We start from the raw sequence: 72,089 nt of genomic DNA, 5'->3' as shown, positions 1-72,089 counted from the left end.
ATGCCATCCTTTTTTACAAGTCTTTTTATGGACAGCCTTCTACTATCCCTAAATCTACACATGAAGAGAAAGCTAAAGAACAAAGGTCTTATCATGGTCAAGCAAGTGGAGGTAATAATTCTCATGGGCAATACCCTTCCAATGGACATGGTCATGTAAATTCAGTTCCAAATTCTTATGGACAACAACATCATGTCAATAATAATCATGCATATAATCAGCCCTCTAAACAAGGCCCTCATTCAAATTAGTTTTGGCCTCATCAAATGAGTGGAGAACAACCACAAATGAATGCCACAACAAATATACACTCTCCAATGTATGGACATCAAGCCTATGGACAGCCTCATGTTGTTGGCAACTCTTTCTCTCCACAGCAAGGACAATTTAATCAGTCAAATGGGTTTGCAAATATTCATGGACAACAATAACCATATGTCCATGGAACATGGAATAATGATGTTCAAAGGCAAAATTCTCTTGGTCCAAACTTTTATGGACAGCAACACAATAATGGCCAATCTCATCAATATGAGCGGGAATACAAGGAGAAAATAACGATTTCTAATTTCAAGGGTGAAAATCCATCCCCTACCAAATTAGAAGAATGGTTTGACAAGCTTGAGATGTATTTTTCTTTGTATCCTAGACCGGAGAATGCCAAGATAAAATTTGCAGCCCTACATTTGGAAGGATGTGCACACACTTGGTGGCAATACATGTCAAGGATTGGTAATGAATTCTTAACATGGGATGCATTAAAGAGGGCAATGATCAAAACCAATTCCTTAACCTCTCCATGTATGTGGATGGAGTATCCGACAATGCCAAGCTGAATAAGTATATATTTGGGCTTGAATCTTCTCTATCTTCAAAAGTAGGAGCTATGAAACCATCTTGTTTACAAGCTGCCATACAATTGGCTAAAAGGTATGGTAAAAAATACAAGAGTTTTCAGCAAAGAACATGGAAACATTTTCCCAAACCAGTCCACTAGAACATCTGCTAATTATGGGTAGATAAAGGCTGAATTTTAGCAAGGAGAGAAGCCAATAAATACCTACAGCAAGATCCCTATAAGAGGATTGAAATTAGTGGCAAAAACTCAGCTCCTATGCAAGGAAAGCATGTGTCTAATGACAAGGTGAAGGACATGTATGCGAAAGGTCTATGTTTCAAATGTGGGGAGAAATGGTCTCCCGATCACAAGACAAAATGCAAAGCCAAGAATGTCAAAGTGAGCATGATCTTTGAAGAGGAATTGGATGTTGAGGCAAATTAAGGCAATTTATCTCAGCTTGATTGCTTACCTACTCTTGAGGAGATGCATGACCATGATGAGGATTGCCATGAAGAATTCTATGATCCTATGGATGGTTTTCCATTCGACCCGGGTGGTTACTTCATGGATGATGCTTTGCCAAATTTGGATTCATTGAAGCTTTATTCTATCTCCCGTGATGCATGGAATGGTTCCAAAGGGGACAATACATTATGCCTTAAAGGCTATATTAATGGAAGAATTGCTCATATTCTTATTGATACTGGGAGTACACATAGCTTCGGTCTCTTGATGGGCTGAAGTTGTATACACAAGAAATGCCTTCATTACTAAGAATCCAAGTGGCAAATGGAGCTTATGAGAGCAGTAATCAGATTTATTACAATGTTTCCATCACTATATCATCATCTTGTACCACTTCAGTGAATCTTATTGCCTTGGAGATGGGTCCCATTGATGTCATACTTGGTTGTAATGGCTGAAAAGTATTGGCAAGTTTACCATGGATTTGAATAGGCTGCAAATGGAATTTCAATGGCATGGACAACAAGTTACTCTTCAAGGGATTGAGAAGAAGAAGATAGAGGTGATCAGCACACCAAGAAGATTAAGAGAGAGATCAATGCAAAGGCATGTATGTTTACCATTCTTTTGTCAAAGATTGAAGAGGATCAGCCCTCTACTCCTTCAAAAGATATGGATCCTTGTCTTTGCAAATTGTTGGAAGAATATGATGATTTATTTCAGCCACCTACCTCTCTTCCTCCAAAGCGTGAAGTGAATCACCCCATCGACTTGCTTCCAAATACTAAGCCTATCAATAAACCTCCATATCGCCTTTCAAAGGTGGAAAGAGAAGAAGTTGAGCACCAAGTAAAGGAGCTACTTGAAATGGGTCTTATACAACCAAGTCAATCTCCCTTTGCTTCTCCCGTTCTTCTAGTCAAGAAGAAGGATGGTTCATTCCGCATGTGCATAGATTATCAGGATTTGAACAAGGTCTCTATCAAAAATAGGTATCCAATACCAAGGATTGATGATCTCTAGGATGACTTAAAGGATGTCAAGGTCTTTTCAAAGATTGATTTGCGGTCGGGATACCACCAAATACGCATGAAGGGGATGAATACAAGAGTGCATTTAGAATAGAAAGGGGATTGTATCATTTCATGGTTATGCCCTTTGGTCTTTCAACAAACAATCTAGCCACATTCCAAGCTTTAATGAATAAGATACTTCAGCCACTTTTGTTCAAGACAGTTTTTGTGTTCTTTGATGACATATTGATATATAGCAAGGACAAAAAAGAGCATTTACAGCATGTTAGAGAAGTTTTTGATATATTGAGGAGTCACAAGTTGTTTGGTAAAGCAACCAAATGTACATTCATGACCAAAGAAGTAGAATACTTGGGACATATTGTTGGAGAAAATGGCATCAAGGTTGACCTAAAAAAGGTCCAATGTGTGAAAGATTGGCCTACTCCAACAAATACCACTTCATTGAGGGGTTTTCTTGGTTTGTCTTCTTTCTACCGAAGATTTATCAAGAATTATGCTCATGTGGCTGCACCATTAATCGATCAATTAAAGAAAAAAGCTTTCTTTTGGGATGAAATAGTCAACAAAAGCTTCAATGAGCTAAAGCAACTCCTCATTTCAGCACCCATATTAGTTTGTACCGACTTTTCTAAGGTCTTTGTGATCTATGCGGATGCTAATGGGAGAGGATTGGGGGCTGTTTTAGCCCAATAACATAGTGTCATTGCATATCAGAGCAGAAAATTTGATGAAAAAGAGAGACAAATGCATGTATATGAGCAAGAGATGCTAGCTATACTACATGCAGTAAAAAAAATGGCATCATTACCTCTATGGAAGTCACTTTAAAGTGAAAAGTGACCATAGGGTGTTGAAGTACTTCCTCTCACAGCCTAACTTGTCTCCTAAGAAAAGAAGGTGGTTGGCAACTCTTCAATCATATGATTTTGAGATAGCATACACGACTTGAAAAGACAATGTAGTGGTGGACGTGCTCTCTAGGATGTGGGCATGTAATATATCTACCATCTCCACTATATATAAAGAATGGATAAATGACATACAAGAGGAATATACGACGGAGGAGCATGTTGCCACAATAATGTAGAAATTACAACAAGGGGTAAATGAAGAATTTCCAAACTTCAAATGGTATAATGGACTTTTATGGTACAATGAGAAGATCTACTTGATCCCTCAAAGCAACTTTAGGCTTTGAAAGTCCTTCAAGAAATGCATTCTTCACCCTTGGCTGGTCATCTTGGACTTTTTAAGACTTTTGACAAAGTGCACAAAAGCTTTTATTGGAAAGGCCTATGGATGGATGTGAAGGAGTATGTCTCTCATTGTTTGGATTGTCAACAAAATAAAGATTCATCTTTATTATCGGTTGGTCTCCTTCGGCCCTTCCCTATCCCACAAGGAAAATGGACCGACATTTCAATGGACTTCATTACGGGCCTCCCTACCACAAAGCACGGTTGGAATAGCATTTTTGTTATGGTGGACAGACTTACCAAATCAGCCCATTTTATTCCAACCAAGACACAATTTTCAGCAAAGCAAGTAGTTGGCCAATTCATGGAAGGAGTGTTCAAGTTACATGGTATGCCTTTGAGGATAGTGTCAGATAGAGACACTAGATTCATGGGAAATTTTTGGAAGGGTTTGTTTACTTCCATGGGCACTACTCTTACCCCTAGTATGGCTTACCACCCTCAAATCGATGGTCAAACCGAAAGGGTTAATCGATGGGTGGAAGTGTACTTAAGACACTATTGTCATGACACACAATCATTTTGGGATAATTGGTTGCATCTTGCTGAATTTTGCTACAACAATACATATCATATGAGCATTGGGATGGCTCCTTTTGAGGCACTCTATGGATACAAGATTCAAATTCCTTCAGCCATGTTTCATGAAGATGTGAATCCACAAGTGAAGGATGAATTAGAAAGAATGGAGATGCTTATGAAGCAATGTAAAGAAAACATACGAAAGATACAAGATGTCATGAAGTCCTATGCTAATGATAGGTGGAGGCACATGGAGTTTGATGTTGGAGATTGGGTCTTCTTGAAGATGCCCAAGACTCATTATGCATCCCTTAAGGGTGGAAATAACAAGTTAGCTCACAGATTTTATGGCCCATATTTGGTGTTAGAAAAGATTGGAGAGCTTTCATATAAGCTCGAATTACCCTCAACTACTCGCATACATGATGTTTTTCATGTATCACAATTGAAGAAGTATGTTGGGCAGGATGTACAAGTTATTGAAGAGCTTCCACCACTTGATGAAGATGGACTGATTGTCTATGAACCTGAGAAGATTATTAGGAAGTGTGAAAAGGTTCTTAAGAACCAAACTCTTACTGAATTTTTGATCAAATGAAAGGGCTACCTATGGAAGAGTCCACTTGGCAACCTTCTTCTTATTTGGATGCTTTTCCATGGCTTTTACAAGAATGAATGATCATAGTCTGTGCAGGGACATCTTGCTGTTTTAAAATATTGTTATTGATTAAATTTCCTTAATGACACCAAAAATTGATTTTGATGGTATGGGATGATGCCTCAGGATGTGTATTTCATTTCTACACTTCAAACACTGAATTTAGACACTCCAATCAAAAGTTATGGCAATTTTACAGGTGCAACCCTATTTGGACAGCAAGCAGTCAATTCACTGTTTTAGGTTCATTATGATGTTTCTTCACACAAAGTGCTTCCACATGCTTATGGATCTTCATCGACATAATTTGCTTCATTATCTACTTGCCTACTACTTCATTATTTTCAATCTTGAGGATAAAACATCTCTAGGAGGGGATGATTTGTAATGAAGCAAATTATTAACATGAGAGATGAAGCCTATTCTAAGTGAAAACTTTGTAAATACTTGAGCCAAGAGAAAAGAGACTTAGGGTTCTGGCAAGTCAAGAAATAGCCAAAGTAAGCTTTGGGTAGTCAAATGTCAAGCCCAAGTAAGCCGGAATAGCAATCAACTCCAAGACAATGTAATTAGCATGTATAGGAATGGCATAAGCCAAGCATGTCAAGACCGGTCAAGCATAAGCAAAGTACATGCCATAAGTACATCAAAGATGGAGATCCAATGCTATGCAAAGTGATCTCAAGCTCAACCAATGATCCGAGAGCAAACCCAAGCTCTATGTCGATCCCCGAGAGTCACTACATCAATGTATACATCCAAGACATAGCCTAAATCCAATAGGCATATCCAAACATAAGTAAATAAGCTTCATCCTTGAATATTCCAGCAGCAAATAAATGTCCAAAACTGAGCAAACAGTGGCTCAATCCAAGCTCAAAACCATAGGCATACTTTCCCATAAGTATAAGCACCAACCGAGCATAATCAAGCATCAAATGACCATGTAACATAAGCATAAAATGTAATGACAAGGGGACTGCCCTATTTTGGGCTACTATGGACTATGTAAAATAGTCAATGGCTAAGCGAATTCAGCCCCAAAAGCATCTCACATCATAGGCATACATTCCCCTAGCATTCGGGGAACAATCGGGACTAACCGGGCAACCAATGTCAATGACAAAGTGGTCCATACATAAAATGCTAATGTAGTGCTACTATGGGCTGCCTGTAACCTATGTATAACAGTCCCAACTTTGAAGTAAATCACATCAATGCTCAATGTCAAGGCTCGGGATCAAATGCCAAGCATACACCAAGTGTATAAGCGCCCAAATGAGGTTGCCAATGACTGGGATGAGCTGTCCAGGGGCTGCCATGGACTAGCGCAAATTCACATTGATTTTCCTAGGTTGCTGCTCACATTTTTGGGCTGGTCAGGGTGGTAGAAGCACAAGGGGGTGCCAAAGAAGGCACACAACAAGCCTCAAGTTGGCACAAGAGGTCTATGTCAAGATATGGAGCCAGCAAGATACAATGGTGCTGCCCCCTTCTTCTTCTCATACTTGTAGACCTATAACTAGCATAAAACCATGAAGAAGACGAATGAATACCTTTGTTGGAATGCCTTGAGGGTGCCCAAAGGGGTGAGCCAGAAAGAGAGACACAAAATGGGAATTCCAACAGTCACAATGTGTGACCGAGCCTTCCTTTATTCAAACTGTTAGTAAAAGAATAAAGAATAAAGTGATGGTGACAAGCGCTCGCCAGCTGCACTGTGCAGTGGCGCATACTGTCAGTGTAGTAATACATAGGAGGCTAGGCCAAGATGCCTTTACCCCCAACAACAGGTCCTCAATATACTAATGCACTACTAAAAGGGGCTATTCCCTTGAGTGATTGGGATGCTAATAGAGCTTTCCTAAATTTCTATGTTTGCTCAAGGCTATGGTGGCTATGCATGCTTGACAAGGTTATTAAAGGGGTGGTGCTAGAATATTTTGGGGACAGGGTTATAATTTTGGGGGTTGGGGCCCAAGTTACCATTTTAGCAAAGTTAAGCTCACTTAGTCACTTGCTTGGTTGCTTATTCGCTTACTCACTCACTTGCTTGGCCAAACTCACTCACTCACTAACTTAATTGCTCCTTCAATCACTCAATCACACACTCTCTCTTGGGAGGGGGATTAGGCTTTTGTCAATGCAGGAAGGGTTCACAGGTTTGACTAAGGTCTTTTGATTTTGGGGGCTTCATCTCTCTCTCTCTCTCTCTCTCTCTCTCTCTTTGTGAACTTTGACAAAAAAGTGATATAAGAGACTGATGTTGGACTTTTCATACCAATTGTACATGAGAGGTATTGTTTTTGCTAGTTGAGTGAATTCATGTTTTCTAGAATGCTTGTCTAAAGTATGCTTTCACATATAATATCTAGCTTTAAGGGACTTTGGGGGGCATGAGACATGCTCTAGTGTAGCTCAACCATAATGGCTAACATTATTGTCATGGACAATAATAGGGAAAGCTAATGTGAGTATATGAATAGAAAAAAATAAATAAAGATGTATTTACATCTACATACAGCCAATGTAGTCTATGAGACAAAATCCAAAGTACATCCATGTCTAATGTCATCTTATTAGTAAGGTGGAGATAACACAAAAATAAGTAAGTGACGTATGAAACAATGCTGAGGATAATTGTACAATGGGATTATGCTAGAGTAGAACCATGTCTAGTATTGTCCCATTGGTAGAAAGAAAAAGAAAAACCAAATATGACAAAACTATGTATAGAAAGTGTAGTGGGCACTATAGGTGTAGCTGATCTCAAGATTTGCACATGATCTCAGCTATGATGTGGTCCCTAACTGCTCCATCGATATGCCTAGTGGCGAGTCTTCAGTGTCTCAAGATAATGCCTATGATCCAACTATGGTGCGGCCTCCTCAGGTGTGATCCTAGTAGACAAGGTCATCATGCTCAATGAAGTGAAATGGCTCTATTCAATGTGACCCCATAGCATGGAATGGGAGGTCTCTAGTAGGTAGCTCTATCTTGTGACCAAGCTAGTTGTGTCAATAGGATTAAATCTCTAAAAAACGTTTGTCCCTGCTCTCTGTGTGGGTCCCTTTGGGTGAGGTGGCCCCATGTCTCATAGTAGTGCGATGTCGTGCCTCTAGAGATCTAGGAGGAAGAGACCTAGGCATATCTAGTCCTTATACTCCATGACATGATGACGAAGAGGCCCAAAACCTCGCAAAATTGTCAATGGTACCATCTTCATATGTATGTACTTCTACATGTGTAATGCTACTTTGTCTCAGGCTCTCAACCACAAAGCTTGAGGAGGAAAAAATCTTTCCAATAGTAGCATTTATGATGTGGGAGATGTGAGTGTCCATGTATGCTGGGTGAATAGTAAATCCATCATTAGAGAGACACAAGAATTGACTTTGGTAGAACTCCATCCTCAATCCTAGAGGCAGTGGTGGGTGGATCCATATCCTCACTATCTTAGTCCTCAAGATATCTACTTTTATCACCTAGTTTAGCTCAAATTGGTTGAGAGAAAGTGTAGGGCAATCAAGGCTATAGTCAAAAGGTGGAAGGCAATAGTTAATATCCAAGCTATGTAGGATAATTTAGAAAGTCATATATGAAAACCAACAAATTTTTGCCCTTAGATGCTAATTGTCTAGATGAACTTAGTGCCAAATTGGAGTATCTATGATGTGGGAGCTCCCATGATTTGTGCTAAAAGGTCATTTCCTTGAAGAGTGCCTCCATGGTGATAGGTGCTTGACTATGACAATGGGATGTGGGGTGAAGGGCTTGCTCCTAATCATACATGCTATTATCATGATCAGTGGCCTTTCCATGGTATCCCATCCATCATAGTAATCTCCCTCTATTCTATTTTGATCATCATTGAGTGGGCTAAAATGCCTATGGTACAAGTTGCAACCCCATATCCCTACTCCATATAGTAGTATAGGTGTGACTAGGGTGTCAAATAATCATAGTTTGGTGCAAGGCTCCTAGAACTTTCTGTGAGCACATTGACTCTCAAGTGACCCTAATGTGTCTTTGATGCCCCTCTCAATGAAAAACACAGGACAATGAAAGTGACTCCCAGATAAACATATTCCCTCAGATGCTCCACTATGTCTCCTCCAATGTGAATTGGTACATTGATCTAGTTACCCATGTTGTTGAAGTATTGAAAACCATAGTTTTAGTCTTGCCAAGGTTTACCATGAGGTCTCTATCTCTACAAAAGATGACAGAAGCATCTAGGTGGCACTATAATCCCTTTGGTGAATCTGAAACATGAACAATATCATTTGCATATAATAATATTGGTATCAACATCCCTACTATGTTGGCTCTAGCTCCTCCTCCTTGGTCAATGTAATTAGACACTTAATCTATGTATAAACCAAACAATGTGGGTGAAAGTGGACATCTATGTTTTACTCCTATGGTACTATCAATCCTCTCTAATAGTCCCCCTAGGTGCCCATACATGACCTATTACTATCTCACATAATGCATAGATACCCCATCATATATCGTCTGGCACTCCAATATCCTACAATCTTTTCATAATGCATGTACAAGGCACTATATCAAAAGCTTTGTGGAAATCCACAAAGCAACAATAGATCCTCTTGTCCCAAGCTCTCGACCCTCCTCAATAATGGCTTTGTGTGAGAATATGGTCTAGTGTGGTATATCTGCATGTAAAACCTGCCTATCCTTTTGCTCTCTTGCTTTCCATCTTAGTCCATTGAGTTCATGCTCCAATATAGATCCATATATCTTTGCCACATTAAGGTTGATCATGATAGTCCTATAGTTGCTAGGCATTAAAGGATCACCACTCTTAAAGAGTGGAATTAGAGTATTATCTAACCAACTCATAGGGAACTCCTCACAAACTGCTCTAGTAAACATATGTGAGTTTAGATGCTAGTATGTTGCAAGCATGTGAGAAATGTTTTGCCACTAGGCCATCCTCGTCTTGTGCCCTCCCATTTTGCAATCTATAAATCCTATCCCTAACCATTTTCTAGGTGAAGAAGAACCATTGTGTTGGTCTACATGCTAGTGAGGCCTGCATAGCTAGATGTCCTAGCAAATCATATAGTTGTCTCCCATAGTGAAGCCAAGCATCTGGTGATGTAATCTATATGGGGGCTTCTTTCATGAAACATCATCCATGCCCTCTTGCTATCCCATCCCAAAAATCATTGATACATCTCTACTTTTGCTTTTGCCAAGTAGTCTCACTTCTTCTTCCGCACAAGGTGTTTGAAGAGTGTCCTTGCTTGGCTATGTGTCAGAGTGCCTAATTTCACTTCTCTCTATAAGCAAGCCCGAGTAACTTTGCACTCATCATCATACCAGATATTTTGGGAAATAGTAGAGTATCTGGGTCTACATCAGGGTAGGGTATATGAGAATGTATACATGGTTGATCTGTGTATGGCCTCTACTAAGGCCCTTGTACATTCCTCTAATGATTTGCTCAAGTCTAATGGATCTAAACTAGTTTGCAAAGAACCACCATATATTATTCGGGATGTTTGGAGAGGCATGGTGTTCCATGTTTCATATGTTCACAAGAGAGCACAAAATTCAAAATAGCACGATCTACTGATATGCTAATTTGTCTCTTAGATATCTTAAAGTTTTGGATGCCTAGTATCAATATTGGCTAACCTATCAGGTAGTCCAAAGTACTTGCCCCTCCTTTGTGATTCCAACATGTCAAATTGTCAGATCCTAGGGCCATTGTGGTAGATCGTTAAAGATGGCTAGTATTTGTGCACTTCCCAAAGCCAATAGAACATCCCATATGTACTCACTTCTTTATGATGGGCTCTCTTGTGTAGGCCTATTTCATATATGTCAATATCTTTGAACATGGCATCATTTTTCATATAAAAGTCACTCTATCTATCTCTAGTGTGTGCATTGAAATGCCACACTAATAATATGTCCCCAATGCTAGCATATCTCATAATATCCTCATAAAGTACATCAAAGGGAGATCCATCTCATGTGGCATAGGTTGAGTTTGCAAGATGAAAGTAGAATATTGCAACACATAGCTTTTTTATGTGTATCCTAATCCATACGTATCGTGCATCATCATCTGTCTTCATTACATGCACCTTCCATCCATTTGAGGTCCTCTCAATATAGTATGGCCACACCTCCAAAACACCTAGTGCTACCTATTTTTCTAGCTATTGGACAAAATGCATTTTCCCACATGTATCCTAGAGTAACTAACATCCAAGCATAGGGCTCCATTACAATTCCAAATACCCTAAGTGTCTCACAAGCCTTGTATCATCATGAAGCCCTTCTATCAATGATAACAACCCATCCATCTGTGTAAACAACCCAATTCCCCTCTTTGTGAGCCTCCAATACTTTGGGCATGTGTTCCCTTGCAATATGCTATCTATGCTAGGGTAAAATCCTCATCCAAATAAATCTTCTCACCTTTAGCTCTCCTTTTACAAAGGAATGCCTTTTTTCCCTCAAAGGATTAAAGCCTTGGACTTAGAGTCCTCTTTCCCCACTCTCCAAGCACTAACTATAAGTACATCTAAAGTCCTAATTTTGTTAGTGAGTGTCTTAGCACCTTCCCGTGGGCTGCTCTTCTCTTCTCATCCTACTATCCCTATATGTAATACCCTAGCTCATCTCATGGCCCCTTCTTCCAAAGTAGCATTTATTACCATGGTCTTGTTCGCGCTGATCTTCTCTTATTCTTTTTTACTACCTCAATCCATGGGCTAGCTTCTTCTATCTACTTCTGTGTTGTCTTTGCCACTCCTACCCATGAGAAAACCTCCCTTTCACATGCCTTCAGTGCCTCTTTCTCTTTTTTAGTTCCTCTTGCACCTTTATTTCTTTTTTTTTGAAATGTATTCAAATCTTCCCTCGATTTTCAAGGATTTCAGATTTGCAAGCATCTACCATTTTTTGCATTTCAATTTTTAGCATGTGTATTTCAGATAGCATTTGTGCATGCAATTCATTCTTAATCTTTGTTTGCATTTCTTGTACTTCTACCTTCTAGTCTTCCATTAGTTCAGCATGGACCTACTCTCGTATTTCTTCATGCATTATTTTCATCTCATTGCACAATTTAGCCCATACATTTTTACAAATTTCTTTCTCCATTTCCTATCTCATGATTTGCAACTCTACATGAATCATCATCTTTATTTCTATGTACATGGATTCGTTAATGGTCTAAGGGATCTTTCCAATCCTACTTGATCCTACGGATGTTGTCCATTCTTGAGTTTTGCATCCATAAGTTTCATAACTTTTGTTTTTGGGTGGGGTATGGAATACAACTTCCATTCCTAAGTGTGTTATCTCATCCTTAGATGCATCCCCCATGTATGCATTGGCCATAACGAGAGTGGTTACATTCTTTGGTTCAATTGTCATATTTGGTGCAATTTTTAGTTTTGCAATACTATGTAGGTGTTTACTGTGCATTGTTGTGTTTCAATCATGCTTGTAAGACCAATGCTTGCAAACATGTCAAACCAACACATTCAATCCTCCATAGGATCTTTAGTTCGATGAAGGGCATACATTTTGTAAGAAGCTGGGAATAAGGGTTTGGTGTAAATAATATTGATATTATGCCACGTCACACTAATATTGGCATAAAAGGAGAGGACATGTAATTTTTCATATCTTTCTGACATGTTAATACAATTATAGTCCTTCTCTCCCATCTTGTTCACAGCTTCTATGGCTTCTCCCTCTTCCCTGTCTTTCTCTCTCTAAATCTAGTCTTTCTCTCTCCTCGTCACTCTTCTTCTCTCTCTTCCTGCAATATTTCTCTCTCTTCTGTAGTCTTCTCTCTCTCTAGTTCACTCTTTGACAAGTGGTATCAGAGCATTGGTCTTTGATCCATTCTTTTTCTTCTATTTTCAGTCCTATTTTCCTCTATCAAAATCAATTTCAGACAAAAATTGTACAAGACAGTGACTAGTGGAGTGCTGAGATCATCTACAGCTAGTAAGAGACTATATCTGAAGATATCCAAGGTCAGATATGGCAGAGGATGGCTTAAGTGATAGGTCGTCATCAAATTTCATGCAAAATTGGAGGTAACTAGGGTAAAGGAGAGTTAACCGAGCTTAGTTTGGGGTTAAACTGTGGTTACTTTTCAAAAGAGGTCTTCCTTTCCTCTTTCTCCAAGCTTTGGCCAAGCTTCCATGGAGTTTTCCAGCTGAGATCTCTTCTTTATTCATTGATCATTGCTCTCCTTTAGCAATGGCTTGTATAATGGCACTCTAGGCATCAAATGCAACAGGTTGCATACCATTTTATGGTCTGGAGGATCAGCCACATGGATAGGACAGCAACCCGAAATTTGTGTTGGTTTTTCCAGCCCTGTTCTTAATCAATCTTCAGCCAATCTTCAGCTATGGTGCTTCTAAATTATCTTTGGCAGTGATTTCTTCAACTCCTTGGTGTGTAGACTCCAAAATGGGGCTATATTCTTCATCTTTTCACTGTCTTGAAACCCTACATGAACAGTCCATGGGCAGCCATGAAAGTTTCAGCCCAAGCTTTCATTTCTCAACAATTTCTTGAAGATTCTTGATCTTTTTAGCCCGTGGGATCATTTCAGCAAGGATTCTTCAACAAATTGCAAGGATTAAGCACGAATGGTCAAAGATTGAAGCTCAAGAGCTTCCATGGAGCCAAAATTTGGGGGAAACGGGTTTAGTGCCTCAATTTCAAGCATTTGAAGCTTCAAGCTTGTTCTTAAGTACTGAATACACAAGCTTGGGAATTATTTTGGCAACATTGGACCACCGGAGGCTTTATCAAGCATATGAAGATTGATCAAGTCATCATCAACCATGTCAAAGGTACTCTTCTTCAATTCTTAATCTTTCTCATTAATCCAATTGCTGAGCTTAATCCATTTGATTGAGAGATTAAAGAATTGAATAATATCCATCAAATTTCAGCCAACCTTTGCTTGAATCAATCCATTCATGTAATGCAATGCTTGCTCTATGCATACTAGTTCTAATCAGTGAATTAGAGGCTTCAATCTAAAATTTCCAACATAACACTTGAATCCCATTGATTGAATCTATTGATTGATGAATTTGTTCACTCTAATCCATTGATTGGCTGAATTCTTTTACCCAAGCTGAAATATTGTAAAAGGGTAACTACTAGCAATCAGTGAGTCACTGAATTGCATTGGTAAGACCCTTCCCCTATCCAAACTTTCAAGATTCCATTCAATTGCATCTCATGAAAGGGTGAATGAATATTTCAGAAATGCATCTCATGCTGATTGATTAGATTACCAGCTTGCCATGTTGATATACTCGCCGAGGAAAAAGGTGGATGATGGGGGAGATAGTGGGACAAAAGAGAGGTGACCCTCCCTCACTATTAAAGATCCCGAAGGGGTCCAACCAACCAACCTGGGGGGAACTTTACCATTTTATCTCTCACACAGGTACATCGAGTGGAGAATTAAAGATTAAAGACCTTCCAAAGGCTCAAGTACCTATAGGTTCAAAACAGGGTAAAACAGGGAATTTACAGGGCACTTACAGGGCATTTATAGGTGGTTACAGGTACACCCTTCATTACTAAAGTACAGGTGCAGGTACTACAGGGTACCCACAGGTCCTATCCAGCCTTCTACAGTGTTTGCTAACCATTTTGGATTACTATCTTGCCTTACAAGGTCAAAACAGGGCACTTACATGTTTAGACAGGGTGTAGGCCTGGACAGTTTAGACTCAGAAATCCAGCTACAGAATTTTCTGTCCTAAATTTATTATAGCGTGCTATAGCTCATCTCAAAGAGGGCATTCTTGGCTTCGATTTGAACTAAAAAGTTTTGAAATCTGAGTTCCCTAGCAAAAGTTATAGCCATTTTTCTGACATGGGATACTACAGGACTGCACTATTATGGCAGGACATAAGGGTAAAAATAAGGTCTAGGAAGATTATGCTCAGCAAATCAGGGATTCCATGTTGGATGATACACCTTAAGAGAGCCCTAAAGAGCGTCAACAACAAGGGGAAGTTAGTATACTCAATAATACCTTGTGCGTCCATGAACAAAGACATAGGGAACGACATGAGGCCATATTATAAAAAATGGAGCAAATGGTTTTGTCTATTGATCAAACGAAGTTTTCCATTGAGAAGTTGGTAGATTCAACAACTCAAACAAAGGCTTCTATTGATAAGTTGGTGCAATCTAATGCTCAACTTATGGCACAATTTTGCCAATGGATGCATATGCAAATGGGATCAAAAGAAGCTAAGGAGAAAGCTTATTCAAACAGTGAGCCTTCAGTCCCACTTCAGCCATCTAACCAAAATGGTCATGGACATGGGATTATTGGAAGAAGAGGCATCCCAAATAGCCAGTATGAAGTAGGAGAGGCTTCACAATGACATGTAACTATTTGGGCAGTTTGAATGGAGCTAATTCTCAAGCTTTTGGGCTGAATACTCAAATTCTTAGGGGTTCTCTACCAACAGGAAGATTACATAGTGGTTCTCAGCTACCTATTGGGAGATTTCCATCTCAATTTGGGGGTTCCGTACATGGTATTCATGATCAGCCTATGTTGGGACAACAACCATTTCATGAAAGAGAGCTAAAGGACAAGATTGTTCTAGCTAAATTTAATGGTCAGTCATCTTCACCATCTGATTTAGAGGAGTGGATCTCTAAGATGGAATCCTACTTTGACATATTCCCTAAAACTGATGACATGAAGATTCATTTTGCTTCCTTGCATTTGGAGGGATTTTCCCATACTTGGTGGAGGTATATAAAAAAAGAAAACATACTTGTAGAGAATTGGGAAGCTTTCAAGGCACTTATGGTTGAAGTATTTGTCTCCCCTCTTGAAAAAGAGAAATTAGCACAGAGATGGTATGGTTTGGAACAAAGAGGCCTAAGTGTAAGAGAGTACACTAACCAATTCCTCAACCTAACCATGTATGTGGAAAGCATCAGTGATGAGGCTAAGCTCCATAAGTATATGTATGGTTTAGAGCCATCTTTATCAGCTGATCTCATAGTACAAAATCCTACTTCCCTCTTTAAGGCTATTGAGCTTAGGGAGCGCTATGGAAGAAAGTATAGAAGAGAATCTTCATTTCAGCCTGGTTTTAGACAGCCAAGGACTATTTTTAAGCAGGGGCAAGTTGGTAACACTTATGGCAGCAATCATGTGCCAAATGCAAGCTTACGAGTACTAACTTATCCTCTATTCAATGCTTCTAGACCTCAAAGTAATTTCGGGACAGCAAACAGTCCAAGAGTTAACTTCAAACAAGGGGATAGCAAGCCTAAATCCATTTCAGCCAATACGGATCCTAGATCTATTCCTATGGATCTTTATAAAGAAAGAAAGGAGAAAGGCTTATGTTTCAAGTGTGGGAAAAAGTATACACTTGATCATGCCTTAAAGTGTGTATACAAAAATGCCAAACCCAAGCTTCAGAGTATGTTAGTTTTCGAGGATTTTGAAGATGACATGGATGAAGCTAATGCAATTGCACTTAATGCTGAAAATGAAGATCTTGAGGAAGAAGTTGGGCAAGAGTATTTCTATGATCCAGCCGACTCTTTTCCTTTTGATCCAGGTGGAAGTGTTTCGTTTGATCTAGGTGGGACTTGTTATGAGCCGCTTGCTGCCACTAATTGTTCTATTTCTATGGATGCTTGGACAGGATCTAAGAGCCCTAATACAGTCCGTATGAAGGGAAGCATATGTGGAAAGTCAGTGTTCATTCTGATAGACAGTGGCAGTACTCATAGTTTTGTGAAGAAGTCCATCATGGACAAGCTGAATTGTATTCCCACAGATTTACAGCAGCCCATTAGAGTTCAAGTGGCCAATGGTGAAGAGAAAATCAGCACACAGATATGCCCACTGGTTTATTTACAGTTGGCTGAAAATTTTGAAGCAAAAGTAAACCTGATCACTTTGGAAATGGGGCCTATAGACATTGTACTCGATTGTGATTGGTTGATGACATTAGGCAGCATCACTATGGATTTCTCACAGTTGTATATGGAGTTTATCTTCAATGGACAGCTTATCCATTTACAGGGAATTCCTAGTAGATCAGATTTTCAGCTTATTACCATTCAACAACTCAAAAGGGAGTACAAGAGGTGCTCACAAATATTTGTTTTGCATTTGAATAAAGAAATGCAGGATCAGCCCAATAATTCAACAAACCATCCAGCCTTGACAGCTCTTCTTGAGGAGTATAGAGATTTGTTTGAGGTACCTACTTCATTGCCTCCTAAGAGAGCAGTAGATCACCCCATTGATTTGGAGCCCCAACTCAAAGACAATCAATAAGCCACCTTACAGATTATCAAAGTGTGAACGAGAGAAAGTAACCAAACAAATCAAGGAACTTCTTGAGATGGGATTCATTGAGCCAAGTTCTTCACCTTATGCATCTCCAGTCCTGTTAGTCAAAAAGAAAGATGGATCTTTCAGAATGTGCATTGACTACATGGATCTTAATAAGATCATAGTGAAGAATAGGTATCCGATACCCAGGATTGATGATTTGCTTGATGAGCTTAAGGGAGCTCAATTTTTTACGAAGATTGACTTGAGGTCAGGGTATCATCAGATTCGCATGCGAGAGGGTGATGAAGTCAAGACTGCTTTCAGGATTGATCATGGGCATCAGTGAAAAAGGAATACAGGCTGATCCCAAGAAGGTGCAATGTATAAAAGATTGGCCAACACCTACTACTAATACCTCTCTTAGAGGATTCCTTGGTTTATCTTCATTCTATCGCCGATTCATTAAGCATTATGCGGCCATTGCAGCTCCTTTGATTGATAGGTTGAAGAAAGAGGCTTTCTTTTGGGATGCTATTGCAGATAGCAGCTTCAACCAGTTAAAGGAACTCCTTACCTCTGCTCCTATCTTAGTATGCTCGGACTTTTCCAAAGCAGTGATTGGCTTTGAGAGCCGTAAGCTTACAAATAAAGAAATGGTCATAACTTAGAAGCTCAGTGAGCTCATCGGGAAAATAGAACATGTGCCTGGGCAACCATCTCCTCCACTCAGTGCGTGAGGAACTTTAGTTAACAATACACATAATTAAACCTAGGAGATCTCATCCCTATGACAACCCAGGCGAAAGTTCACAAGATTGTTTGAGAATGTAGGTTATCATCTCTTTGTATCAATGCATATTCTCAAGAAGATTCACTTGTATTCATATCTTATTGTAGATGGATAAATTGTACGTGGCATTATGCTCTAATCGTAATCATTTTAGCCTCAAGAAGGGGTTAATATGAATCATTCGGTCTCAAAGTGTACATATGCTCTCTCTCTCTCTCTCTCTCTCTCTCTCTCTCTCTCTCTCTCTCTCTCTCTCTCTCTCTCTCTCTCTCTCTCTCTCTCTCTCTCTCTCATGCTCATGAATTTGATTTGCCTACTTATAACCAAGAGATCTTGGCTATCTTGCATGCAATTAAGAAGTGGCACCATTACTTGTATGGCAGCCGATTCAGAGTACACAGTGATCACAGGGTACTTAAGTATTTCCTTACTCAGTCCAATCTTACTCCAAAGCAACATCATGGGATAGCTACATTACAGAATTATGATTTTGAGATCACTCATACAAGGGGCAAAGATAATATAGTGGTTGATTCTCTTTCTCGTATGTGGGCTTGCAAAGTTTCAGCTATGACAGAATTGCATAATGATTGGATTGAAGAATTACAGGAGGCTTATCTTCTGGATGAAGAATTCAGTCATATTTTTCAAAAATTACAGCAAGGTCTTATGGAAGAAAACTCGCATTACCAATTTAAAAATGGCCTTATTTGGTTGAAAGGCAAGATTGTTATTCCTTCTACCTCTTCTTTTACGCAGAAAATTATGGAGGAACTACATTCTTCACCTCTAGCTAGACATTTAGAAGTTTTCAAGACATATGACAGGATCAGCAAAAGTTTCTATTGGAAAGGATTGTGGAAAGATGTCAAGGACTTTGTTATGAAGTGTATGCCTTGTCAGCAGAATAAGGATAGCACCCATAAGCCAGGAGGTTTGTTATAGCCATTACCTATTCCTACAGGTAAATGGACTCATATTACTATGGATTTCATTACTGGCTTACCTACTACCAAGAACGGATGGAATATTATATATGTGGTGGTAGACAGACTCACCAAGGCAGCCCATTTTATTCCAACCAAGATTCAGTTTACTGCTTCTCAAGTGGCCAGTCAGTTTATGGAGCAGATTTTTAGACTACATGGATTACCGCAGGTGATTAGAGACTCAAAGTTTATGAGTAACTTTTGGCAGGGGGTATTTACATCTATGGGTACCAAATTGGCTCCATCTACGGCCTATCATCCTCAAACTGATGGACAGACAAAAAGAGTCAATAAATGGTTGGAGACTTATCTTCACCATTTTTGCTATGATGTCCAAACTTCATGGGATTCTTGGTTACACTTGGTTGAGTTTGCTTATAACAATTCTACCCATGCTAGTATCAGAGTTTCACCCTTTGAGGCTTTGTATGGTTACAAGGTGTCCTTACCCACAGTCATCTTTAATGAAAGGATCAATCCTCATGGGAAGGAAGAGCTAGAAAGAATGCAGACCCTTCTTCAGCAATGTAAGATGAATCTTAGGAAGGCTCAAGATCAAATGAAGATGTATGCTGATGAGAAAAGGAGGCCTTTAGAGTTCTAAGAATGAGAGTTGGTTTTACAAAAGGTGCCCAAGTCCAAGTACTCTACATGGATCTAGTAATAAGCTTGCCCATAGGTTTTATGGCCCTTACCGGATCCTTAAGTGAATTGGAGATTTGGCATACAGATTAGAGCTTCCCTCTTCCACAAAGATTCATAATGTCTTCCATGTTAGTCAGCTCAAACTCTTTTATGGTGATCCAGTGGATATAGTTGATGAGCTGCCACCTATTGATGAAGAAGATCTTATTTAGTATATCCGAGAGGCTGTTATAGGTCACCGTGAGAAGAAGCTTCGATCTCATTCTATCATGGAATATTTGATTAAATGGAGAGGTTTACCACCTAAGGAAGCTTCTTGGAGGCTTGATTCTATATGGATGAGTTTCCTTTCTTAAGGGATACATTGGTGGCTGAAGCCTATTGATTATGGAGCTAGTGATGATGCAGACAGGATCAGGACAGCATGTTGTTTTAGAATAGTTTTTATCGTGCCTAATTTTTAGAATTAAGCTATCTACATGGGCTTAAAGTACTCTTCAAGAGCTTCGTTTTGATATATGGTACGTCTCATTTGGACACTTCTACCAGAAGTTATGGCAGATTTGGTCCAGCAGGGTTTGTTTACACAGCAAGCTGTCTACTTTGTTTTGAGATTCTTTGTTGAAGACTTTATGGCTCCATATACTTTTGAAGTACTCAAGATCATGTATATAGCTGAGGCTTACTTCCGTTCTTCAATCTCAGTCCATACAGTTGGTCATACTTCATTCATTTCCCATCTATAAAGCTATAAAAACCAAAGTAGTACTCTGTTCTATCCATCTTTTTCTAGTCTTCCAGGTTTGTTTTTTAGGACAAAAACTTTTAGGAAGGGATGGATTGTAAGAAGCTAGGAATAAGGATTTGGTGTAAATAATATTGATATTATGCCATGTCACACTGACATTGGTATAAAAGGAGAGGACATGTAATTTTTTATATCTTTTTGACACATTAATACAATTACAGTCCTTCTCTCCCTCTTTTCTGTCTTTCTCTCTCTAAATCTAGTCTTTCTCTCTCCTCGTCACTCTTCTTCTCTCTCTTCTTGCAGTCTTCTCTCTCCTCTTTCTCTCTCTCTAGTTCACTCTCTGATACATTTAGTCTTGCATTCACTATGTTACTGTGAGAGAGCAGAGCAACATGCATTCACAATTTTGCATCACTTCAATCACTACTTAATGAATTCCATCATTAGTCTTGTCCCTATAAGATGTGTATTATAGTTGCAAGAGCATTACTATGGATTAATGTTCACTCTAGTAGAGCATACTATCGTGCTTGTAACAAGGGTATTACTATTCACTCCAATAGAGCATTATGATATCATTACAACATTACTATCATGTTACTCCAATAGAGCTTCAGCTTAATGTCACATTACAACATTATTGTTGCTTTAGTATTGTCTGGTGGCAATTTAAATCAGCATGTTCATATTTGCAATGACATCAACATGGCACTTAAACCCAATGAGTGTAGCATTCACAAGCATCATCTTATTACTTTTGCTTAGCATGGCATCAACATGTATCACAACACTTCAGCCTCCATGTCAAGCATAATCAACAAGTAGTGACATAGTCAGCTCATATTCAAAACAATCATTAGCACCATCGTCAACATCCTCATTCCACACAAGATCATAGGTGACATTACGTCAAGAGAGAGAGAGAGAGAGAGAGAGAGAGAGAGAGAGAGAGAGAGAGAGAGAGAGAGAGAGAGAGAGAGAGAGAGAGAGAGAGAGAGAGAGAGAGAGAGAGAGAGAGAGAGAGAGAGAGAGAGAGAGAGAGAGAGAGGTTAGGGCAGTGCTAGGAGCTAAGGGGAAATGCATAAGCATGATAGGTTGTTGGGAGATGAGTATGCAAGCAAGGTATAATACCTAAATCTATTGCCACAAAACCCCCCCCCCCCACACACGCAGAGTAGTTTTCCACAGTCCCTTTTTGAAACACACATAATTACAACAAAGATCCATAGAGAGAGAGAGGGATATATATATATATATATATATATATATATATATATATATAGGGGATAAAGGTGCATATGCCTACACCGCCTTGTATTACTTCACACATTGTGATTGCACACACCAATACATTGCAAGTGACAGGCACATATCAGTGTCACTTTATTCTTTATTCTTTGAGTGACTATTGAATAAGGGAAGGTGAGTCATACATTATGACTGTTGGAGTTCCCACATCATAAGGTGTCTCTCTCTCTCTTGCTCTCTTGCTCCATTCGCCATAGCTCTTGCTTTACTCTTGCTTCCACTTGTATGCTTCCACTTGGTCTCTACCTTTCAACTAGTATCAAAGCCAAACATTTGAGGAGCTTCTTTATCCTTTGCTTCAACTCAAGGGTTTCATGCCAACCATTATTTCTTTCTCTCAAGGTATGCATTGAGTCTTTCCTTCTTCTGGCTTGTTCCAGCTTACTCCACACTTGTTGAGGAGCTCCCCAAGGTTTAGTTGAGCCTTGTTGAGTGCTTATTGAGCTAAGGAGCAACCATTTTATCCATTTTGAGTGGATACATAGCATGCTATAGAAGTCATGGATAGTTATAGTAGCTTAATAGCACTATCTTATTTTGGCCATAACTTTTACATAAAATATTAGATTTAGGTGTTCTATAGCTAGAAATAAAGAGCGTGATGAGAGCTATAGATTTAGGCACTCGTAGAGTTGATTCTATTTAGTTTTTTATTCTCTATTTTCCACAAAATAGAACAATTTTGGTTTGAATAACAAGCAATAAATTACATCATGCATGTTTGATGCTTCTTCGGGGAAGCTATTTTGGTGCTTGAATGTTATGATTATGCTTTTGGGACTGATTTGAGCTTGAAATAACTCAAATTTCACCATCATTTCAGTGTTGTAATAATAGGACATCAAGCATTTCTTAGTGAAAAGCTTATGTCTAATGCTCATTGATACTTTATGTGATACTCAATGGATGTACTACTACTTTGATTGTTATGTATACTTCTCGATGAGCAATAGGATGCTTTTGAGCAGAGATTTAGGCTCTATTACATTGATTTTGGCTATGGTTACATGCCTTGGTTACTTTAGTGACTTATGTAGTTACGGCCTTGAAGAATCTATTGGATTTTATGCTCTCGACTTATGCTTCATGTATTTTGGATACTCAAATGTCATGTACTTGATGTTTTGAGTTTGCATTGCTCATTTGGCATTTGATTTTGTTCTAGTGCGAGTTATGTGCGATACTTTAGATATTACATAGAGCTTTGGATTTATGTAGTTAAGCTTGAGCTTACTTTCACCAAGATTGTGAGACACTTGCTTCATGTACATGCTCTCTTGATATGTATTGGATGCAGTTCCCCTATAGTGGGCTGATTTGATCACTTACTTTGGACCTAGTACTTATGTTTGTGAGTGTGTTGTCAATGATATTTATATGCTTCAAAGTTATATATTGAGCTTTACTTAGTGGGTTATACGATATCTATGCCTAATGCATGTATGATTACTGACACACTACAATTGTAATAGCCTTTGGCATCGGTTTTTCTTGGTCTTTCTTTCTTGGTTGCTCACACATGGTTCTTGGCATATTGATGTAGTTTATTACAACAATTTGTCATTTCAATTTTATGCATTTTATCTGAGGGCAGTCACTTGGATTTGATAATTACTTAATGACAATTAGTAGATAGCTCATTCTTCTGGCAGTTTTTCTTGTTCATCCCTTGATTTGGTTATGATTTGGGGTTGCTTTGTTGTTATGTATAACAACCTGTTTGTTTTGGATTCTGCTTTCATCTCTTGCATTATGGCTAGTGGGTCGAATGAAAGTGCTATCTTTAACATTGAGAAGTTGGATGGCACAAATTACAACTATTGGAAGGCATAAATTTGACAAATTCTGTGAGAACATAAAGCATGAATGCTTTAATGCCAAGGATTGGGCTGAACTAGATGAGTTATGTAAATTTGGAATAATTTTGTCACTCTCTAAGCAAGTCTATTATAATGTTGTCTTTGATGGATAGACCATCTAGTACATTTGAGCTTTGATTTGAGCTTACAACATTTGACATCTATTGTCAGTTACTTCATTCAATACTTCATATGTCTATGACCTTACTCGCTTGAAGCTTTTATTGGGTCTTATGCTCCCGGCTATGTACTTGATGTATCTTGGATGCTTGGATGCCACTCACATGAGGATTTGAGCTTTGGTTGCTCGTCTGGCATCTAACTTTTGTTCCTGTGGAAGCCACTTACTTGACACTTGGATGTTACATTGAGCTTTGGATTTTATTTGCAGTGAGCTTGAGTATGTTGTACCTAATTTTCAACATGTTGCAATTGTAGATTGTTGTACTATTTATGAGAGCACTCTCCTCCATTTGATGCTATTTTGGTCATAGTTTGTGGATAGCTCATTATTTGGTCTGGATAGCTCAATTAGGCAGATCAAATATAAAAGCATTAAGCTTGAAGGTCACGATTAGGATGTATGGGATGACTTAGATGAGCTTTGCAAGTCCACGATTATCATGTCCCTCAACAAGCAAGTTTATTATAATGTTATCATAGATAGGAAATCTACATGGGATCTTTGGGAGAATATCTGTAATCTCTATGATAAGCAGAGCCCTACTTCTCAGACGTATTTGCTAAAGCAGCTTATGGATCTTCGTATGAAGGAAGATACCAGTGTTTCTCAGCATTTGAGCGAGTTTCATGCTATCATTGGCCAACTATCATCGTAGGATATTGACTTTAAGGACAATCTTCCACCTTTGTTCTTGTTGGTTATACTACCTAGGTCTTGGGACACATTTTGTACTATTATGTGTGCAAATATGCTTGAGAATGGGCTGAAATTGTCTGATGTAAAGGGTGCACTCCTTACAGAGGAGATCAATAGGAAGAATGTGGATGTTTCTCGTACTTCTCATGCTTTGACTGTTTGGGGTTGCCATGATGGTAAGAGCAAAAATGACCACCATGGTAGAGACTCGCAGAAGTCTCATTCTAAGTCCCATGGATAGTCTCGCAGTAAGTCCCATGGACATGAGTCCAATTTGACATGCCATTATTGTGGGAAAGTAGGACATATTAGTCCGCAGTGCCATAAAATGTTCAATGACAAGCACAAGGAAACATGCAAAGGGAAAGCGCATGAAAAGTCTGATGATTGCAGCATTGCCCCTGCCAAGTCCAATGTTAAGATCAAAGAGATCAATGTAGTGTGGCAGCCTAACTTTGATGATGATTACATACTTGTAGCCTCTTCTTTGGATGAGTCACAATTGTCTGATGCCTTGCCTAGTTTTACTCAGTGTTGGTTGATGGATTCAAGGTCTTCCTTTCATATGACCTCTCATAGAGAGTGGTTCCACTCCTATCGCAATATGATTGGATCTGTCCATTTGGGAAATGACTTGGCATTGCAGATAGTTGGTATTGGTGATATTCGATTATCATTTGGTTTAGGTAGTATGTTTACTTTGCATAATGTTCCGACATGTACTGGCTCTCATGAGCGAAGAGTCTTATCTCTACTAGCACACTGGATTATAAGGGTTACTTTGTTTCCTTTGGGGCTTCTCACCCATGGGAACCTTATTCTTGCACGTGGTGCCAAGTCTAGTACTTTATATCCCTTGCTTGTATTCGGATCCATAGATCATGTTTTGTCTGTGGATGTAGTTTCACATGTATCTCTTTAGCATCATCACCTTGGGCACATGTCCTTAAAGGGAATGGAAATGCTTACTCACTTTTGCAGAATCTTTTGCCCTTTGGCTATAAGTGTTTTGAGTCATGTGATCATTGTTTGTATGGTAGGCAGACACGTTGTACTCACTCATAAGAAGTCAGGCACTCTGCGCATGGGTGAGCCTTTGGCTCTTGTTCATTCTGATGTCTTTGGACCTATGCCCTGTTAATTGTTAGGAGATGTGAAGTACTTTGTCACATTCATTGATGATTACTCACATAAGGGTTTGGGCATATCCCACAAAGCTTAAATTTGATGTTTTGGCTACCTTTTAGCATTGGCTTGCATTGGTTGAGAACTAGTCTAGGTATAGGAGGCTGAAATGCCTATGGTTAGATAATGGAGGTGAGTATGTCTCTAAAGCCTTTGAGTAGTTTTGTGATGAAAGGGGTATTAAGCGTCAATTGACTACCCCGTAGACCCCACCCCAAAATGATATGGCTGAGCACATGTCCTTCGAGTTCTATTAACTTTCAGGTTGCAGAGGAGGTGTAGTATGCAAAATCTCCCTCGTATGATCATTTGCATGTCTTTGGTTGTGAGGCTTTTTGCCATGTATCCAAGGAAAAGCACACAAAGCTGGATCCTAAGTCCTGTGAAATGCATCTTTCTTGGTTATGGGGATGCAGGTAAGATGGGCTATCACCTATGGGATCCACAGTCTTGGAAACTCACTTGCATCCATGATGTAGTTTTCCATGAGAAAAAGATGCATAAATAGCCTAACTAGATAATCGAGATATATAGGGTTATATTTCAGGAGTAGCCTCCTGCTCCCATACAGCCAGCTAGACAGCCTGCATTAGCAGTTAATGCTTTAGTGGCCCATGACCATGATGTTAGATAGAATGTGCAAGCTCCTTAGCCTGTCTTGAGACACTCTACATGCTAGAGCCAGATGTCCTCCTGAGCGGTTTGAGCCCTCCGTTGATTATGTGATTTTTGCTAGAGCAATCTCCTCCTTCTCCTATTACCATAGTCATTCTTCCTCCTCTTCTTGCCTTTTCTTGTGCTCTTCTTCTAGTTTCTTTGATTCCTCCTCCACCCTTTACAACTCTCTGTTTTCCTTGGAGGTGAATCGAGTTCTTCTTATGGGGATTTTGAGAGTGATCTTTTTCCTCTCCCCTTGGTTCAACAATTTTGAGCTGTGCTACTCACTAAATGTCCTCTTGCTTGAGGCTTCTTGTTGTTGAGATGGGTAGTCATTCTCCTTTTCATTAGTAACTCTTGTCCCTATTGTCCTCCTATTGTTCCCTATGGACTTCGTCTTCCCCTTGTTCTCCTGCTGAAAGTGAGATGGTTGGGCTTGCTAGGGTGGAAGAATGATGCTCCTCTTGGATTGGTGATAGCTCGAGGGTCTCCTCTACTACTTCTCTTTTCACCTCCCCTAGAGTTGTCTGAATAGTGGCAATTAACACTCCTCCAAAGCCTATAGTCGAAGTCTTGGAGGGCAAGTTGTTTCCTCTCAGACTCCGTTGTGGTAGCTGGAGACTCCCCTTCTGCCACCCTTGGTGTTGTGGCTAGTACCTTTGCTGATGCATGTATTATCTTTCGGATGTAGTAGGCATTCCAATTTACCTCATCCAAGGTGTTGGCTGTAAGACTCTCCAGCAATGGTATGCCTATTTTGTTCATGAGAGCATTATATCTCTGGCTTGAGAAAAGGGCGGGGACTATTTTAGCTTGTAGGTAAATGGTGGGTCCAAAATATCAGCTAAGCTGATTCCCTTATGCACATCTCTTTTTGGCCTCTTTTCTGGCTTCTCTGCTAATCCTAGTGCCTTCTCCGCAATTTCTGGATTAAGGGCAGTTTTCACCTTTCTAGAGTTTTCACCTTGCTTGATGGTCGCCATGCCAATGTTCCTTCTTATCAAAAATTCTTAGGAATTCTATGCATCTGCCATGGTCGATTTTCTAGCCAACCTTCTCCATGTATCTATGAAGATAGCACTGGTCGACTATTTGTCTCGCCACTCCTTCCTTGTTCACCAACTCTCTCAAATTACTAACGTTGTGGTACTTTAGCTTGTTGTAGACTTGTGTTTTAGTGGCCAATTGATACTTATTGTACTCTTCCTCTAAGAAGGGAGTTGGCCTATACTCTTCCTTTGAGAATGGGAGTTGGCCTACCATCTTGAGTTCCTTTTATGGCACAACAGTTTACAATTAGCTCATGTGAGAGTACTTTTTGCACAAAAAAAAAGTTTTAGATCAAACATTATGGAATGGTGTGATGTTCCAGTAAAGAATGGAAACTTTTTATACTTCAAGTAATCCACACATTCCAAGCACGAATTTCATAAAATATTTCTTCAAGTACAAGTTTCGTTTATTCGTCCCTTTTTTCTTTTGAACATTTTTTTCTTTTGAAATTCGATTTGAAGTTCTGAAGTTCAAGTTATGTTTTCTTTTCCACCTTACCCCCTCCCCCCCGAGAATGATGAAAATCCTTCCTAGGATTGGAGGATGAAGGGTTAAGGGCGTGAAGCACTTGCTCATGGTGCTTTATTTCTTCATGAGCTAAGCATAGAACTGTGGGTTATACTCTAATTGGGCGTGATTGTCTATGTCATGAGGTCAAATGCCTATGTGTGTAATGTAGGTCAAGACATCAGTGAGAAAGTCACTAGAGTTCATCCTACTAGCAATATGTAGTTCTTTCTAGGTCAAAATTCGATTGAAATAGAGGTGGTCCATGACATATTCCTCTAAAGGTCATTTGCGCATGATGGCCAAGACTTTGAACGAGGTAGGGTCGTACTCAGCAATTTTGACTGGGCTTCTTTGCTCGCGGCGTTGGTCATATTTGGCAGCCCTCTTGTTCTCATTGGAGATGCAGAGTTGTTATTTTTGTAGAAAGGAAGAGTTAGATTCGGCTAGCTTTGTCAACTCTTCTAGCTGCTAGCTTGTTGCAGAGACTTTGCTCCTGCAATAGGATGTGATCAACGCTTGTGTGCGAGCTTGCTCTCAAGAGATTTCACTATCAATCAAGGCTTTGGCCACCTCAAAAATCTTGAAAAACATGAACTCATATTCCTCCTAAGTGTATGGCAAGGAGCACACTTCCATTACTAATGTCTCGTCGAGGAGCCCTAAATCCAACCATTCATAGCTCTTGGCTAGACTGGTGAATGTGGCATCCAAGCATCTGATACATGTGACAAGGTCATTCCTCGTATTCATGACTAGGTCTAAGGCCAACGTAAGGATGTATCTCGGCTTATTGGAGTGTACAATGCCTGCGGGAGGTTGGGGTTTGGTTGAGCTAGATAACTCCACTATATCGATTCCTACCTCCTAGGTTGTTGTGTGGGGTGTTTGTCGACCACATGTGTGATGGATTGGTCCTATGGCTTAGATGATGCACTACCTTCTGCTTGTGGAGCAGTTGGGACATTGGAAGTGTTAGGTTGAGTTTGGCCTAGGGCCAATTGGTTGGCTTTGGTCAATGAACTCATTGAGGTTCTATCGGTTTGGTGCTTTTGGAGTCGATTGATTTCTTAGTCCTAGCTAGCTCACTGTTTTGTAGAGATAAACTGGAGGGCCTAGATTGAGGGGCATGCATGCCGCTCATAATCTTGGGTGACCAAATCCAATTGTTACCTTTGTAGTAGCCATGAGCATGCAACATGTCTTTGGACACCCATCACGGCTTGACTGTTTGTCTACTTCTATAGCGCTAGCTTTGTTTTTTAGGCTTTGGGCGTGAGGTTCTGTGATTATGGGTTCGTGTGGGTTGGGTTCTAGGTGGCTGCGATTGTTGTTTGGGCACCCATTTGAGCTGCTACTCAGTGGTCTTGGGTGTGGCTCCTTTAAGTAGTGGGTGGTTTGTCTTGGCAAGATGGGACAAGTTACTACCCCCCTCCTTAGGCCTTGCACTTGGTTTCTCTACCGGTGGCATTGCATGCTACGATGGACACACGTTGCCCTTGCTGAAAGCCGTCACTATCCGAACATTGCCAATGGCAAGGTGAATGCGGTTGCGAGTCATAGTCAACATTGTAGTGTACTTGTTTCTTGAATGTGCATCCTGTTCCTTACCAGCGGCCTTGGTGTTGAAGCATCACATAGAAGATCATAGGTAGGCTTTTAGTCTTGATAGAGACCACTATTTTGCATTTCCCAAGTAGTGGGTAGGACTATCCTTCAAATGGGTTGAGTTTGGCATTAGTAGGCTGCAATTGAGGCTAACCAATGAGGGTCCAATGGTCGTACATGAGGATATTATAGTCAGATCCCTCATTAATAAGTGCGTCAAAGACGTGTGTCTTTTGGAAAATCACTGATATATGTAGGTAGACAAATTCTATAGTTTCCTCACTCTTCCTCAATCTCGATGATAGTGGCAACTCTCATGTTTACAGGGGGTTCTAGCATTGGAGGCGCATGCAGTGGATGCATTGGGGGGTAGTACTTCTTGAGGAAACTGCCATTAAAGAAGCCTACATCCTCTCCTTCTAGGGTCTTGAGCTCTATCTTGCCAATTTGACTAATGTTATGGACCCTGAAAGGCCCCAATCCTTTGAACTTCATATTCTGCTTATCGCCCCTTACAGAGTATAGTAGCACTAGGTCGTGGTGCTCAAAATCACATTGGTTGACATGTTAGTCAAACCAACTCTTGCATTTTTCCTTTTTGCAGATTAACGCATGGGTAGCTAGGATTTAGGTCTCAGAAAGGCATTCTAGCTCTACCAGGCATTCTGTCCATGCCTCCTTGCCATCCCATCTCTCTTGCATTGCCACTCTCAAGCTTGGGATGAAAAACTCCATTGGCAAGATCACTTCAATCCTATAGGTAAGCTTAAATGGTGTTTGCCCTATGACCATCTTGTAGGCTGTTCTATAGGCCCATAGTGCTGACATGAATTTATTGTCCAAGTCACTACATGAGGCAGAGACTACTTAGTCAAGACATTCACTAGGATCTTGTTCGTGGATTCCACCTGACCGTTAGCTTGAGGGTAGTATGGTGATGATTTTTTATGAATGACCAAGAATGTGGATAGCAAATGGGCAAGTACATCATTAATGAAGTGCATGACTTAATCACTAACTAGCTCAATTGGGTAGCTGAATTGCAAGATCACTTGCTCCCAAAAGAACTTAGTTGTGTTCCTAGTGTCATTCTTCTTGGTGGCCCAAGCTTCAACCCATTTTGTGAGATAATATGTTGCTACAATGATGTACTTGGCTTGCGAGTACTACACTGTGGGGCTTATTGGCCCAATAAAGTCAATCCCCCACTTTTCAAAGGGTTGCCGTGCTATTATTGGGGTCAACTCCATCTTGTCCTTATAGATGGTTACTTTGGTCCTTTGAGATTCATCGCAATGCTTCACAAACTTAGTAACATCGTGGAATAGGGTGGGCCACCATAGCTGAGATTGCAACACCTTGTGTGCTATAATATCTTTGCTGAAGAGTCCTCTAGCAATTCCACCATGTGCTTCAGCAAAGCACCTCATGCATTTTGTGCTCAAACACACATCTGTGTAATAACCCATCCTATCCTAGTCTATAGAGATGGTCGACAATTAACTGATAGGGCTGAATCTTAAGGATAATGCTCTTCAGCCTAGCCTTCTCTATATGTCTCTCAGAGGTAATCCATGCTCTAGGACTTGGACTATGCTATCTACCCAATATGGCATTAGATCGGCTCTAAAAAGGTCTCTCTCATTGGACATGCCAAATAGGTGTGCATCAGGCAAGTCATCTAAAATGCCCCATCCAAGGGCTTCTTCTATAGGTATGCGGGACATATAGTCTACCATATTATGTTGCTTACCCTTACATACAACCGCAGAGAAGTCAAATTCTAGAAGCGGAAGCAACCACCTAGCTATATGTCTTATAGCATAAGGTTTGTTGACTAAGTAAAGCAAGGCTTGATGGTCAACAAAGAAGACAAAGTGCATAGCCAAAAGATAATGATGAAACTTCTTTATAGTGAATACCATGGCTATGCCTTCCCTTTCCATTGTGGAGTATTTCATCTGCATATCTGTGAGCTGTCTACTAGCAAAGCTCATAGGATAATCAAGATTATGGTCACCAAGTTGACACGAAACAACTCCCACGACGAACTTCCGTGCATCAATGTGCACGTGGAGTGTTATGTTCCAATTTGGGGCTCATATAATTGTTGCAATCTTGAGAGTCTTTTTTAGTTCCTTGTAGGTGCATTGGCATTCCTCGATCCACTTGAATATGATCAACAATTTGTAAAGGAACCTAGCAATCAATACATAGTTCAAAACGAACTGTCAATAGTACCCTATGTGTTCCAGGAAGCACTCAACTCCCTTATAATTTGTGGGTGGTGGTAGATCGACAATGACTTTGACTTTGGAGAAGTTGGTGGCAATGCCATCATTAGACATCATGTGCCCTTCACCCAGAATTGGAACTTCAAGGGGTTCAAGGAGAGGCTATACATTCTACACCATTCAAGGACTGTGCAAAGTTTATCTAGGTGTTCCCTCCAACTAGAGTGAGTGCATAGATCATCAACAAACAACACCTCCAAATTTTTCTAAGCGTGTCTTTAAAGATGGTACATATGAGGTGCTGAAAGTTAGCTGGTGCATTCGTAAGCCCAAATAGCATGACTATGTAGGAAAACACGCCCCATTCCGTTGCAAATGATGTCTTATGCCTATTGTTAGGATGTACCTGCACCTGGTTATAATCTAAGAAGCCATCCAAGAAACTGTAGGCCTCATTTTTCACTACTCTTTCAAGCATGTGCTGGAGGAGGTAGTGGATAGTTCTCTCTCTTCATTATAGCATTGACCTTTTTATAGTTTACGCACACTCGAATCTTTCCATTCTTCTTCAGGACAATCACTATGGGTGATACCCAATCCATGTGCTCGATTTTGTAGATGAATCTAGCCTTCGACAACTTATCTATCTCTTCCTTAACAGTGTGTGCATACTTTGGATTCATCTAGTATGGCCATTGTTTAACTAGTGTTGTATCATCTAGAGTCATCAAGATGTTATGGGTCATGACCCTCGAACTAATCTAGCTTGCTCGTGATCTATCACCCCTAGGTGGTCCACCAAGTACAGCTACATTTTGTTCTAAAGACTCCTCTTTTGATCTTAAAAACATTGGCTTTCCATGGCTTGGAGTCTATTCGTATTCGTTTAATCAGTCGATTGTCCATGTCATACTCTATTATGTTGGCTTCTTCCTCACTTTCCTCATTTGTAGAGTAGCAATCTTCATACTCGTCATCCAAATCATTATCTTCTATGACTGTTCATCATCCCCTAAGCTTCTAGTCCCAACCCTCTTCTCATCTATGATCAGTGCCCAATTGTACATTAGGTTCAAGTTGTGCAGTTGGCTCCAATGCCACTTCAGCTTCGTCCATGAGATCCTTGAGGGTTTGAGATTGGTAGCTAGGTTACCCGCCAGCCCTTTTGTCAAGCATTCAAGGGTCCCCTGGAGTTCAAGTTTTGTTAGATGGAATGTGGAAAGGAGCAAGTGTTGGTTGTTTGCTAGAGCTCTTGGTCATCATGCAAACTAGTACTAATGGTGGGGTCTTACCCTTCATTAGTTGAGATGTTGTGGCTTTATGGGACTCACTGGCTGTCTTTGTAGCCTTCTTATAATCCTCTTCATCATTTGAGAACGATAGGTCAATGGTGGCCAACATGCATCCAATCTCGCTCATCCTCAAGGCAAGGGATATACTTTGTTAATGGCCCGTAAGGATTTCTAACCTATGAGCCTTCTTTCAAGATAGCAGAGATGGCATCTAGGTCGACCGGAGTGGTCTTCCAAGTGTTCATCTTAACTCTTACAACCTCCAATCTATTGCCTAAGAATATGAGACCATTGCCCCAATCTTCTATCACTTGTGCATTTCGCATCCAGGGTCGGTGGCCTACCAAGATGTCAAAGTCCACTCCCTTCATCATGACTATGAAGTTCACTGAGAACTAGACTATTGCTATCTTCAAGGGCCATTCCTTTAGTAATCCAAACAGTCTGACCTTCATTTCATTAGCCAACGTGACATTAAACCTTGCAATCTCCACGGGTAGGTTACCCCAAGCTTGCATGACTACATGGTTGAGCACACTAACTCTAGCTCTTGTATCTACAATTCCCTTTCTTGTAGCATCTCCTAATGCATTGACAGGCAAGACTGCTTGCATCTCTGTGTCTTCCTAAAAGGCATTTACATGAAGAATTAGGCACTAAGTTCAAGGTTAAGCTTCTTATGTGCGTTATTACATTGTGGTTAGGCAAGTTAGTCACTCCAAGCTCGTCATGTCATTCTACCCACTACTTCAACCCTTGCCATAGCGTCAGGTTCTGCCTAAGCAGCTCTCCCAGAGGTTGGATCATAGGGGCTAATATCAATGTCATGAGAAAATTGCCAACCACCTACTTTTCGTTAGGCTCTACACTCTTTGCCAATGATCTTAGGTAGTTTGCCCAAATGTGGCATCTAGGCTCTGTCTATGCGGTGTTGTGTGGGGTGCGGATGCACCATACAAGTTCTCGTTCAGCCTCTACATACTGTATTGGAGTATCGCTCAGTGGATGGGTCACAAAGGGTCCAAGTGGTCTAGGTATGCCTGTGGGATTGGTGACCATCCTAGGGACAACTGGCTTTGAATAATTGGGTGTTGGGAGAGCTACTAGTGGAGCTCACCTTTCATAATGTGGTGGTCTATTCCCTAGGTAGTAGGGCTAATTGTATGGCTATTGTGGGTATGGCAACTGCCTTGGCAATCGGTAATGCATTTCATCATGGCCAAACCTACCGCAATTTGGCATAGGGTCTAGATCTAGATCCATGCACTCGACTGCTGGAAGGTGGTTTCCTTCACAATGCATGCATTGCATGTGAGGTTGTTCGGGCCTTGTCATCATCTCTTGAAGCTTAGCCAACTCTAGATTCATGTCCGCCAACTCTTGGCTCTGATTGACCTAATTTCATTTCTCTTGGGTGCTTTAGCTTGATCTCTCGCTAGTGATCGTAGCTCTCTCCAAGGTTCGAGAGGTTGCGCTATCTCCACTTGCGGTCCTTTAGCTTCTCTCTTTGAGTAGGTCATCCACTTGTATGGCTTCTTCAAAGACCCTAGCTAGCACATCCCTTTTCAGGTTCAAATTGTCTACCAAGGCCTTATAAATCTCTCCACTCCTAATTCCACTTATGAATACTATAGAGACCGCTCGCTCGCTAGGTCAGTCTATTCTCTTGAAGAGACTCCACACGTGGGTGACGTAGTCTCAAATATCCTCTTTGTCCTTTTGATTGACATTCACTAGTCAAACAATAAGGCTATCCAAATACCTTGCCCCTCAGACAATCTCTTAATGAAGAGACTCTTGAGATTGTTGAAATTGTTCTATTCGGCGGCATTGTCTAGACTAGTGTACCACATCTATCCTTTATCTCTACGGCAAAGACCAAAAGTTTGGGCACGTTGAGCAAGGACCGTTAGGCCGTTCACCTTGCATACCTACTTAAACTGCTCTACGAAACTATATGGGTCATTATCAAGCTGTTACTTATCGAGTTGTTTGGTAACTATGGGTATCTTCGTTTGGCCTTTTGATTTTAGAGTAATACCTAGTCTTGTTAGCAACGAAGTTGCTAGGGCTACTCTGCTTTTCTCCACATCCATGTTATCTATGAGTCACTTCGTGTGAGAAGCTCGCTCAACATGAGGTCAACTTCAAGAGCTATTTCCCTCTCAATGTTGGGTCATGTCTTGTTTCTATTGGCAAGCATTAAAACTTGCTAAACCTCTCACATTCCTATCTCATGTCTCAGCCTCTAAGCTCACTACTCCTGATTATAGGTAGCTATGCCTTGAAGAACTTTCTTTGCCAATCTCTACTCTTCCTCGAGGTCTGCTATGATGTCCTCAACTGGTTTACCGTGATGCTCCATTTTGGCTTGCAAACTGTACCGATTTATCATTTGTTGAATGTCGACTCTGGAAAGTCTCCCAAGTCGAGCTCATGATTTTTGGGATTGATGTTGGATCCTGACATTTCATTGGTCTCTTGGGCTACTAGAATGTCGATCAAGCTGATCAAGTTGAGTAATCCCTAATCGTGTCAGCTCCTTTTGCTCTCCACCAAGAGGCTTACTCTGAGGCTTAGTATCCTCAGTCGTGCATTCAAGTTCTTAGGGTCTTCTCCTATTAGTGGGTTCATTCAGTCTTGCTTATCTTGTATGTGAATTCCTTGTTATTTCATGCAGTTCTCAAATTGAAGCGCACTCAGGTGCTCATGGGGTGCTTCCTTATGTGTGGTGTGAAATTAGGCTTTCAGTTTTTTAGGTGCACTTCAAGTGATCATTTATGTAGTTGCTAGTGTGTGACTGTGATGAAAATAATATGGTGCAACACACACTTTTCTAGTTATATATATATATATATATATATATATATATATATATATATATATATATATATATATATATATATATATATATATATATATATATATATATATATATATATATATATATATATATATATATATATATATATATATATATAAACACACACATACACACACACACACACACACACACACATTTCCTTAATCAAGTCATTTAAGAATCAAGCATAGTCAAGGCAATCAGCCTAATATCATCTCCATGAAAACATTCATTTATCCCCATGGCAATTTGTCATCACAGACCCTTGCCAATGAATTTACCATCAAACACAAGCACTTGGAATAATCATCCAAACGACAATCCAGCAATCATGACTGTAAAAGTATTTAGGATGTTGTTTAACAAAACCAATGGTATTTTTCCAAAAAATACAAGAATAGAGTGCACTGTGTTATTATATACAAACTCTACTAAAGGCAAATACTTTTCCCATTCTCTTTGATTATCAGAAACATAGGATTTCAAAAGGTCCAAAATAGTAGAATTAGCACTTTCACTCTACCCATTCGTTTGAGGATGATAAGAGAATGAAAACTTTAATCGAGTCTCGAGTATATGTGTGTGTGTGTGTACACACACACACATATACATACATACATACATACATACATACATACATACATACATACATACATACATACATACATACATACATACATACATACATACATACATACATACATACATACATATATATATATATATATATATATATATATATATATATATATATATATATATATATATATATATAGGTGGTGGTCGCTCTAACATGTTCGTTTGGGCCCTATAAGTGTTTTGTCAGAGATTATATTCGCAGTCGCTTCTTATGCTGCTAAGTCACACTTTTTTGAGTTTGGTGGCTCTATGAGTCTTTTGATGTGTCTGGAGGCCTACGAGGGTGTCGGTTGGGCTCTATCTAGTCTAGGGTATGCTAGTTTTGTCAACTCTCAAGTTCTATTTTTAGTGTCTGAGTATTAGTCATCTGATTCCTAGAATCTAACTCTCCGATTCTAGCTCTGTCATTTGAGTGGTTGACTCGAGCAATCCAAGTCTAAGGGGTCGAGTTAGACTATCTGAGTCCAAGTGCTTGATTTTGGGCATCCGAGTGTTTTGGGTTCAAGTCAGATAATCGTCTGAGTCGAAAGGTCTGATTGGCAAGTCCTAGTAGCAGGACGGTTCGAATAGGGTGGTCCAAGTCTAGAGACTCAGATGAATGAGGTGTGTCTGAGTGGACAAGTGGTCCAAATGTCCAAGTCTGGTGACTCAAATGAGGGAAGGGTGTCCGAATGGATGAAAATTGGATGGTCTGATTAGGGCAATTGAACCCTTCGGTGCATGTTTGATTACGATGGCGAGCTACAGAATGATAAAAAATCTTAAAAATCCTACATGTGCCTTACTAATGATTATAATCAGAGTGTTGATACTGATCAACAAGCATCAAACAACATCTAGAACATACCTAGAGGGCCAAAACACATTGCGACGAAGATCACCAAGCAAAATCTCCCCTCTTTGATGCCTGTAGCTCTCTCTCTCTCTCTCTCTCTCTCTCTCTCTCTCTCTCTCTCTCTCTCTCTCTCTCTCTCTCTCTCTTTCTCTCTCAAATGAGCAAATGAGTTCTCCCACCTGTTCCTAGCCTATTACAGCCCTTCTCTACTTAGTTCTAATCTTCCCCTTTTCTTCCTTTTGATGCATTGCACAGTAAAGCTCTATTTCTCTCCCTTTTTCCTTGTTTGGTATGTTTACAAGAGCAAAAACCCTAATGTGTATAACCTTCTTTTTCTTGTTTTTTCTTTATCCTAATGCATTCAAATCACAATCAAATGCCTACACTAATCCAAGGTACTCATCTAGATCCAAAAACTCAAAAAACTCACTTGCTAAGGAGATTGAATACCTCTTCAGACTCCCTCGCTTCCTACCAATCTACCTCAAGCACCAATTGTTCAAGGAAAACCCTACTTTAATGCTCGATTCAGATTGTAAGCACTCAAAGCTTGAACATGTTGGTCTCGGCAATGGAACCAAAATGTGGGAGCTTCTCACTCGATTGGCAATTCCCATGGGTCACTTATTGTTTCAAGTGTTTCAAGCCAAGTGTGTACAATGGCTACCTTTCACATAGTTGTACACCCTCTCACACCTACGAGTGTAGTGAGCTTACTCCATGCTCGATCGAGTTGCCTCCTCCCTCAAGCACTCTAGTAGCTCAACAATCCAAGGTACAAGCTCAAGCAAGCTCGATCCCCAAGCTCCAAGCTCCATGCTCCAATGCTGTGCACGTGAGATAAGAGAAGAGAAGAGAAGAGAAGAAGAAGAAGAAGAGAGAGAGGATAAGATGGAGAGCTTCTCCACCATGGTCCCTCACCCTCACACTCCCTGCCTCAAGCACAAGCTCAAGCAAGCAAGAACAAGAAGGAGAAGAGAAGAGGAGAGCTAGTTTTGGCCACACATAAGAATGAGCTTCTCTATTTACTTTTTGGCTTTTATACATGCCCTAATCTCTTTTGGGCACCCACCTCTTTTTTACATGGCCGGCCATTTTAGCCTAGGTCACTATGCCTGTCTACTCTTTACAAATTGCACAGGGGGGATCCTGACACTCTTTTACAAAGATTTAGGGGTGCCTTTGCATTTAAAATACGCATCTTCCATTTCTGCACTCGTCTCGGGTTTTTAAGGTGTCTTTGCACTTTTGGCCTTTTTTTCTCTTTTTTCTATTGTTAAGCAGCCTTTTTCCACCTTGCCCTATATTTTAAATTTTTATTTTGCTTCTTTTTTTATTTGCATTTTCGTTTCTTGCACTGGGTTTAACAAGTGGGTTCATTCAACTTATCTTATCTTGGGTGAATTCCTTGTTATTTAAAATAATTCTTAATATTATATGCACTCAAATGCTAGTGGGATACTCCTCAATGCATGTTGTGAGAAATCAAGTTTTCAACTTTTCTAGTGCACTCCAAGTGTTTATGTGAAAAAATGTGTGAATTCAATCACAATCGATGTAGATCACACTCCCTTTAATCGATTTCGGCTAGTACCAGCTCTTCCATGCAGGTGGTGGCTGCTCACAATGGTCCACTCTAGTTCCCTGCTATACGTTTGAAGCGTGGCCTAAAGGGTAGCAGGTTCAGGTTGTCTGTTTGAATCTCTCTTGGGTATGATTAGTGACAGTAGTCGCTCCTAGACTATCAAATCTCAACTCTCAAGTCAATCGACTCTATTGCCTCGTTCACTCACCAAGGGATCTAATGGGATGTCATACAACTAGGTCTTGGCCTCTATAGGATCTAGTGAGGTCAGAGTTTGTCAGAATTTGATGTTCGATTTTCTCATCCGATTTGCAAGATTTTTTATCTGATTCCTAAAATCAGCTATTTGATTTTGGGCTCTCCAATTCTGGATTGTCCAAGTCTGGACATTCTAAGTTTGATTTGTCTAAATCAAACAATTAAACAATTTGATTTTTTAGATTGTCCGATTTTGGAGTGGTTAGGACTTGTTTGATCAAACGATCTGATTGCATTCGATTTTTAAAATTAGACGACTTTGAGGCAGTCGAATGGTCTGATTCTGGGAATCAAATGATTCGGATGCGGCGGTGAAAATAGGCACAAACTCAATAAAAATTCGGGGTATTAGACTCGATGCTTCCTCCTAGTCTATAACAAGCTTTAGAATTAAACAACAAGGGGTCAACAATGATCAAAACGACTCACTTATGACTTCTGAATGTGCTCGGTCGCATGAGTCGAAGCTCTATTTGCTTCATTGCTACCTTGCAATAAACTTATCCAGCTCTCGTCCTCTTTTCCTATTCCCTTCTTCCTATATTTGCATTGTGCCTTCACCCATGCCCATCTATATTTAAAAATTGCATAGGAGGGAGCATGGAGCTCTTTTACAAGGATTTAGAGTGCACTTTTATATTTAAAATGCATCTTTCCTCTTTTACGCTTGCCTTGAACTTTTAAGGTTGGCCTTGTGCTTGTGGCCTTTTATCCTCCTATTTTTTCAATCGGCAAGCTTCCTTTTTCTGCTTTGACTTGCGCAGGTTCTGAGCCTATAGGTCCCTTAATTTTCTTTTTGCTTTCTTGCACTGGGGTTAACATGCCTTTACCCCCAATAACCTCCCACTCAAAGGCGAATGTGCCTCAAGTGAAGAGGAAATAAGAAAAAAAATGACAAAGTACAATGTGTACATAGAGTACAATAGGATAAGGAATAAAAGTCATCTCATCCAAAGCCCATCAACTTCCTAAGGAAGGCAAAACGCTCTGTTGAGAAACTTTTTGTGAGCAGATCTGCAGGATTTTGGTCAGTCAGTTTGAGATCTTGATAAGATCAACAGACTTGTCCTTAATTACATCTCTAATAAAGTGGTACCACACCTCAATGTGCTTCATCTTCACATGGAAGACCAGATTCTTGGCTAATTGAATAGCACTCATAGAATCCGAATGCAGTGTAAGAACCACACCAATCATACCAAGGTTTGCTACTAGAAGACCTAACCAAAGGGCCTCCGTGCAAGCCTCAGTGGCTACAACATACTCAACCCCTATATTAGAGAGTCTCGTGCATTTTTGCACCCTGGATATCCAAGAAACATCACCCCCCAACAAAAGTAAACACATAGCCAGAGATGGATTTTCTACTATTTGCATGTCCTGCATAATTAGAGTCAGTGTACCCCATGACTCATGTATCTTGGCCACCATAACATATGCATATATTTTTTGTGCCCTTTAGGTACCTCATGATACCCTTGATGGCATCCCAATGCTGCCTGCTAGGTGTAGCCATATAGCGTGTCACAACTCCCATTGTAAAGGCTATGTAAGTAATGCACATCCCGAGAATATATGAGGCCTGTCCCATGTTTTTCATCTCAAAGCTCTTCTTGACCCGACTTTTCAGAGCATCCAGCTCCTCAGGAGCTCTCCTAGCAATCAACATGTCATCCACATAGAGTACCAAAATCAAGAGACTACCATCACGAGCCTTCTTCGTGTATAAACACGAATCCATATCATTGCATGTATAGCCTTGTGAATGCATACAAGCATCAAACTTGTGGTACCATTCCCTAGGTGCCTACTTAAGGCCATAAAGGCTCTTTCTCAATCTACACACTAGGTGTTCCCTGCCTTTTTCCTCAAAGCCCTTGGGCTGTTGCATATATGCAAGTCCCCATGTAAGAAAGTTGTCTTAACATCCATCTGATAAAGGTCTAGATCTAACTAAGCAACCAATGCTAATATCAAACGCAGGGTAGTCACCTTGACTATAGGAGAAAAGACTTCCTTGAAGTCAACACCATGCTCATGTTTAAAACCCTTAGCAACCAATCTGGCCTTATAGGCAGGATTGGGGCATCCAAGGATGCTCTTTAACTTGTACACCCACTTACATGGCAATGCATGCTTTCCACCAAGCAAAGGAACCAACTCCCATGTATGGTTTTTTTGTAAAGAGTCAAACTCTAATTGCATGGCCCTCTCCTAAGAGTGACTATCACCACAACGCATGGCCTAATCATAAGTGAGAGGTGTTGAGAAGTAAGCATGGGAACTCTCCTTATATTGGAGAGGATAAGGGTAGCTAGTTGTAAATGGATCGGAAGACAAGGGAGCAAGGGGAAACCCTAACCCTAACTTCTCCAAAAGCTATATAGATAGCCTAAAGTATACACTCATAGTTGAGGAGAGTGTACTAGTTGTACCTCGAACAACTGACTAAGCAAGCTCTTATTCTTGTACTTGAGCTCTCTCCCTCCCTCTTGTGTACACTCTCTCATGCTTCCAAGTCTGATTTGCAATATGGTATCAGAGCCATCTCTGATCCTTCAGCTTCCCTCAGCTTCCCTACATCATTAAGTGCACATGAGCTTTTATCTTCTACCTCTTACCTCTTGACCACCATATCCACAGCCCTGACCCACCTCTGATGGAGGACTTCGAAAGAACAAAGGAGGGGGTTTTAGCTCAAGGTTTCTAATAAGGAACTCCTCCCCAACTCAAGGCGCAATAGCCTAGCACCACAAACCCCCACATTGGCCACGCAACACGACAACATTGCGAAAAAATACAAGCAGGTGCAAATTTGGGCAGTGTGCAAATTCATACAGCTGCATGCTTAGCTGAGGGCAAATCAACGACGGCCATCTTAGGGCTTTGATAGCCCCCCCAGTGGGCCATCTCCCTCTAAGAGGGTTTGAAGAAATTCCTCCTGTGCTGGTTGCTATGAGCCATAACCCTAACTGTGGGTTTCTGGTAGCCACAGCCAAGAAGCTTCAAGCTCACTCATTTTCATCTTTTTTCAATCTAGGCATTTATCAACTATGATTTTAATCGCAGAAAAACCCTTGTCAAGATTTGTTACTGCCCTGTGGAGCTTAAATGCAATGTGCTTCTCATTCCATGGGCAATATTAAGCTCGTAAAGATCAACCTACATTATGAGTACTAGAATGAAAGTTGGTAAGAGTGCTTCTTAGCACTACTAATGCATTCAATTGATGCTCCTTACTGTTTGTTGCTAGTAAATCAGAGAAATGAGTGTTATTGCACTTTCCTCTAACTCATCCATAGCATAAAGTTGATTGATAAGCTGTGTTCCACTAAGAACTCCTCTAATAGGCCACATTATCAAGAGGAGCCTGAAGTCCAGTCAAAGCTCACCTCATTGAAACTTAAGAAAACAGTAAAACTTAAATCAAGGGTTATTCAAAGAACAGGACCTCCAAAATCCTATCTTGAGATATTACATATGTATGATTTCTAACATTTTTCATCTCTACAGCTTTAAATTTGGTTATCATTTGTAGGGCTATTAGTTTTGCTATTTGGTTCGTGCTTGGCCACCTGTAAAGGACTAGACACTGCCATTGCTTAAGGCAACATGTAAGACCTTCCTATAATGGCCATGGCCTATGCATATGTAAGGCCTCAAATTTTCAAGTTCAATGGAAAAGATTTCCATCCTTAGCAAGTCGTGGTAAAATATAAAATGATGGAACAAGGCTACTGGCCCTTCATATACCAAAGTTATTGACCCATCCAATCCCCTTGATGCAGAAGATGATGAAAGAGCTCATGCCATCATCATACTTCATTTAGATGAATCTTTAATTCATCATATTGACCAATTCTCCACTACTAAGGAGAAGTGGGATGAACTTGAAAGGCTCTACGGCGCTACAGGGAAGAACTCCAAGATCTTTCTAAAGATTGAGTTTTTTAGCTTGGAGTATAAACAAGGAGAAGATCTAAGCAAATTTATTTCACATATGAAGGGGCTCATGGCACAGCTGGCCTCCGTTCAAGAACCGATTCATGATGAAGATGCCATTGCCATTTTTTTGAAGTTTGTGAAAAAGGTCTTTCCAACCCTTGTAACTACCCTAACTAATTTCCCAAACCCAACCTTGGCAAGTACCATCCAGTCATTGGATGAAGAGAAGAGGAACCATAATGAGGAAACTTCAGCATTTACTTCCCGTGAGCAAGTGTTAGTCCGTATGGCTTTTACAAAGTGTTCCTTCTGTCATAAAAAAGGGCATAGTAAGCAATTGCTGTAAGGAATATCTTGAAAAAATGAAGTGTAATAAATGCAAAAAGATTGGGCATATCACCAGTAAGTGTCCTAGTGTTCTGGAAGTACCTAAGGAATTGGAAGCCAACTTTGCCTCCCAATCCACAGATGATTGACTCTTTTGAGTCTTGTAACACTCTCTACCTATAACCTTCTTTTGTAGCTTGATTTATAAAGGTATCTCATTGAGGATTAAGGGGGGGCATCCTATCATGCTTTATCCAATGCCACTTGGCATTGAGGGGGGGTGTTGAGAAGTAAGCATGGAAACTCTCCTTATACTGGAGAGAATAAGGGTAGCTAGGTGTAAATGGTCTAGAGGATAGGGGAGCAAGGGGAAATCGTAACTCTAACTTCTCCATAGGCTATATAAACAGCCTAAAGTACACACTCATAGTTGAGGAGAGTGTACTAGTTGTACCTTGAACAACTGACTAAGCAAGATCTTATTCTTGTACTTGAGCTCACTCTCTCCCTCTTGCACACTCTCTCATGCTTCCAACTTTGATTTGCAACAAGAGGCTCACCTGCATCTGTCTTAACTACACAGGAACTCTCCTTACTAGGGCTTGGGGAGCCAAAACAACAAATGTAGTCACCTCAACAGGAGCCACTAGAGCTAGTTTAGGAAGAAGGGCCTGATTTTGAATCATATCAATAAGAGAAAGAATGAGTGCAGGAACCAAGCCCCCCTCTATGGCCACAAGTACAGTCAGAAGAGCAAAGGGCTACATGCCAAGCCATGCAATCCTTGGGAAATCTCTTAGGCCCCCTCAAAATGTAACTATTGAAGAGCATCAAAATGATGTCTAGCGTGCTCTGTCCCAATGCATCTCAAAAAAAGAAAAAGAAAAAGAAAAAGAAAAGAAAAAACAAATCAAAGACCCACACGTAGCAAAAGGAAAGGAATGACGAGTTTTTCCATGTAATATCGGAGGGCCACAAACACTACACCTAGGGGTTCTCAAGTTAGATGTGTTTGGTGGCCTCGGTCGGCGAGCTTCGTGCCTATCCCCCTAGCCCTCCTTGTCTCCCCACTTTACATTTAGGGCACATCAAGGGTGAGACACACCTAGGGAGCTTGCGCTTGCCCATGGTTAGACCTATCTCCCTAAGTCACACTCATAGTACCTCCCTTGTACAAAAAACTAGGTCCTCAAGTATGGAACAACACCACAAACTTCCCTAAGGTTTGACCCAACTCCCAGTTTCACTGGCACAGAAACCTTGCACTACACGGTGAGGTAAACATACCCCCCAGGTAGTGTACTTCCACAGACTTTAGAGGCCCCTATCACCCACTCAATCTACTCTCGACCTCCCGAATCTCTCATCCAATTTTTTTATGCTTCTCTCTGTCCAATGCCCATGAAGTCCCATCACCGACCCACATGGCAACCCTTCAACCACTCGAGCCCTCATCAACAAAAGGCAAGCGCAAAAGAGAAAATGTGTATTTTAAATATAAAAGTGCACTTTAAATCCTTGTAAAAGAGCACTACACTTTCTCTTGTGCAATTTGTAGATATAGATGGGCATGGGTGAATGCACAATGCAAATAGGAAGGAAATAGGAAAAAAGGACCTAGGCTAAAATGGCTGAGCATGTAAAAAAAAGAGATAGGTGCGGGGACTAGGGTTTTGTATAAAAGGCAAAAACTTAATAGAGAAGCTCATTCTTGTGTGTGGCCAAAACTAGATCTCTTCTTCTTCTTCTTCTTCTTCTTGCTTGCTTGCTTGAGAGAGGGAGTGTGAGGGAGTGAGTGTGTGAAGGTGAGGGATCATGGTGGAGAAGCTCTCCATCTTCTCATCTCTTCTTCTTCTCTTCTCTTCTCTTTTTTTGTCTCACATGTGGCAATGGAGCTTGGAGCTTGAGGATCGAGCTTGCTTGAGCTTGCACCTTGGATCGTGGAGCTACCAAAGTGCTTGAGGAAGGAGGCAACTTGATCAAGCATGAAGGTAAGCTCACTACGCTCGTAGGTGTGAGAGCATGTACGGCTATGTGAGAGGTAGCCATTGCACTTGGCTTGAAACTATTGAAACAATAAGCGATCTGTGGGTCTTGGTGGTCGAGCGAGAAGCTTCCATAAAAAGGAGAAGGCCAGTCATACATTGACTATTGGAGTTTCCACATCTTGAGTCTCTCTCTCTCTTGCTCTCTTGCTCCATCTGCCATAGCTCACATCTCTCTTGCTTCCACTTACTTGTGCTTCCACTTGGGCTTCTCCTTTAAAATTGATTGTCACGTACACCCCACCCCAAAATGGTATGGTTGAGCATATGAGTAGGACGATTTAAAAGCGAGTTCATAGTATGCTTAGTCAGGTAGGCTTACTGCAATACTTTGGGATGAGGCAATTACTATTGCTGTACATTTGATTAATTGATCTCCATACACTGCTCTTGACTATCAGGTTATAGAGGAGGTATGGTCTAGAAGACCTTCATCATATGCTCATTTACATATCTTTGGTTGTGTTGCTTTCGGCCATGTTCCCAAGGACAAGTGCAATAAGCTAGATCTTAAGTCTGTGAAATGCATATTTCTTGAATATGGGGATGTAGAGGTAAGATGGGCTATTGCCTATGGGATCGACAAGCTCAGAAGGTCATCTATAGCCATGATGTTGTTTTCAATGAGAAGAAAACGTATAAGCAACTTGAGTAGGTAGTTGATATATGCATAATGATATTTTAGGAGGAGCCAATTATTACTATACAGTCAACTAGATAGCCTACAATAGCTAATGCTCTAGCGGCCTAGGGCCATGATGTTAGACAAGAGATACATGTCTCACAACCTACTTTGCGACGGTCTACTAGAGATATATGTCAATGTGATCAATTTGTGACCTTTATGAATGATGTTATGGTGATAAATGTTGGTGAGCATCTTACTTATGATGAGGTAATATGCAAAGGTGATAGTCACTCTTGGAAGAGGACCATATAGTCAAAGTATGACTCATTCCAGAAAAATCATACGTGAAATTTGGTTCCTTTGCCTAGTGTTGAAAAGTACACTTCTATATCCAAAGCTAGCCCATAAGGTTGGATTGGTTGCTAAGGGTTTTAAGTAGAAGCATGGTGTTTACTTCGATGAAGACTTCTCTCTTGCCATCAAGATAACAACCTTGTGGATATTGGCTTTGGTTGTGTAGCTAGATCTAGACCTCTATTGGATGGATGTTAAGACGACTTTCTTACATGGAGGCTTGCATGATGAGATTTATATGCAACAGCATAAGGACTTTGAGGAAAAAGGCAAGGAACACCTAGTGTGCAAGTTGAGAAAGAGCCTTTATGGCCTTAAGTAGGCATCTAAGAAATGGTATCAAAATTTTTATGCTTTTGTGCATTTACAGGGATATACTTGTAGTGATATGGATCCATGTTTATACACAAAGAAGGGTCATGATAGCATTCTTATGATTTTGATAGTCTATGTGGATGATATACTAAAGAGTGGGAGTGCTCATGATGAGCTGGGATGCCTTAAAAGGTTAGCTCAAGAAGAGCTTTGAGATGAAAGATATGGAACATGCCTCATATATTCTTGGGATGCTCATCATATGCAATCGCTCCAAGGGGCTCGTTTACTTGTTGCAAAAGGAGTATATCTACAAGGTCCTTGATTGGTTTTACATGCAGGATGTTAAGCCTATCGGTTGTCCTTTACCTTCTCATGTGAAGGTTAGTTAAGCCGATTATCATAGTTTAATGAGCAAAAGACCGAGATGGCCAAGATCCCTTATGTATTCGCAATGGGCAGTTTGATGCATGCCATGATAGTAGCCACTCGTCCTAACATAGCATTTGCTGTGGAAGTTATGGCATGCTATAAGGCTACACCTGGCAGGCGGCATTGGGATGCCGTGAAGGGTATCATGAGATATCTTAAATAAGAACACTACAAATATATGCATATGTTATGGTGGCTAGCATATAGGAGTCATAGGGTACACTGACTTTGATTATGTAGGACATGCAAATAGTAGAAAGTCCACATTTGGGTATGTCTTCACTTTTATTAGAGGTGTTGTTTCTTGGATGTGCAAGGTGTAGGAATGCATAGCCTTATCTACTACTAAGGCAGAGTATATTGCAGCCACCAAGGCTTGCAAGGAAGCCCTATGGTGAGGCCGTATGTAAAATATTACATGGCGCAGCGAACAGAATCTAAGAAAGAGATAGAGAGTACACAACAGATAAGAGGAGAATCAGTAAATTCTTTAACTCCAAACAACTGATACAAAGATGGCTCTGTCCACCCGTGCGCTTCCACTGTGTGAAGCTTAGATGGCAATCTAGACAGAAGATAGGTGAAGAGCTTAAGGCTAGCTGGAACAACAACTCTGACTGGGTGAAAGATGAGTGAGAGATGGCTGCGAAGGGGTTTAGCTTTTATAGCCCACGAAGGTCATTAGGTCGGCCTGCTGACCGACCTACCATATGAGCCTCCACTAGTCGGCCAGGGAATATTCCCTTTACCATCGGGCAGGGGATGTTGCCCCCGGACCCCCGCCAGGGGGGCCACCCCCCAGCCAAGGGCCGCTTCCGCAGCCCCCGAACCCCACAATAGGGGCCCCTTTTAACTCCCTTACACCGCAACTCGATGCAATGCGCCTCGAGTTGCTACCAGCTTAACCACTCTGTCTAACCCAAAGATTAGACCCACAACAATCACCTTTTTGCCATCCGGTCACATAGACCTCATCTGATATACAAGTCAAGACTCAACCAATGTCCGGGCTCACATTTGGCTTCTCCTCATAATGGGGGCCTTACAACTTTGAGCACCATGGATCATTGGTAGCACCTAATGAGGGTGGGGCATTGATCATATCTAACACCCCCCCTCAATGTCCACCCATAGGTGAACTATCTCCTCGGCCCAATACCGAGTCTCTGAAGATGAACTTGAAGCAGATCCTTCGTAAGTGCTTTGGTGAAGATATCTGCTCCATTCTCCTCTGTTGGACAGTAGACCAGTTCCACTATCCCATCCTCCATCAAATCACGCACATAGTGATACTGGATCTCTATATGTTTGGTGCGTGCATGAAACACTGGATTTTTGGCAATGGCGATGCAACTCTGATTGTCACATCTCAGCACAGTTGGTTCTTCATCCTGCACTCCCATATGCCATAGAATCCTTCTCAACCATATGGCTTCACATGCAGCAAAACAAGCTGCCTTGTACTCTGCTTCGGTAGAAGACAATGCCACTGTTGGTTGCTTCTTACTAATCCAAGAGAAAATTCCTGAACCCAAAGAGAAACAATAACCAGAAACTGACTTCCTGGAATCAATGTCTCCTGCCCAATCTGAGTCACAGTTCCCACAAGAGAAGTTTCGAAACTGTATGTGATACCATAGTCAAGAGTTTCCTTCAAGTATCTAAGCACCCGCATCCCAGCCTTCCAATGACTCTCATGAGGTTTGTTTGAGAACCTGCTCAAAACACCAAGAGCAAAACTGATATCTGGTCTGGTGTTACACAAGTAGATCAGCAGACTGCCGACCAACCTCCTATACCTCCCAATGTCTGCTAGTGCTGATGTATCCTCGACGGATAACTTTGCATTCACCTCCATAGGTGTAGCTATCTCCTTTGCACTCGGTCATGCCAAATGCCTTCAAGATCTCCCATGCATACTTCTTCTGAGAGATGAAGATCTTTCCTGGCTCTTGCCAGACTTCAATCCCCAAACAATAGTGCAGCAAGCCTAAGTCTGTCATTTCAAACTCAGAACTCAAAGTCTTTCAAGTTTGGTTGATCATATCTTCATAGTCACCTGTAATAAGAAGGTCGTCCACATATAGGACAATCACTACAGACTTTTTACCATCCCTGTAAACATACAAGTTAGCATCTGAGGCACATCTTTTGAAGTTTAGGTTTAAAAAGAACCTATCTATCCACTGGTACCATGCTCTGGGGGCTTGTTTCAGCCCATACAATGCCTTCTTCAGCTTACACACTTTGTTCTCAGAATGGGGGGCCTCAAACCCTGGTGGCTGAGCCACGTATACCTCCTCCTTGAGGTCACCATTTAAGAACGCTGACTTAACATCCATTTGGTACACTGGCCACTTCTTGTGGGAAGCCATTACAAGTACCGTGCGAATAGTGGTCATTCTGGCAGTTGGGGCAAATGACTCTTGAAAATCAAACCCTTCAACTTGTGAAAATCCTTGGGCAACCAGTCTAGTTTTGTACTTTTCTAAGGTACCATCAGCCTTGTACTTTACCTTCCAGATCCACTTGGTGCCAATAACCTTTCGCTTTGCTAGTCGATCCACTAGCTCCCAAGTGTCATTCTTCATTATGCTGTCATACTCCGCCTACATAGCAGCCTTCCATGATGGATCTGCAAGTGCTTCTTCTAAGTCAGTTGGCTCCTTTACTTCTCTCATAATCTCAACCATCAAGGCCATATTGACTATGTGAGTAGAAGCCCTCCTTTGCTCCTCTATTCTCTGAGACCTCCTTGGTCCGTCTGCCTTCTCCTCAATAGATGCAGGCATAGTATTATTGTGGTCATAGAGCTGCTTCACCCAGTGCGGTAATGGCCTTTCCGGTGGGGTGATGTCAGGTTGGTGAACTTTTTCCTCATCATCTGAAGATGATGCTTCCTCCTCCTTAAGGATAGGGATAGCTCTCGGGACAAGTTCATAGTGGACTACTTCTTCGCTTGATGATAAAGTGGAAGAACTTGCCTTCTCCTCCTCCACTGTATGCGGCTCCTCCTTGAACACCACATCACGACTCGCGATGCTTTGCCTCTTGGTCATATAACTTGTAAGCCTTCTGCTCATCACTATAACCCAAGAAGATACATTTTCTGCTTTTTGGTTGTAACTTGTTTCTCTTCTCATCTGGAACATGTGCATAACATTCACATCCAAAAATTCTGAAATGTGAGACAGATGGTTTCTTACCAGTGTAAGCCTCATGAGGTGTTTTTCCCTTGAGAGCCTTTGTATAGCTCCGATTTAGAATGTAGACTGCAGTATTAACAGCTTCAGCCCAAAAATGGTTAGGCAATCCCTTGCCCTTTAGCATGCATCTTGCCATCTCCACAATGGTGCAATTCCTGCGTTCCACAACACTGTTCTGCTGAGGTGTGTGAGGCATCGTCAATTGACGCTTGATCCCTTTGCTCTTGCAAAAGCCTTCAAACTCCTTTGAGTTGAACTCACTACCACCATCTGTTCTAAATTTCTTCACACTTTTCCCTGTTTCATTCTCAACAAGTATTAGCCATTCTTTAAACTTACCAAAAGCTTGAGCCTTATCACGAAGGAAGTACACCCACATCTTCCTACTGTAGCCGTCGACAATCAACATAAAATAAGAAGATCCCCCCAAGGCCTGTGTAGGCATCTTACCACACAAGTCAGCATGCACCAACTCTAGAGGAGCCTGTGCTCTATTCTTGCTTTCTTGTGGAAATGCCTTTCTTTGTTGCTTGCCCATCATACAAGCTTCACATGGTTCCTTCAATTCAGTTATTGTAGGTAGGTGAGCAAACATACCTTGCTTTTGCATCTCCTTCAATACTGCAAATCCGATGTGTCCAAACCTTTCATGCCAAAGCTTACTTGTGCCCACTCTAGCGGTGGCTGTAAGAGCACTTAGCTCATACAGGTTGTTCCTTCTTTCTCCTTTACCAACAATTGTGCCAGCACTATCAATAATTTCTGCACCTGTCTTCTTGAACCTCACTTCATGACCAAGATCAGTTATGGCAGCAAACTGATAATAGATTTCTCCTGATTTCGGGAACATACAACACATTTGAAAGCTTTTTGACTTCACCATTTGCAGCAACAAAAGAAATAGTATCTGTGCCCACATCAGGGCATTTAGCATCATTTTCAACCGTCACAGTGATGGATTCTTGTAGAGGCTGCATAGAACTGTATAGACATTTCTTGTTGGTCATGTGACGGGAGGCCCCACTATCCAACACCCATGAGTCAGTGGTAGATTCTTCTTGCGCTGAGGAGCACACTTCCTCAATGGTCGCCATGAATAATTCCAGCTCTGCTTCAGCCGTATTGGCTGTCTCGTTCCCTTTACTTTTAAGGGTGCCATTCTTTTCATCTGCCTTCTTGACATGACAATTTGCAATTGCATGTCCTTTCTTCTTGCAGTAGAAGCACTCTCCTTGAAACTTCTTCTTTCCGCCCTTCTTCTTTTTGTCACCATCATTTTTGGTGAATGAACCACCTTTGCCTTTTGCATTGGCAGAGAATGCAGCATCTCCATTGTTGCTTCCTTCTCGGGCTTTCAGCCTCAACTCCTCCTCCTTTAATAATGCACAAAACTCCTCAAAAGTCAAAGCTTGATGTCTCACCTAAGTATTAAGGGCAGTTACTAGTCCATCAAACTTTTGTGGACAAATTCGAAGACACCTCCGATCTAGCTCTTCGCTAGTCTTTTGTATCCCAGCGCCGCCAGCCATCTCGTCGTGCAAATTCTGAATCCGAGTGATGAATGCTTCAACCGTCTCTCCTTCAGCAAACTTCTCCGTTGCTAGTTGATTCTCCATGTTTTGAATCCTTGTTTGGTTTCGTGTTTCATACTGACTCCTTAGTACATTCCAAGCCTCTGACGCTTTGGTTGTATGATGCTGAATCAAAGTCAGAACACTGTCAGAACAACTTGTAACTAAGGCACACAATGCATCTGCATTCCTTCGTTTCCAAGCTCGTAGAAGATCTGCATTCGGAGGAATCATCACACTAGGATTTGATGGGTCGGGGGTAGGCTGTGGTTCTGCGTCAGCCCCCAGCACAGTCTCCAGAAGCTCATAAGAATCAAGGATAGTTGTAATTTTGAACTTCCACAAGGTGTAGTTTGGACCATCTAACTTGCCTTCGCTGAAGGTTAGTGGACGAATCCTCAGTGTTTGAATAGCCGGTACAGCAATACCACCTCCTACACTGCTTCCTGATGCGCAGAACCGCTTCCGGAAGTCCACATAGTTTCTCTTTGCTGTTGAAGCCTTTGCCTCTTGCACACTCTCCGATCTCTAGAGCCCCCTGGGCTCTGATACCATGTAAAATATTACACAGCGCAACGAACAGAATCTGAGAAAGAGATAGAGAGTACACAACAAATAAGAGGAGAATCAGTAAATTCTTTAACTCCAAACAACTGATACAAAGATGGCTCTGTCCACCCGTGCACTTCCATTGTGTGAAGCTTAGATAGCGATCTAGACAGAAGATAGGTGAAGAGCTTAAGGCTAGCTGGAACAACAACTCTAACTGGGTGAAAGATGAGTGAGAGATGGCTGCGAAGGGGTTTAGTTTTTATAGCCTGCGAAGGTCGTTAGGTCGGCCTGCTGACCGACCTACCATATGAGCCTCCACTAGTCGGCCAGGGAATATTCCAGGGAATATTCCCTTTACCATCGGGCCGGGGGTCGGACCCCCACCAGGGGGGCCACCCCCCCAGCCAGGGGCCGCTTCTGCGGCCCCCGAACCCCACAATAGGGGCCCCTTTTAACTCCCTTACACCGCAACTCGATGCAATGCACCTCGAATTGCTACCAGCTTAACCAGTCCATCTAACCCAAAGATTAGACCCACAACAGTCACCTTTTTGCCATCCGGTCACATAGACCTCATTTGATATACAAGTCAGGACTCAACCAATGTCCGGGCTCACATTTGGCTTCTCCTCATAATGGGGGCCTTACAACTTTGAGCACCATGGATCATTGGTAGCACCTAATGAGGGTGGGGCATTGATAATATCTAACAACGTCTAACCTTGGTATTATTGTTACTCTTACACTGCATTTGGATTCTATGAGTACTATCCAATTGACCAAGAATTCGGTCTTCCATATGAAGACAAAGCACATTGAGGTGCACTATCACTTCATCAAGGAGGTGGTTGAAGACAAGTTTGTTGAGCTTTGTCAAGATCTCAATTGAGGAGAATCCTCTAGATCTGCTCACTAAAAGTTTCTTAGCAGAACGTTTTGCCTTCCTTAGGAAGATGATGGGCATAGGATATGATGATATCTATTCCTCTATCTTGTTATACTATATGTATGTATGTATGTATGTATGTATGTATGTGTATATTTTGTCACTTTTTCTTGTCCTCTTCTCACTAGAGGCACATTTGCCTTTAAGTGGAAGGTTGTTAGGGATAAAGGCACATGTTCATACACTCCCTTGTATTACTTCATACATCGTGATCATACATCTGTACATCGCAGATGGTGGACGCCATCATTGTCACTCTATTTTTTATTATTTCAGTGACTATTGAATAAGGGAAGACTAGTCATACATTGTGACTATTGGAGTTTCCACATATGGTGTCTCTCTCTCTTGCTCTCTGGCTGCATTTGCCATAGCTCTTGCTTCCACTTGGGCTCAATCCACACACACACACACACACACACACACACACACACACACACACACACACAAGCTTCCCACATTCCCTTTTGGAAACACAAACAAGGCAATTATAGTGAAGGTCTAGAAAGATCAGGTTGATTTTGTGAGCTTGTATAATTGATTGTTTCAAGAGTTAACAAGCTTAGCCAATAAATGGATACACATTGATGTCTCAAGGTTGTAATAAAAATAGATATTATCTTTATCATCCCTTTGTTTGACTATGTGGGAATTAAATGTAGAAATTAAGATGTGTGTCATCCTTGTTTTGAAAAGGGACCATGGGAAGCCTCTCAGAGCTCTTAAAAAAAGTAAAGCATGATAAGTGATGGGACATACAAAATGCAAATTGACTTGTGCCATTCCATGGAGTCCAAGTTTCTGTTGTGTGCAGGTATTGAGTACTTAAATTTGGTTTTTTGGGTAACTCTTGCTAGTCAACTTAGTACACTTTTTTTTAATGGTACTAAGTTCTCTATGTAAGCTAGGACCACACGATGTTCACTATGCAAGCTAGGGCCATGTGACTATTCGCTCTTCATCACTCTAGATGCAACACACAGAAACACACACTCTCTCCTTTGCAAGCTAGGTAGCCTCTTTTGATGGTACTAATTTCACTATGCAAGCTAGGGCCACGTGATGTTCAACTATTTGCTCATCACTTTAGAGTGCAACACACACACACCCCCACCCCCCCCCCCCCCCCCCCCCCCCTTGCAAGCCAACTTTCCTCGTTTCTCTTTCCTCTACATAGTTGAAAGGCCTTAATTTGAACAATGGTCATCTACTTGGACTTGCACGTGGCTGTTGTTGGTGCTTCAATTGGTTTATCAACTTGTGCGTGTCTAGGCTCTATCTTTATTGAAATTTAGGTTGGACCGATATGAAGGTTTGGTGGGTGAAATTGTATGTTATAGATAGACTAGTATTAATTGGTGGCATAATGGTTTGGATGTGGGTTGAGCCAAGGGTGATGGGCGCATGAGTTCGAATATTGCGCCCCATCTCCCCACAACACATCTATAAGTATCTCGAGAGACTAGCATTAATTAATAATTGAAGGAGATGTATCTATAAGTGCCAAGAGAGACTAGCATTAATTATAATTATTAATTAGTATTACTGTGGAACGTTAGTACTAGTAGTGCTGATAACTTATAAGTAGTAAGGTAGGGCGTAGGCCCGAGAGTCGATGAGACTGTGATGAGAGGAATGCGTAGGTAGGTATGTTTTTGTCTCAACCTGTTGCTGTTGTTGATGGGCATCTATCGATCTTCCGAGAGAGAGAGAGAGAGAGGGGTCACTGACCATGAAGGGCGGCATTGGCCGTGCGACAGTCACCACCGGACAGACCATTTTGAATTGACGGTGATGATTAAAAATATGCAGAAATTATTGGGTTGGATCGATTAAAAAAAATTGTTGGCGTTTTCTTTTTCACTGAGCCTACTTTTCACAGCAACAATTAACAGCTGGCCCGCTCTCTCTCTCTCTCTCTCTCTCTCTCTCTCTCTCTCTGTGTCTGTGTCCGTGTCTACTGCTGCTGGTGCTGGTGTCCACTGTCTACTGCTGCTGCCGTTGTTTGATGGGTGTCGCCGCGAGGGGGCGAGGGGGGGGGGGGAAGAGGAAACGATCTATTTTCCTTTTTGAAAAAGAATTAAGGGAAAAAAGAAAGAAAAGCTCATCATCAACGCGCCTTTTTGCCTCTGCTTCTACAGGGGACATCTTTTTAGCGCTTTATTATTTAATTTTTGACTGGGGTAGCAGAAGGTACTACTCACTACTTTCCCCCTTCTGTTTCTCACGCGCAACCCAAACAGAGAGAAAGAGAGAGAGAGAGAGAAGTAAGAGAGACCGTGTATGTCTCCTTTGAATCCCTGCAGCTCCTGCTCCAAAACACCACCCAAAACCCCTCTTCTTGGTTCTGAGCTCCCCTGCTGCCTCCCCTCGAACCACAGCTGGAATTTCCTTTCAGATGATACAGGGCTCTTGGTCATCAAGGGATTGATGGCATGGCACTGGTGCATAGGCTGTTGGTTCTGCCTTCTGGTTTTCCTCTCAGCTGGCGAACAGAGAGTTCATGCACTGGGCTCCATGTCCTCTGCAGCAGCTGCATATGGCGGCCATGGGCCTGCCTTCTGTAGCCTCAGTTCTCAAGGTGGTTCCTCCGTAGAATGCTTTGGCAGTGATGCGGCGTCTGTTTATGGAGCTCCTCTTCGCCTTGCACTCTCAGGTCTTACTGCAGGAGATGGTTTTGTGTGTGGCCTCACCCTCTCTGGTATGCTCCCGTATTGTTGGGGCAACAACATCTATGTTCAACAGGGCACTCCACCTTCGACAGGGCCCAATGTCACTTACACAGAGATCTGCGCAGGGGACAACCATTTGTGTGCGCTGAGGCAGATGGATGCAGCAGTAGACTGTTGGGGCTACAACATGACTGGCACATATTTGCAAGGCTCACACCTTCTCTCTATCACTGCTGGTTCATTGTTTACCTGCGGCCTATATGCATCCAACAGGACAGTGATCTGCTGGGGGGAGGAAAGTGGGAGTGGTGTCATAAGCCAAGCACCCAAGCAAGCCAAGTTCAGGTCTATTTCCGCAGGAGGCTACCATGTCTGTGGCATTTTGGAGAGCAGCGGAGCTACATTATGTTGGGGGCGAGCCCTCCAATCTGCGACAGGACTCCCGGGAAATGCAGCCTTCAGCTCACTTGTAGGGGGCAAGTTCCATGCTTGCGGATTGCTAGCATTTGCACACACTCCCTCTTGCTGGGGCATGATCCATCCTCCAAATGGCACCCCACCACCCTCTTCATTGCAGTTTACGTCACTTGTTGCCGGAGACTACTATACCTGTGGTATCTCTGTCAGCAGCAACCAGCCTCCTGTTTGCTGGGGCTCTCAGTACCCTGCCACACTTCGTCCTGCTACAGCAGCAGTGTCTCTGGATAACTGCTCCACCTGCATCCCACCCACCTGCCCGAGCTCATGCCATCACACCAATTCCATCCAGACACCAATCATCATCAGTGAGTTTGCTGTTGCCATTCTGGTGGTGGCATGTGTACTAGCAATGGCCATCTTTCTTGTTCGGTACAAGCTTGCAAGGCTTGCGGCTGCAAGTAATGAGAATGTATCTGGATCTATGAAGAAGCACAAGAGTGGCTCAAGCAGTAAAAAAGGAGGCTCGTTTGGGTCATCGTTTCGGAAGGAGAAGGTGAGGCCCTCTGAACTGGAAGAGCCTCCCAAAATGTCCCGAGCTGAGGTGTTCAGCTATCAAGAATTGGAGCAAGCAACGTGTGGGTTTGGGAAAGAGTGCGAGGTGGGCAAAGGAAGCTTCTCTTGTGTTTACAGAGGGGTACTTGGGGATGGCCGTGTGGTGGCAGTGAAGCGAGCTACAGAACGAGGAGGAGGTGGAGGTGATGAAGAGCCAGCAGACAAAAACTCTAATGAGTTCCGCAATGAGCTGGATCTGTTGTCGAGGCTGAACCATGCACACTTGCTGACACTACTGGGGTTCTGTGATGAAAGAGGCGAGAGGCTACTGGTGTATGAGTTCATGGCCAATGGCACTCTGCATCAGCAGCTTCATGGCATGGGAGGGATAATGTCTAGCAACAGTGGCAGTATGAAGCAGCCTCAGGAGCAAGAGGGAGATCAGGAGCAGCTGGGGTGGGTGCGGCGGGTGACCATCGCTGTCCAAGCAGCTAGAGGATTGGAATACCTGCATGGCTATGCCTGCCCCCCTGTGATTCACAGAGACATCAAGTCGTCTAACATCCTACTGGATGAAGAATGGAATGCTCGAGTCTCGGACTTTGGGCTTTCTCTTCTGGGGCCAGTCGACAGTGAATCACCACTGTCCGAGCTTCCTGCAGGCACGCTGGGCTACCTGGACCCAGAGTATTATCGCCTCCACTATCTCACCACCAAGAGTGATGTATACAGCTTTGGAGTATTGCTGCTTGAGATCTTGAGTGGCCGGAAGGCCATTGACATGCAGTACGAAGCAGGCAACATTGTGGAATGGGCTGTGCCATTGATCAAATATGGGCAAGTCAGCTCTGTGCTGGACCCTAGGCTAGATCCACCTCCGAACTTGGAGGCTATCTACAAGATTGCTCGGGTGGCTGCCCGCTGTGTGAAGATGAAGGCCAAAGATCGCCCCTCCATGGACAAGGTCACAACCTCCTTGGAAAGGGCATTGGCCATGCTCATGGGGACATACTCTGAAGATCAACCCTTCCTGCCCTCTGAAGTTGTACTTGGCAGCAGCCGCCTTCACAGGAAATCTTCCCAAAAGTCGTCTTGCAGGTCCACTTTTGATGTGGATTCTTCTGATGACCACAGACACCCCTCCTCTCTCACCTTCCCCAGCATCAATTCATCGCGGAGGTTGCGTTCTCTCTCCGATCATGAAGGGACAGGGAGTCTTGATATTGTGATTGCCCATACTGCAGATCATCAGGCCAAGCAGCATCGTGGTGATCATGTGCAGCCACAAAAAGCTGAGATCTATCCGGCATCTCCACAGGAACAATTGTTTTTGAGCTCCAACTTCTAATTTTAGTCAGATGGAGTTTCTTTGCTATCATGTTATCTGGTATAGCTCAGCTTTGTATCCAAAGGCATATGTCTCACACACACACACACACAGTGCATGCAAATGTTCAATGCTGCTCAACTTCCCCTCAGCTGGACTTTCTAAGATACTCGACCACCTCAGTCTGGTCAATCCCTTGTGCAGGCAGGCTACCCTGCAGATGGTGCTAGAACAACTTATATCCTGTAAGACATCAGATTCTGGGTTCTTCCTGCATTTGCCTGAATATGCGTCTCACTGATATTCCTCTCCTGCTGGGGCCGAATAATCTAAGGCAGTTGAACTCCACAAGAAATCTTTGCTCATGTTCTACTGGGTTGTGGTTCGTGAGGCCAAAAATGTCTGCTGTCACAATGGTTATGGGGGTTAATGTGGGCAAATCCTTATTGGTTTTCCTGCAACACGTTGGAGGCTCTTATATTCTCTGCAATTTTTTCCACTAGAGCCTTGTACATCACAGTCTACAGTTTTTAGAGCAGCATAGTCAATGACTTCAGTATTTTGATACATCAAGCAGTGATATTTAGAAGTCTTCTCAATTCTTTTAACTAATGCTTGCTTTTATGTTTTGACACACCTACCCATTCGTTAGCACTGCCCAGAAGTGCATATGTTTTTACAATGACATGGTGGAATTGTGAATTGTTGTTCAAAATTTAATTCTAATTTTAATGACTTAAGAGCTGATTTAGTTAAGCTTAAGATCACTTTTTTGTGTAAGCTTTCTCCTTCTATTTAAAGCAAAATCTTTAAAAGGCAGGAACAAAATTTCAATGCTCCTGCAGTAAAATTTTTCCTCGTGCCCTCACACTGGTTCGATCATTAAACGATTATTTTTTGTAAATAATGCACGTTATAGTGATTGAGAAGTATATTTGCATAAAAAAGGACATGTGGCAGGGGTATGTATCCCACATACTTCAGGCACCTCTCATAAGAAAACAGCCTAGTTCTTAGAGAGGAGCTTGTAAAGTTATCTTATAAATTAGACATCCTAATGGCTTTCAAAACGACTAGGCTTTCAGTCGCTCATGCCCTGGAAAGGTGATCAGCCTTAGTTTTTGGCATGAAGATCAAGTTTTTGTGGGTCCAGATTTGCCCGTGTCACAGCTCTAATGATATTCTCCATAATCTGAGACATTCTTTGAGGAGGTCTTTATCGCCAAAGAGTGCCTGCCTCATGCTGACTGGAGCATTTAGACCAGCTTGTGCCACCCATCTCTTGATTCTTCTCCAAAACACCAGAGCTGAGTGGCAGTGCTACAGTAAGAGTATGTGAGTCATGGATGCTTTGTGTCTATTACACAAGGGGGCAGAAAAGGGAGACATTTTTGAACTTGTATATTTTGTGTTTAGTGGAAAGCTTGTTAACGACACCTTTCCATAAGTAGTTTAGCTGGTTTGATAACGTGGCTGCCCAAACAGCTTTGAGCCTGGACTTCCAAGTCCTAACAGTAGTGTGGGGTTATTTCTTATCCCATATTTTGAGCTTGAGCAAAGTTGCACTTCCTTTGCTTCTGATGTCCTTTTCTTCATTTTGGCACCAGGTGTCGTGACTCACCAAGCATACAAAAGTATCAACAGGACAATGAATGGATTGGGTGGCCAGTTTTCGACCGTGTGCTTCAAGCATTGCTTCATCCAATCCAGCTTATCCTCAGAAAGGTTAAATTTATTCCTTATGGCAAGACTGATTGTCCAAGATATCAGCCCATCTCCTAATTACTCTATTTAATATCTTCTTAGAGAGCTTCAAGTTCTGCACAACGTGAACAAATCCTTCTGAATAGCCCCTTGGGAAGTGGCATGCGATTTGCGGTGAGGTCGTATCCCCTTTACAACCACCAGGGTCCTTTCATGACAGCTGTTTAAGCACCAGGAGTCATCAAGTCCTTGTTTAGTCAGCATGTCAGAGGCCTTAAGTTTACATCTCATGTCCAAGATAAGGTCTTGCCAAGGAAGCTCTCTCCACTTGGTTCAAGTCACCTTTGCGGATGGCTCCCCTCATGATGCACACCCACAGCTGTTGTGAGGAGGGTTTATGCAGCTATCCGAAGATCAGTCTCTAAGCTTTTATAATCTATATGCTCAAGTCCTAGTCCTCCTGCAGCTTTGGGAGTGTTGATGGTCTCCCAATCTATTGCATGCCATCTCTCAATCACATTGAAGCTCCACCATATTTCCTAAGTAATTTCTGAATTTTCTCCCAGTGACTTGAAGAGAACGGGATTGTCACAGAACCTAGCTAAGTGATCCACTCCGGGGTGGGCTCGAGGCCCACATAGAGAATTTCAGCTTTATCCCCACTGCTCTTGGACCTTGAACTTAAATAACTTACAGATCATGAGTAAATTGTCAACACTTAAGTTTTATCCCCACTATTCTTGGACCTTGAAATTGAAGCAAATAACATACCGATTATGAGTAAATTGTCAACATGATGCTCATCCCCAGCACTAAATAAGAGTTGTCATGGGCCTCTAGCTGGGTGTAAAATTGAGTGCCACCAGAGAAGGAAGTCCCTTGAGATCTCCCACTTGCAGCCTGTAATCAGTAGGTTTGAGGAGGGGTCATTTACTGTGGCAAAGAGTAGAGGGCAATATCGCCAACAGAAAATCCCACCAAATTTTGCCATAAGCCTTATCCAGGTCCATGTTGATTAACACAAACTTGCTTGCACTATTGAGATCATATTCCAATGCAGCCGTAAGGTTGAGGATTGCAATCATGGATCCTACGATGATTTATGAATCCATAGGGGCCCTTTGTGAAGCATGTCAAGAAGGATGCGTATAATTCATAAGGCTGAGGCCTGAAAGAGAATCTTGTAGCAGTCATTCAACATTGTAAGTGGCCTCCATTGGCCTGTACATTGATTTGGCCAACATTGGCATACACAGCCAGGGAACCTGTGGTCCAAAACTAGTTTGCAATTTGGCATATGTCATTGCCACAAACTTCCCAAAGGGTTGAGTAAACCTCCACTAGAAGCCCATCGGAGCTCCAAGGACTTGGGAATTGAGGGTAGGGAGCATCACCATCAATCAACCACTTTTCCCTTTAGTTGTACCTTAGCACTCTCAATGCTATTATCTTTCCTGAAGAGCAATGAAATCTTCAATATCTTGTAGTAACCACACAAGGCTAAAGTCATCAGGACAAACAGAAACAGCACACAAAACTCATTGTTTATCACTCTAGCAGCTCCAACCATATCTCTCCTTCTGAGTAGAGCTTGATTTCAGGCATGAGTCTTTGAGAGTTCTGTCAGCTCAAATATGCAAGCCCCCAATTGGGTAAAAAGGACATCATGCCCTTGTCCTGCCTGTTCCCATACTTGCTTAGCCCGATCGACAAATTTATGGTCGCTCAGAAATGACGATTGAAATGTAAAGGTGATGGATGGTCCATGCGTACAGGTAGAGGGGAGGATCGATCTGAAAACCATCTCCAGTGGGGGACGTTCAGACAGCATGGTGTCAGGATGTACTCTCACCTTGGTGTGTGGAGCAAGCCACCATTCTCTGTGGCTAACGTGAAAACCCTGTAGACTAGCCTAGTGGTCCTCGACGCCTCCTCCTTTTGACGATTGTGGCATGGAAGCTGTGAGGGCACCTTCCATCCGCTAAGTGAAGTACATCTGTGATTGCCATGCATTCAGCATGCAATCTGTCTTCTTCTTCAAGGGTTGTGTTCCAATCCAGTAAAGGAGGGGACACCTTCCTGTTCGTATTCTTCCATCTTGGAGACCTTGCATATGCTGAACGGATTGTTACATTAGATTGGGCTGTGTGACTGACATCCCCCCCTACACTTCCTTCATTGCATCTCCATATAACTTAAGGCCCCAAGCAGTCCTTTATTAAAATCACTACCTTTTGGGGGCTTGTTGATGTCATCAGGCTGTAGTGGTTGTGGGGTGCTGGATGCCTTTGATGCCTCTTCTTCTCTACCTCTACCTTATTGGGGTAGCCTCTTGCAAAATGTCTTACTTGATGGCAAACATAACATGCATCTAAGAAATGAGAACTTGACTTCCAACACTAGCTCCAACCCATGGGCCTCAAAGACTTGTAGGTAGTTGGGGGGCTTTGCTCTATAGTCCATAGTATGCATGCCTTCTTTTTGGAGCGCAGAATGCCATTAGGAGGAATTTAAGGATGTACAACACTTTGCCTAGGGTGTTAGCCAGAAGTCCCAGTTTGCTATCCACCTAGTTTGACAAATCTTGATAATGTAACCCACATTGAGCAATTGCACACAAGAGGCTCCTTGTGGAGCAAAGCCATGAGCATAGAGCATGACGTTTTTACTAGGACTAGACTAATGCAACATAAAATCCCTTGCCAATGAATTTAAACTAAACCAAGAGAGCTCTATAGGCTGGTAGGTCTATTAGAACCACTAAACAAAGTCATCTTTGAGGCACATCTCCTCGTGAAATAGAAGTAGAGTCATGCATTTCAAAGTTTGCATATTGTTTCTTGATACAGTACAATGCAAGTGTCGCCTTGGGTATCTTGGTTTTAGCCTCTTCAGCTTTGGCCTTTTTTGATTGGTTGAACTTCTATAGATTCTACCAAAGCTCTTGCTCGACCATTTGCATGTTTGTGCCTATGTCCTTTGCGGTAGCTAGGAGGTCGAGGTCCATGGATTCTCCATTGTTGGTTGCCTTCCTCAGTTTCTCATCTTTTTAACCATGTGAGACATCACCCTATTGGCCTTTCCCTTGGTCTTACATGGGGAAATGCCATTTAGTCTACTCTCTATCCATGTATCACAGATCTTGGATGTGTGCACTTTTGTTTAGTGGTCGAAGTTTGGTAAGAACCAAACAAGACCTTTATCTCTCGAAGAAAATATGCTAGTGAGTTCCTTAAAGCTTTTGGTATGGTTGACTATAAGACAATGGTTACTCCATGTGAAGTCAACTTGAAGCTTTCAAAAGAAGGCATATTTGCATTTGTTGGTAGTGAGATTTTCAAAAAACTTGTTGGAGGCCGCCTTTACATGTGGAATACAAACCTAAGCATTAGTAAAATACATGTATTTAATAAAATATAGGTATTTTTAGCAGGCTCTCTAATAAATAGCCAAAAGAAACCCATTGGAGGCAAGGAAAGAATGTTTTGAGGTATATTACAAGTGCTTTTAAACATGACATATCATATACTAGAGGTGGTGGGAGCACTTTGATTGGCGATTGCGACTCAAATTGCGCAAGAGACGTAGATGGCAGGAGATTAGTGACATGTTACTGCTTCTCTCTAGGAACTGGAGTCATCTAATGGATTAGTAAGAAGTAACCTATATCTGCTCTTTCTTTAACTAAAGTTGAGTACAAAGAAACATGTTTTATTGCATATGAGTCCTTATGGTTAAGAAGGGTTTTGGCAAATATATGAGCGATGAAAAAGGATCCCACAAAGTTGCTATGGGACAATCAGAGTTGCATGATGATTGTAAGAAAACTTATGTTCCATGCTCGCACAAAATATATTGAAGTACAATATCATTTTGGGAGAGATCTTATTATGCATGAAGAGTTTGATTTGCAATATTGTCATACCAAAGACAATTGTGTATGCATTTTCACCAAAGATCTTGGGAGGAGTACCTTGGAGCAACACCTTTATCATCTTGGTGTTGGACCAAAGGAGTACACCTTTCGGGTGAACATTGAGTGGGAGTGTTGGAAATCAATGCTCCACCCCTCATGTAACTATGTAGGTAATTGTTGACTCTATCTTTGTGAACCCCTCATATGAGGGAAGTTGTGTTCAAAGCCACTTGTACAAGCAGTTGCGAGCAGTGTGTTGCCTACTAAGGCATATAGATGGATTTTGGGTGAAGATAAGTTGGGGGGTAGCTTGTTGTATCCTAGAAGCCAGTATAGGCTATCACCCAAGCTTTGAGCTTGCCTAGAACCAATAGCTATTGAGCAAGCCCTGAGGGAAGTGGAGCCATGTGTGGAAGGTGTACCATGTGGAAGATTGACCATTTACTTTTACATTAATGCCCATATGCTATAACCACGCTAATGGCAACATATAATTTATTTGTAGGACATAAGGCTTGAGGGAGGATAAATAAATTATGACATCTTACTTTTTTCATCCCCTTTCCTTAAAATACAAACTAAAAACTTTGGTTAGGTTAATATTGCCATTAAACATTTAATTTATGCATTTGTATGTAGGCTAAAATATGAGTTATTGCAAGCACTTCCTTATAAAAAACCAAATTTATATAACCTTGATTATTATATAACTTTACTACCCTATTGGCATATATATAATTTATGCATATTGGTAACCATGCGCACATCTATATCTTTAATGTGATAAGACAATATTATGGAATTGCAATGTAACCCACAAAAGAGTGGTGGTTGGACTTGAATTATGGTTACCTTAAGATATATTTATTTCTAGTTTTTAAAATTTAATCAAATATTGTATAGGCCCACCTATGATAATCATTATTATTTAAGTGGTAAATTGTATAGGCCCACCTATGATAAATTTACCTATGTAGAAGTGTAAATCAAGGTAGAAATAACATAATCTAACAAACTCTTTTTAGTTGTACTCTTTATGATAGTTTTGTCTTGGATGAGCGCTTTACTACCCAAGAGCACAAAACTCAATGGCATATGGATCTCAAGAGCTTTAGTCACAACATGGAGATATCTCTCATTCAAGACTTTATGGATGTCTTGGACAGTGAGGAGGAGTAAGATCACACCTCACACAATCATTTGAAACCGAGTAGCTTAGAAGCTCTAAAGTTGATTTTCTTAGTATCGAGAAATGCCTAGCATGGATAGGTTTAAAATGGTCATCATTGCCACTCAAAGATTTTAAGTATCAAGTGTTTGCAAAAATAAACCCTTGCCATCGTAATGAGAAATGCTAGAAACCTTACCTTGGTGTAGATTAATGATTTGTTATAGAATATTTGAGTGACAATAGTTGAGTTATATCAATATTTATGATTTATGAGGAATTGGATGTCTCAAGGCACCATGGGAAACATAAAAGTTCATCAAGCTTTACATATTTATAACCTTAGGAGGTAGAAATAGTTAACATTCTAATGTAGAGTGCATAACTCACAAACATATGGATATTTCTTTAAGTTCGTAAATATTGTCAAAAAGATTTAGCAAAAGATAATATAAAGATACCTATGAATGAAAGAGATTGTAAGGATTTCCAAATATGAACTCTCTTGCATTGCCTAGTAAATCAAATTTTTCATACATGTCAAGCATACATAAATGAAGGATGTCAATACTTGCACTACACTAGTTAGTCCCCTCATTCTCAAAGTCATCTTCAAAACCTTGCTCCCTTCTATCCTCCATTGAGGCTTGTGCTTGGACATCCAAACCCATTTGCATGCATGGTAGGTCATTTCCTACATTGAGGTCAAGGGAAGGGTTGTACATTTACTTTTGGATTGTGTTGCATGGCTTGCCTTCTCCCCCCCTTTCAAAGGAGGGATGTGCTTTATATATACTATTGTTGAAACCATAGTCTAATCATTATAATGGAATGCAAGGATGAATACCGATGCTTGAGATAGAGGCCTTTGAATTGATCAATGCCATTCTTCACTTTCTCTAATAAAACGTTTTGCATGCCTAAGCAAGATTGGTTGCCCCCCAATTGATTGTATTATGGAAGAGCATAAGGAGTGCAAGTCATCCTCTACAAGGCAATAATCCTTAAAGCATTAGATTTTATTCATGCCTTTCATTAAAAAAAAGAGAAAGAATGTTGCCTACCTCTAGCTTGTATTGTATGGTACTAAGGTGCTTAAAAATTCTAGCAAAACTTAATCGTTTGCATAGGAAGACCTTGAGATTAGAAATGCTTAATTTCTATCCTTGATGAGGAAGCATTATATGAAATAATTTACCCAGTGAAGTGCGCTTGCAAACCATGGAACTATGGCCTAAAAGATAGGCCAAAATAGTGAAAAACACTTGGTAACTAGATTCTAGAAATATATTGAAGAGAGACAGACCTAGAATGAGAAACAAGCATAAGAAACCACCTATATTTCCTAGTTGGGCATCATCAACCATAAAAGTGAACATACATTGCATTTATTTCTACTTGGGAAACATTGACCATAAAAGCGATCGGATCCAAAGATTTATTGTGATCAAGCATGCAATCATGTAGAGCTCTAAGCCGTGTGTTGATTGATGGAGTATTGTTACAAGAAGTAATAACCCATGCAATTGGCACACTGGTCATGATGTCTCAACTACAAGTGTTGTGTACAAGAGGAACTATAAATAATATAATACCAAGGTAATGGAAATAAAAAGAGATTCCACTTAATGCCTTTAAAATACTAAAAACACAAATATCTTATACTTATCTGTCCCAAATGTCACATCCATAACCAAGATACTATTGTGTCCCCACTTGCACATCATCTAGAGCTACTACTTGATTTGAATATCGATTATGAAAGAAGTATCACTTGTTACGCCAAATGGCTAGTATATAAAGGTTTGAATTTCATTGCTTGATACCCAATTATGGACAGTTCTTGCATCATCCACATCAGTTTGAAATGTGACGATATCTTTCTTGGATGCTACATTGAGAATATCTTGCAAGGTAAAAAATGTGTCCCTAATAGGATGAAAGGCACATTTCCTTGCACTTTGTTAGACCGAATAAATGTGCTATTTTTTTCTTGTGGAGGTGCAAAACGACCCTTGACTAGCATTTCACAAATCCACTTTTTCATATCTGTTGATAATCATGGTACAAAAGACATTCTCTCCATTCCAAGCCCTCCCTCCTTTTTAGAGGTAGTTACCAACTCCCAAGCCATGCATGCCATTGATGAGTGTCTCCTTTAGCCTAGAGAAAGCTCCACCCAATTGGCTTTATTAAAGGCAAGACGACAACTTTGAAGATTATATTCGAGATTGGCATTGATGCTATAATTAGCATCTAGATTATCATCTTACATAGAGCGCACATGCCCCAACCATACGCTTGCATTGTGAGATTTCTTATCTCAAAAGCAAATGGGGGGGACATTGGTAAGGCATGACACATTGGGATGTGCTAATTTATAGGAGTGTCAAGGTCAGGGTACCGGATTCAAAAACTATACAAAAGATGATGGAGGTCTAGAAAAAGTTTGTTGATGATACAAAATGTGGTGTGGAAGACCAGGGTTGTTAGGAGGCCCTAGTCTAGGGAAATTGATGTGGATGCTTCTAGAAGCATACGATGACAACTTACCACCCATAGCAAGTATGCTGGGGTTAGCTAAGAGGCTTTGTAATCAAGGCATTTGCAGGTGGAAAGACCTATGGGATGTTGAAAGCCTCAAGTGGGTTGATAAGGTTGCAATGATTGGAGTGAGCAAGAGGAAAATTGACTCAAGGGAACCTTGACTAAGAGACATGAAAGTTGGCCAACCTCTACTATGAAGCCGAAGTTAGCATGCTGGCATGTCTCTAGACAAAAGCAAGGAAAAAGTTGGTGGACTGCAAGAAGGCTGAAGATTTCATAAGGGGTGATGGTGAACACATCCTAAAGCTAGGTAGCTACTGGAAAACAAGCTACTCGTGAACCAAGATGAGGACTTGGAAGAGGAGAGTCAGATAGGTTTGGCACCTTATTCCCTCGAAGTGCCTTAATCTCATGCTATGGAAAACACCGATCAATAGATTTCCAATAAGGGAGATATTGCAGGTCCAAAAAGATCTTAGTCCTTTGTGGCCTTTGCATAAGGGAGAAAGAAACCATCAAGCATCTAGTATGGGATTGTGTTGAAGTTCGAGGAATTTATAAGGAACTCCAGCAATGGTGGATGATAAAGCAGGCTTCCATATCATGGCCTCAACCAATACAATACTTTTTGGAGATGGGAGCATTATGAATGAGGGATCACTTGTGCTCTAGAATGTTGCAAGGGCAGTTGGAATGATATGGTTTTTGGAAATGCTCCTAGATGGAAGAACTTAGACTTCTCACTGGTTAGGAAGGATTTACTAACACTTATGTAGGGCCTAAGGAAATGGATGGTGTAACAATTCAAGTGCACTTAAGTTTCTCCAATGCATTTGAAAATTGGTAGGCATGTCTATTCTTTGTTCTTCCCCTCTAATGAAGTCTTGCACACAACCCCAAGGTATATATGCATTGTGCAAGTTATTGTACTTTTTTGTGTTTTCCCAATGTGAGGAAGTAGCTTGCATAGACCCAAATGCTAGTGCTTGAATGTTAATATGCCTTACATTAGTTTCATGTCAAGATCTTGTATGCATCAAATTAGAAATGATAGAGCAAAAGAGATTACGCATAATGTTTATACTTATATAAAAGGAAGACTTATTGGTCTTATCATAGTGTTAAAGTCTCCTAGCATGTTGTTAGTACAAATCACACATCACTTACATTAAAATGTACTTTTGTAACATACCGTTTATATATCTCTTGGAGCAAGGGGTATTACACTTAAAATATGTTTGTAAGCTTCCATGCGTCCATCTCTTAAAGCAAGTCATTCAAGCTCTTTGTCATGCATCAACCTAAGAGATTGTCAAAAGTCTCTGAATGTAACAACTCTTATTTCCATATGTTTAAATTTGAAGCAAAAGATTAAGGTTTATGAAACAAAATCAAAAAATGTATTAGAGAAAATAAATGAAGTAAAGGTAGCTATTTCCACCAATGGTGAATGGGAGTGTTGAATAAATACTCACTTTCATATTTATATTGTTTTCAATACTTTCAAGTAAAGTTCAGACTTTAATAAATGAACTTTACAATTCATCTCTAAAGTATCAATAGAAATAAATGAAGCACAAGGACTTCACTCACCATAATGAGCTCAAGGATCAAGGATATTTATGCAAGTTGCAACTTAAAGGCAAGAAGAAAGAGGAGGATGTGCACTTATGTTTAAAATTGCTCTAAATCCATCATTCTCTCCTAGACACTTATTCTGATCATATACACAAAGCAAAGTTGAATGATATACAAATACCATATATTAAAGAATACACGATCTCTCATATATAGTTTCGAGACTCATTAGAGCATTAAAAATTTGGATTGACAAACATTAATGCTACATATCATCCACAATCGTGATCAATGATAGGTTATGTACAACTTTCTAGCTTTCTAAATCCAAATGCATTTGCTACTGTAGAAGCTGTCACATATGGCTTATAGATTGGGAAATCTCTTGGCTCTCTTGGCACATGCATGGCGATTGACACAAAGTCTAAAGTATGGTCATGTGCTTTGGATTGTGTAGAAAAGGGAAAGACTTCCAAGGCTAAATTGTCATGTGCCAGTTAGAATACACAAAGTATGACAGGTTGGGATGCTTTGATTGACTCCTTTATAGCCTATGCATACTTAGCAAGAGTGCAAAATGTTGATGTAGTTACGGAGGAAAAGAGAAGAGATGATGATTGACTTCTTTATAGCCTATGCATACTTAGCAAAAGTGCAAAATATTGATGTAGTTATGGAGGAAAAGAGAAGAGATGATGATGTTTTAGGTACCTCAAAGAGGATGAAACAGAGTAAGGCAGAGCAGTAGAAGATTGCTAAAAACACCATTTCTAAACACATAATGGAAGATATGGTGTAGGAAAAGAAGAGAGAAGGAAAGAAGAAAGACAAGTAACCTAGATATAAGTTGTAGTCTGACATAGAACTACCATTGACACTAATAAAATGCTTGAGAAGTGGATTTTTAATAGCAGGGTAGAGTTTTGGCTTGTTGAGATGCTGGTAATTTCTAAGCACAAATTTAATGATGAAATTATAGATATTATTAAGAGAAAAGGTAGTTTGTGGGAGAGACCACTTAGGCACTGATACAAGTTAATGAGAATATGGGTTTGCAAAGGATTCGGTTGAGCCTATCGATGAATCCATTGTTGTTTTAAAGGAGGCTAAAGCTGAAAATGGGCTACTTGAGGGTGAAAAGGTTGCTATATTGGCTGAAAATTCAGTTATTTGTATCACTACACACATGGGAATAAGATAGGCCGCTTTAATAGTAGAGGGTATTAGAGATATTGATGTAGCACAAGATATACATACTTGATGATGATATGCAGACTGGAGATGTTGTGATTGAGAGCTTAGATGCTACAGAGCTTGTGGATGTATGTGATACAATGCTAGCATATGCAAATAATTTATTGAGAGAGGGTATATAGGATACTCATGCCTTGTCGGATGCTTTAGTAATCCAAACAGAGGATATAGTGACTCAGGATGTAAATGAGATGGATGCTTTGATGATTTCTCATGGGGAGGAGTCAAAATGCTTGCAGGAAGTTGAAGATGTGAATTATGTAGGGTATATAGTATCTAGATAGGTTGAGGATGCGTATGGCAAAGCAAGGATGAGGTGAATACCTTTCACCAGTATTTGCTTCTATGTAGGGTAAACATAGCAGAATGATGAGAAGAAAACAACCATGTATTTGTGTATATGATCATAGGCATATTGAATGCATGATTATGGAAAATAGAAATATTCAGGTTTATGATCCAGTTGAATACTTTCATGAGGTTGACTTAAGCAAGAAGATGAAGTGGACTTTTGCTCCCAATGGTCCCTATGTGTTGCCATGCATGATATATAGGTCGTATGGAAAAGGAGAAAGCTTGTGGTTTTTATATATGACTTATTGGGTGATTATGATGTGGCCCTTTGACTGATGAGGAGGTGTTGGAAGCATATTACTATGCAATTGATTGTTTAGGAAAAATTTGGTATGTTGGAATTTGGTGTTCATCAAAGAGGTCATAATGATGAGTGACACATCTAGACCAAGATTTCACACCTCACGAACAAGCACACCAAGTTTGGTTGTCATCTTAGTCATCATGCGAGTGAGAGTTAGAGGCTTTGGAAGGCCAATGTCTAATTGGGATTGCATGTAGGAAAAGGGAGTTGTAGGATGCGGATAAATTTTTTGGGTTAGAATCTTTTAGAATTCGGTCCTAATGTATTCACGGAATTTGTAGATCAAAACAGGTGCTACAATTTTGCAGAAGAAACCTTGGCAATCCAAGTTATGACTCAAAAGTTATGAATACATTTCTATAGGGTGGTCCTGATTGAAAATTTTCAAAGCATTGAGTGACTAATCTTGATGGATACAAAGTACCGTCATTGACATTTAGATGATAATGCCAAATGTAAGTGAGATGATATAGAGTTGAGGATCCCTATTGCAAGAAAGTGGATTAAGATCTTCAAAAGACACGAGGTTGATAAATATGAGGTAGACCTGGAGATAGGAACTACTCATGCCAATGATGAAGAAGAGGATGGGGATAGAATGGAAGTGGATGATGAGGGCTTTGAATTTGCAGAAGACTAAAAGTAAGACAACGTGCATGTTGGGATGGCTAAGCTTTGAAAGTGGATGATTACCCATACCTTGCAAAGTTATATGCATTAGATTCATGATATGAGGAGACATGCTTATGGGAGATTTGCTCAGTGTACTAACTCAGTTTATATGTAGTATTTAGTGTTTGGAAGTCATCAATGAGGTTAAGTCAGGAGGAAGACTTAGTAAATCAAGATTTCATGGGACATAATGTATGGTTGGGGGGGGGGGGGACTTGGAG

General features: G+C 41.0%; 1 protein-coding gene across 1 annotated transcript; it reads left to right on the top strand.

The window, feature by feature from the left end:
• The first annotated feature begins 55,568 nt into the window (after nucleotides 1-55,568).
• Nucleotides 55,569-59,065, top strand: LOC148024893 (serine/threonine-protein kinase-like protein CR4). The gene has a single exon (XM_087694564.1). The coding sequence runs from the start codon at nucleotides 55,684-55,686 to the stop codon at nucleotides 58,390-58,392; it is 2,709 nt and encodes a 902-aa protein (XP_087550690.1). The 5' UTR covers nucleotides 55,569-55,683; the 3' UTR covers nucleotides 58,393-59,065.
• The last annotated feature ends 13,024 nt before the right edge of the window (nucleotides 59,066-72,089 follow it).

This window comes from Lygodium microphyllum, chromosome 15 (assembly GCF_053477565.2).
Source record: "Lygodium microphyllum isolate KBCC chromosome 15, Lygodium_microphyllum_v1.1.10, whole genome shotgun sequence".
NCBI lineage: Eukaryota > Viridiplantae > Streptophyta > Polypodiopsida > Schizaeales > Lygodiaceae > Lygodium > Lygodium microphyllum.
The sequence above is the reverse complement of the archived record's forward strand: the minus strand, read 5'-3'. Positions and strand labels throughout refer to the sequence as shown.

Excerpts from the sequence above, each read along its gene's own strand:
- LOC148024893 (XM_087694564.1), top strand. The coding sequence starts at position 55,684 with ATGTCTCCTTTGAATCCCTGCAGCTCCTGCTCCAAAACACCACCCAAA.